Source organism: Puccinia triticina, chromosome 1A (assembly GCF_026914185.1).
Source record: "Puccinia triticina chromosome 1A, complete sequence".
Taxonomy (NCBI): domain Eukaryota; kingdom Fungi; phylum Basidiomycota; class Pucciniomycetes; order Pucciniales; family Pucciniaceae; genus Puccinia; species Puccinia triticina.
Window position 1 is genome coordinate 7,918,986 of NC_070558.1, and position 59,928 is coordinate 7,978,913.

Below are 59,928 nucleotides of genomic sequence, written 5' to 3' on the forward strand. Positions count from 1 at the left end.
TTTTTATTTTTTTGGCTGAGCACGCTCAGTTTGCATTTTTTTTCAGCACCGAGTGATTTTTTTTCAATGATTTTCCCAACCTCAAACTTTGATTATTTTTTTTGGGAAATTTAATTATCCTTGAAGTGTAAGGTGGTAACCTTTTGCGCGGGGGTTTCTAAAGTCGCCTCTTGGCGCAGTGAAGTATCTACTTCATGCGCTCGAGCCTAGGCTGACATTTTACGCTGCTAAACTAGACACTTAGTGTAGCTTGTTGTTTCTGTGCTAATGCTAAAAACAGTGTTAACGCAGAAAAAACATTGCTATGCTAACTGTTAGCATAGCGGATTGAATGCTAACATATTCTTGCCCCCTGGTAGCGTAGCACATAACATTGATCACTAACAGAATTTTGCCCCCTGGCAGTGTCACGGAATAAATTCCCCGCTATTCTAGCGCCAGAAAAAGAAAAAACTGGGCTGTTTCTGCCCATTTTTATGCCCAAGAGGTGATAGATAGGACAGAAGCTGCGCTAAATTTTACTGTACCTTAATTATTAATTGATTATACACTAACGCTACCCACAGAAAAATGTAGCATTAGTGGCTGTTAAAAAAACCCCTAACGCTACGCTGGCGCTTTTATGCGCTTTTCTTGTTTTTGAGTAGCGTTATCGGGATAATTTTGGCCGCTAAAAGTAACTCTTGCATAGCATATCTAAAAAAGGTAACATTACACTACACTACAGCTACTTTTAGCGTAGCTGGCCCACCATTGTCCATAGGTAGCGGGAGCCTGCGCTCAGCTTATTTATTGTATTTCTTTTTCATACTTTTTTATGTCAAATTGAGGGATCCAAAAAGTCGAAGAAATTGGAGGAGGGGCAAGAAAAATTCCCTCTGCCAGCTGGCAGAAAAAAAGAGATAATTTCAAGATTTTAAATCTGCAGTGCACAAAGCGTTTTGAGCTACCACGCACTGTGGCCAGGATGTCAAGGGGACACCCCCTGTAGTGCGCAACAAGTTTTTTGAAGTGCGCAAAGTAAATCAGCTAATCAATACCCTATATATACATGCTTTTTCTATTTGTATGACTTTCTGCCTAGATATGGCCTGTACTGAACCTATAATTGTAAATACCTTCTAAACTAACAGAGCAAGCTAAGAGCATTCACATTTGTTTGCTGAGTTTTGGGGTTAAATAAGCCCAGTTTTGTGGGCAGGTTAGCTGACGGGGTTGCCTTCAAGTGGGCAAAGACATTTGTTTGGTCAGTTTCAGGCTAAAGTGAGCTGAAATGAGTTGCAGACCACCCTAGCCTGAGGCTAGATTTCAGGTTAAGGCTTGCTAAATTTAGCTGATACACACTTACATTGGAAACAGTGTAAGTGTGTAATTCACTCAGTTTTGATAACATCAACACTAACATTTGGTATTTTTGTGCTGTGCCTCTTTTTCAGATGACTTGAACACACAAGCCTCATCTATTGACTGAGCAAAAGACCAAGCTTGTTGGCATGTTGGACGCTGGGATGACGCCAACGGCCATCACATCCAAGACTGGAACTGGACGGACAACCATCTAGGCAATGATCCTTTGATCCGCAGCTTGTGGGACAGTTGTGACAGCCCCTAGGAGCGGCAGACCAAGGAATTTGGACAACCACAAACTTCAGAAGCGGACAAAGATCCTTGGCGACAATCCTCAAGGCTCAAATGAAGATGGCCAAGGTGAAAGACCATCTCAGTACCCCCATTGCAACAGTCACCGCTTGCAGCTGAGCCCATGAACTTGGTTTCAAGAACCGAGTTGCTGTCAAAATACCGTTCCCCACCAAACTCCACTGTCACTGTTGTCTCTGGTTAGCCAAACACCACAAGGATTGGACCTCCAACAACTGGAGGAAAATACTTTGGACAGACAATTTTTTTTTTTAGAAAAAAATAAAATAAAAAAGAAAAGAAAACTTTCTTTTTTCAAGATTTTAACTTATCATCATCCTCCCCAGCTAACTTAGCTAATTCCCTCCTTGGGGGAGCGAAGCGACCTCCGAAGGAGGGACTTACGCCCTATGTGGACCCTGCGGCCTGAGAGAATTATGACTTTTGGTGGGGACTTTTTTAGAATCACTCTCCCTCATGAGCCTCTGCACCATTTTTGAAATTGTTTACATTTCTGGGATGGCCCAAGCTGTCCCTATCTTTCTACTATTTTTTCCCATCCTCAACACCTCTTGTTGAGCTGTAATCAGGGTTGTAACATCATGGATTCCAGATTCTGTACAGTGCAACATGTGTGATACGGGATGTAGCCAACTAGATGAAGTTGCAAAAAAATACATTTGAATGTCATTACATATCCCTAAAAATAGGATAATAGGTGGAAAGATTCTCCTTGATGTTCTGCATCTTTTGTTCCCCTACAACTCAATCACATAATGTGATGTGATGAAGCTACACAGGATTGAAAAAGGCCAAGTTCCTGATTCTCTCAGGCTGCGGGGTCCACTTAGTGTATAAGTCCCTCCTTCGGAGGGTCCCTGCGGGACGGCGTCCCCCCTCCACAAAGAGAGGGACTTAGTTAAGTTAGCCTCCCCAGCTCCCTTCTTACCCCTCCCTGCTTACCACATATTTTTTTTTAAAAAAATTCCCAGAGTTGAAAAATTATCACTTTATATATTATTTTATATTTTTTTTTTTGGCAATGCTGCAATCATCAGCCCCCTGAGCTCCACTGAGCAAAAAATCAGAACCCCCAAAACTCATCTTGGGCCTCAAAAATCAAAAATTGAGGTGCCAAAAATTGTAGATGACACACTGTACTTGTTTTTTTGTCTTTGTGGGCTTGTTAAGCATACAAGGAAGCTTCAAAAAACTCCCAAAAAATCACAGAGGACAACAAAAAGCTTGTCAAATGTTTTTTTTTTTTTTTTTTGAAAAAGTTGCTTCCTTCACCCGTAGTATGCTCAGAGCTTTTTGGAGTGCACAAAGTAAGTCCATTTCTAATTTTGTTTTGGTTTGTATTGAAGTTGTATGATAGAAAAGGAAAAACATCATGAGAGGAGAAAACAAACAGGCAAAGACAAGTTAATATGATTAAGCCATATTTTTTGAAGAAAGACAAAGGGAGAGAAGGGCGGGGAAAGGATTGATGGGAATGATGCAAGGGGAGGATGTAAGAGTCACTGAGGAAACAGAGATGCTTGGATGATGAAGAGGAGAAGAATGTATGAATGAGAGTGAGATTGACAGGAGAGCAGGAGAGTGAGCGAAGTTTGTTAATTAATGCATCATCATTCATGACAGCCCCGCTTTGTTGCTCTTCTTTCGTCCAGTTTTCTTCTATAACCAGAGGGTCAAGAGTCGACGTCCGCATGCAGACCTACCCATACACATGCCCCGCTCTAGTATTAAAATAAGCAATGATATCCTCCCAATCCCCCCGAGAAAACAAAGAGAAAAAAATGAACGCATCCGACCGTCTTCTTATTTCTCGAATCGAACACACACACACGCAACACAACACACTACGCACAATAGAAGAAAGAGTGGGCAAGGTGGGATGATTATTTCGAGCCAGTGTATCGGGCCTTCCGCTGAGACAAAAAGAAAGAGATCACAAACGGCCGTAGTAGTTAAACTCGCGTTCAATCGAGCGAAGCGTAATAATGGATCTAGGGACACTTACCATATAATCCCAGGGGACGTATTTGTATCTCCTCATGTGTGCGATCTGACGCCGCATGGTGATCGAAAACAGGACTAGGAAGTAGACCAGAAGGATGGCTGTATGTGTACAAAAATGTTGGAAAGGGGGATGATGTTGGGTGAGTTGGGGCCGGAAAAGAACAGCAGGTCCCGCCGTTGAAGGAATGAGAAACTGACGCCAAAAGACAGGGACATCTGTGAATTCGAAGCAGGTAGCGAACAAGGAAAAGATCGTCGCTCTGGTGGCCGAATGCCTAGATGAAGAACACACAGAAAAAAGGGGACAGGGGTTAGATAGGAACGGTGGCATCATGGAGAGGGTAGGTACCAGAATTTGAACTCCGGCAAGCGTCGGATAAACGGCTTGAACTCATCGCCGTCCATTGTCTGTCCTCCCAGTAGACCGCTCGTGCTTCCAGGCCCTCCTTCCTCAACCTCATTCTCGGCCGCATCTTGCTCGATTGACGGGTCAAATTTCGGCTGTAGAAACGATAGGAACAAGTTCAAAAGATAGATCCCCACTATTTCACGCCCAGCATGTCATGATGCAAGAAGAAAATGAAAATGATCAGTGTGCTATCGAATCAATATTTAGACCTGCGCTCCTTCATTTTTTTTTCCCGGAGTGCATATGGATGTTCTTGAAGCACTCACGAGCATATGTGACGATGTACCATCCTTGAGACAAAAGGATCCTGAGCATGAAGACGACGATAAGTCCAGTGGTAGACAGCCATCTGTAGGTAGTATAGGGAGTCAATCTATCCAGTTGGTATTGATAAGCCTACACAGAGAGGAAAAAAGGCAATACACCCATCAGAGTCGAATATTCTTCAAACAACGAGAAGAAGACGATGGGGGGTGCACACTTTTTCTAACTCCCGGTATTTCCTTGTGAACGCCGTTTCGTTTGACTCTTCATCTTGCATCAGGTTCGAGTCGGCACTCATCATCTCGGGTGAATCTCTTCCACTGTTGGTGGGGCTGGTTGCGCTTGGATGTGATCGAGACTGGCTTCCAACGAGAGTGGTTCTGTTGCTTTCCCTGCGTTGGTCTTGCTAGTGTGCTTGTGAGTGGTTCGAAGTGTGCACGTGGCCATTCCGTCTCTTGGCCTGCCTCGACCCTCTGGCCTCTCGACCCTCCGTCTCACCGGCCCTGGCTGCGAGGGGGGTTACCAGTTTCAGCCTCTTTTTACCCCGTGTTACACAGCCCTGGATATCAAATATGTACAACAAACCTTGACTCCTTCAAACTCGCCTCAATAATTTTCCCTCCCTACAAAAACAGTCACTGGACCTGGTTGTCCCTGTCGTTACGAACAGACCCCTTGCGAGACAGTGAGTTCTTCTTTGAGAGGTTTTTTTAAATTTAGCAGGGAACAATTGATTATGTACCAAAACAATGGAGGACTTCCCGTCGGCTAAACTGCTTAATTTAGAGGGACAGGCTACCTTACTGGCTGGTGAAAACTAATTGATATCGTGTTTTCACCAGCAAACAAGGTTTAGCGGCCTCCTATAAATCAAGCCTTTAGGCAACGGGAAGTCCTCCAATTGTTGGACCAAAGGAGTCGATAAGCAAATTTTATAATAAATTCTGCCTTTTATGTTAGAGCATCTCTACTTATGGTGTTCAAAGTTGGTTTGCATAATTTTATGCATGCATAAGTCATAGAATCATAAAAATATTTTGGTGAGGAAATTTTGTATTACACAATCAGACAGTCATAGCCCCTGCAAAAAGGTTTTTATGATTTTTATGATTTATGCATGCATAAAATTATGCAAACCAACTTTGAACACCATAACTGTGGGCTTTAAATTGGGGGACTAAACCAACTTTAGTCACCCGGGGGCAATTTAGCTCCTCCACCCAAGGTCGTAAAGGTTGTCCTAAGTAGGGAACCCCCCCTGGTGAGCTATAGCATGCCCATATCTAGGAAACTGTAGCTCCCCAGATATTCCCTCTGGCCTAAATATCACACAGTCAGAGGTAGAGCTGGGCGCTTTGCACCCGGGTACCCGCAGGCTGTTTTGACCCAAACCGGACATCCGCACCCGCACCCGCACCTGTTGGCAAGTGGATGACTTCCCATCATATCTGAGACCCTTCCAGTTGATGATATAGACCCGAAAAGTTTAGATTTTTGCAGGGAAATCTAGCTTTTTGAGCTTCAGATCACTTCTGGGAGGCCCTCAGATCTCGAAGGGAAGTCACCCAGTACCCGCTCAATTGGGCGGGTACCCACGCGGATACCCACGGGTACACGTCAGCCAAAACGCACTTAGAAGTCAAGAATCACATTGTATTGCATCATTTCATAGTTTTGGTGATAGTAGAGTGGTAGATCACTCCACTATCACAACATTACCATCAGTGGCACCCTTTTCCTTTCTTCTGCTCTTATTCTTATTCTTCATCTTTTTGTTGTATTTGTGTAGCAACAGAGGTTGGATGTTGTTGTTCTTTGAATAGAATGCCAAGGCCATTCCTCAATTCACTGACTTTGCATGTAGGCTGTGTCTCCTTGTTGAGATGTAATCTTGGCCAAAGCTGAATGTACACTTGACATCAACTGTTGTGGCTAATTGTTTTATGACAACAGGTCAGTTTTTTGTTTTTTGTATTTGCAAAAGATCAAGTTTTTCCTACCTGGGCAACGCAGGACATCAAGAGCCATCTGTAAGAGGCCATGGTGGGTATTTCTGCTTTGCTTCTCCTCAACCCACCACTGGAGCCTGTTGATTGGTTTGCCATTGTTTAAATACAGGCCACCAGAGAGCCATGTGTCAATGGGGTCCAATGGTGCTTCAGCGGGCCTTGTAAAGAACCTAGACTTTTAATTGCTATAAACCAGAACCAGAACTAAAAGGAAAAAATAGATGAGAACAAGGGATAAACAATATAAGGAAGAAAGAAACAAACCCTGAGACAATAGAGGCTATAAAGATGAGGACAACAACAAATGTGAGACGACAAGAGAGTGATAGCTGTGAGAATGTAGTGAATGAGTTATTCGACAAGGGGATTGAGGAGACGTTTGAGAAAGAAGAACAAACCCTAGCAATGTAGGCAACAATTTTTTTTATGGAGAAGGAAAAGGAATAGTAAGGACTTGATCTAGGAGGGAAACTGAGAAAGAAGGAGGGATTAGTATCAGGGATTGGAAGAGCCAGGTCAATGAGAGATCGTAAATGCGGAGGTGCATTTCTCACCAAGTTGGAAGCCAGTACGGCTGTCCAAGTTAAGGCTTTGGGAACTTTTGAGGTCGCGAGCAAAGAGTATTGGTGATGTTGTCGGCGGAAGACTAGATCGAAGTCAAAGAGTTTATTGATTGATGAGTCGTGGGTAAGAAGATTTAAGTTGAGATCAATAAGTGAAGAAGTGGTGGCCGTGGAAATGAGCAAGTGAGTGACGCTATTCAGATAGGTTTCATTTAGTGATACCAAAAGACCAAAAAATAGTAGAGGACAGCGGAAGAGCAGCGCACGAGGCGCTTGAGCTTGAGAGATGTGCAGCAGAGTGCGCTCGAGTTTCAACACCTTGCTATAGCAGCAGCACCAAGTCCTGCTAGAACACCTGCTTGGGGCTGAAGGAGGATTTGGCTAGTTAACTTGGTGATTGTTAGAAATCAAGAGATGTTTTTATCTTTGCTGGTGCTTTCTTTGGATGTTTTGGGACTTTGATTGGGTTTTGAGGCTTATACCACTTGTGGTACATCTTGCGAGTGAGTTTGATTGCCTCATCAATCCAAGCTTTAGGCCATTTGGCCAGCTTGAATTATTTGTCCTTGAAAGAGGGATGCATAACTGCAAGTTTTGAAAAGATTAGTGTGATGAATGCAAAAAGATTAGATTGGAAGGAGAAAAACAACTCACCCATTGCTATTCTGTAAATGGGTGAAAAGTTGGTGAGGGAATGGAGGACTTCCTGTGCGATCTGGGACTCTTGCAGATGTCAATATAGACCCGAAAAGTCTAGATTTTTGCAGGGAAATCTAGCTTTTTGGGGTCCAGATCACTTCTGGGAGACCCGCAGATTCCGACAGGAAGTCCTCCAATAGTAATTATTTGTAATACAAGCCCAGCATGGCACATGTTTTGTAATGCAGGAGGGTAAAATGGATCTTCTTTGGCAATTACAGCTGAAAGGCCCGCTGTGATTTTATCAATGAAGATGACCACTTTGGCCACCCAAGGTGAGGGTTTTGTCAATACTTGAAGTGTCATTTCATAAAACGGTTTAAGGACCTGCACCAGGTCCGCCACCAAGTCAAAGTCTTGCTGGCTCACATGGTTGTTGCAAGGTAAACCAAACTGTTTATCACACTGCCACATAATACTGCAATACAAAATATGTCAGCACCATGAAAAATATGAGGGAACTAGGTGTCAATATGAGGGAACTAGGTGTCAGGTGACATGAAGCTAATTCCAGCCTTTATTCCAGCCTTACTCCCAGGAACAATTGTTGAAACCCCCTGATAATGACAAGGGGACCATTGTTATTGAAGGGGTGTATTGTTGGAGTACCACTGGAATTTCAACACATGTTACTGCATGTCACCTGACACCTATTCACATCAATTTTTTCATGGTGCAGTCTGCTTCATCCCTGCAGCTTTGGTAAATAAACTTCATAGCATTCTTTCATCTGACAATGCTTGACAACTGCAGGTATGTGGAGTTCCACCGAGTTGGGACATCCCGCTCAACATTGTGAGGCTTCTGGAATCTATTTTCTTGACAAAGCTGAACAAATTTGGCCTTTGAGTTTGGAAACTTCCTCAATTTGGTTGCAATGGCGCGGAACTGGATAAAATAAAAAAACATTCAGTTGGGGAGGGTTACAGGAGTGGGAAATTGATTAAACAACCTTTCCAAGGGATCAACAACACAGTCCAAAGTATAAGCATTATCATCTCCTTCTTCTTCAATATCTTCAAGATCATCCAGAGTGAGCTTTTCATTGTCTGCCAAATCACCATTGGTCCCGCTCATTTCATGGATATCAGTGATCTCCTCTTCATGATCAGATTCACTATTTTCTGCATCTGAATTCAACTTTTCAAAAAGATCATGTGCCTCATCTTTGTCATTGGAATTTTCCACCTCAGTCGCTCCAGTGTGGCTATTTTTGATATGTGCAAATGGTCAGAGGATTGTCTTGACAAATACAATGAGGTTAAGGATATGTGCAAAGCGCCTTATCCACTCTGGCTCACCTTGGAACTGTTTCCAATTAAGTTTCTCCAACTCTGCAATCATTGTCCCGTTGTTTGCCGCGTTTTCGGAAACAATACCAAAGATCTTATGAGATGAATAGACCTTTAGAGGCAGTCAGACAATGAAAAAGATAAAGGAAAGGTGATTGTACCCGGTTTTGCAATCCAAACCTATCAACAATGTATTGGACTATGCGCGCCAAATATTCACTGGTATGCCTTTCTTTTGTCCAGCAGCATTGAATTAAGCTTGATGGTGCTGGTACCATCATCTAACAGTTGGTAGATCACCGCCCCAATGATTTCAAATCCATTGGGTGTTTGCCACGTATTGACACCCAAGTACAGTGCTCCTTAGAGAATGTCAACCGGTACCTGGCACCCGCGGGCGGGTACCACCCACACCCGCCAGGCGGTGCAAGATGCGGTACCAGGTGCCCGTATTTTTGGAAAAAGCGGTGCGGTAACCAGGTACCGCCCCCAAGTACCGCTTTCCCCCGCCAGGTTAATTGGGTAACCCTTGGACCCCCGGCCCTTACCCTGCTTTGAGCTGCCCTCAATGACTGGAAATAGACTGGTCATGGGCCAGGTCATCAAGAACGGCCCTGGTACAACCATTGAGGGGAGTAACAACTCCCCTCAATGAAAAGTGTGTAATGCTTGTTGGGGGAGTACCCTCAATGACCATGACCAACCTGTTTGAGAACCGGAACAGGTTGTTCATTGCTGTTCTGGTCATTGAGAGGTCCTCCCCTCAATGACAGACCTGTTTCAGTCATCAAGGGGAGGAACTCATGATGACACATCCGTTCTGGTCATCAAGGACCCCCTTGATGAAAAAAAATCCGGCGGGTACCGCTGTTACCCGCCTAAAAAACCCGTGGTACCCGCCAGGCAGTGCCGGGTGCCCGTTTTTGGCACAAACTGCGCGGGTACCGGCGGTGTAAATGGTACCTGGGTCTGTTTTAACATTCTCTAGTGCCCCTTTGTGGACCTGAATCACACAAGCCATTATTCTAAACATTCCAAATAAATAAAAACAGAGGATAAAAGTGTAGAAAACTCACCCTCAATTCCTGGGATAGTTTCTCCTGAACACACAAATAGAGCCTGTGAATCGCAGTTGAAACCATTTTTTGATTGGGGAGATGAATCAAGATTGTTGAATGCAAAATTTTCTTTAGAGTTGAATTACGGAATAAAGAGACTAGATCCAAATAGAGAGAAGAGAAATATGAGGGAAGATAAGAAATTTATAAAAGTTATTTTCTTTATGAGTCTATGCCTAGTAGGCGGATTTTCACTAGTCTTTTGAAGACTTTCTGTAGCCTAATCAAGTTGACCTCTTCAATAAAATATATAAAAGGAACAAGCAAAATATATATTGGATTGTGATGTTTTATTGTAGGCCAAAGAAGCTCTGAGGGTTTTTACCATCAAACCCAAATAAAATTTTATTTGGAAGATATAGATCATTCAAAAGACGGAGATTCTAGATATATAATGATTTAACTAAATATCAGAGATCTCCTAATTACTGATTGGAAACTTAAGGAATGAGGTACCTAAGTGCTGTCTCTAGCAAGCACAAGTAATAAACGACTTATTTTCTGAGGTGTATAGAGATAGAGGAAAAGTTTAATGTTATGAGAGATCAAGAAAGATCATTAGTAAACTAATCATACTTGAATTCTGATCCTACCTTAATTAGGATATAACTAGGTTGATGAGGTCAACCAGCTAGTAATAATATAATCAAAAGGTGTTTGGAGTTCTTTGTAGAATAGGTATCAAAAATGGTTTGTTCTGTTTTCTCTGAGGAGCGGGAAGAATCTTTTCTCATTCCAATCTTATCAATCTCTTTGAGTTCTCCGCGCTAGCCAAACAGATATTGACACCGGCTTCGTAATTGTACTTAGTCTGACCTCTGAAGCTTGTTACTTGTATCTGTTTAATTTTATAATCTAATTCTTAGCTCCTATTTAGGTTTGTGATCATACATAATAGACTATTGTTTGCTCATTTACAATAGCACACACACATTCATCTCACTCAATGGTGCTTTTGGAGGACTTCCTGTCAATCTGGAAAGTCAGCTCTGAGCTGCCAGATTTCAGATTTTGCAGGGAAATCTAGGTCCCCAAAGATCCCCAAAGTTCAGATTTTCCTTCAAAATCTGAAATTCTAGCTTTATTCAATAGTGACTAGAAGTCCTCCATTGTCTGTCCATTCATCTTTCTCAATGGTGCTCTAGTCTCAAATCTAACAATATTTATTCACAAGAGGGGGTCTCAAATATGACCAAAACCACCTTTACGTAATTGACTGGTCTGAAAAACCCCATTATTTTTAAAACATGTTTTTCCTTCACATACCCCATTTTGAGATCCATTAAGGGTGATGAATTTGATTTTTGGCTAAAATTGGTTTCCAATTATAGTTTCTCATATTTGATACCCCCTAATGAGACCTTTTGGACATGGACAGCTGCTTCACCCTGGCTGTTGTTCATCAGTTCCAGCACCTCAAGCTCTACCTTAATGGCAGACCTTAGCTACTTCATACTGGGGAACAACTTCGGGACACCCAGTTGTGGCTTGACCATTAATCACCACTCAGCAAGTCCACAGAGCACCTTTTCTGTAAAAGTCCGTTTGAACACTTTCAGAAACATCTGCTTGGTTGTCCCCATATTGGTGGTCACAATCTTGTTCCGCTCCAAGCAGCAAAGAACCTGGTTGAAGCTGGTGATGTAAGACATGTACCCCACTCTGGTTTGAATGCCATCTTTTACTGCACATTCTGAGGCCACCCTTTTCAAGTTGCTCTCGTTTTACCTAGGTCTGCAGTCCTCCCATTTCTCAAGCATCTTGTCCTTCAGCTTGGTCCAATCCATCTTTTTGAACCCCTTCATGTCCTTCACTTCCCGCAAGTCCTTGCCTTCTGGAAAGAAGTTGACCACCTGGTATCCCTTATCCGCATTAGTCAGGTTTTCCTGTACCACCACCCTCTCAAACCAGTCAATACAGCACTCCACCTCTTCCGTCAAAAACTTAAGATGTGGATAATCCTGCGGCTGTATTGGTTCCCCAGTCGGCAAAGGAACCTGCTGGATGTTGTCTGCCTAGCACTTTGTCCATGGTCTTGTGTTTGAGAGTTTCTTGGTGTATGCCGTAAGTTCTGCTTGATGTTCCCACTACAGGGTCCATTCTTCCAGTCGCCGCAGCTGGTCTGCTGTTAAAACTGCCACAATTGACGTAGTTGGAGAGAATTGACTCCGCACTAATGAAAATGGTAGTTGTCCTAGAAAATTTCTTGGTCTTGCTGCTGCTCCTAACCACAATTGTCAGCCTTGAGCTGATGAAGAAGATACTTCACTGCGCCAAAAGGCTACTTCATTAACCTCTGCGCAGAACATAAGGAGCGCGGACAGGAGCGCAAACCTGAACGCGAACAGGAGCGCGAACCAGAGCGCAAACAAAGACGCTTTCAGGAGAATAAGACTAGCCATGTAAAGGCTAAGATGAGAAAGTCCGCGATGAATAGCGGACCCTCAACTCAAAACAGAAACACTACTCCCTATTAAGGGATTAGTATCCTTAATGAATACCAAACTATTCCCTACCGGAATAGTTATCCAAGCGCGAAGTACGCAAACCCAAGCGGTTAAAACCCAAGGGATCTCGCTACAAAGAGATCCCCCAGATTTTTTGATAGACTTAGATTACTAAGAATCAACGATCCACTCGCCTACCAAGCCCAAGCAATTACAACTACAGGTTGTGATTGGGGCTTTATATCTCCCATCTCTCTTTCTCTTTGCTTCATCATTCTTCCCTCTACTCCTATTCTTTGACCCTTTTCCCCTCCAAACTCTTGCGCTATTCCTATCTACCCGTAGTTCTAACCGTATTAGCTTCCCTTTAGTTTGCTATCTTCCACTGCCTGCTCTATTCTGTCATTCAGAGGTAGTCACAGAAAGACTACCCCTGACAACAATTGTGTTTCAAAAACCCCAGTTGATGATTCCTTGGTTTTTCCCACGGTTACTGTGTCTCCACTGTCTGACAAACTGCCTTCTCCAATTTGTGATTCTTTGTTGCCTGGAGTAAAGAAATCTTCTTCCAAAGAGCTCATTCACTGATTCTGCATGTAAGTAGTTCCTGAGTCACCAATAACAACACAAATTTGGGTTCCTGGCCAGAACCCCACTGGTGATAATTAAGTTTGGGTAGTGTGTAGAAATGACCACTTCCGCCTTCTTCAAGAATGTATTTATCCGGGCTGAGTGATTATCAATGTCTTGGCTCTGTAATGCTATGTTCAACGTTGTAACAGCTGCGCTGCTTTTAGCGCAGCGAAGCGGTTAGCGCAGCGGTTTTTTGTGCCGCTGCGCTAAACGCTGCGCGCAGCGGCCAGACCGCTGCGCTAACCGCTTCTTGTTTTCCTGGGAAAAAAAAGATAATTTTAGCGCGCTAAAAAAAGCGGTCACATAGCGCTGAACCGCTGCGCTTCAGCAGTAGCGCAGCGGTTTGAAAAGAAGAAAGGAAATGGTCTAAATCATGTTAAAAGAGGTTTAACATGCAGTTAAATTCCGCTATCCGCTAAATTAGCGGATAGCGCAGCGGATTTTCACTTCCGCTGCGCTATCGCTAATTGCCCTGAGTGGGTAGCGGTCAACCGCTGCGCGTAGCGAGTAGCGCAGCGGTTTTTTCAACAGCTTCCGCTACGTGCCTCTGGGACGTAGCCATGTGACCGCTGCGCTGCGCTAAATGACCGCTTTTTTTAGCGCAGCGCAGCGTTTACAACGTTGCTATGTTCCGCTAGCCTTCAGCGCTCTGCAATGAGCCTGATCTATAGCGTAATAATCCGCAATTGATGAAGCTCTGCACTCCGCAAGCACACACTACATGTAAAAGTCAAGCAAGTGCCACCAGTTGACATGTGAGAGCGCTAAGGAATATGGTGATGGAAATTCAGCCTTTGTCATAGTTTTCCATTGACCAAGCTTCAATGCACAGTCACTGTGAATCATGCACAGTGACTGTGCCAAAAAAACTGATGTCTGCTTGAGCAGAGATAAAATGGAAGTTACACTGGAGAATGCCTCATGTCAACTGCTGTCACTTGCCTGACTTCCGCAGTAGCAATCAAGTAAGCAAAATGAGGGTCACATAAAACTCTTGCAGATGTCGCCCGTCAACATCCCCAGAGCAAATCTGAGAGAGGCCCCTCCACGCGGATGTTGTGCCCTAGGACGACGGCATGACCACTATTTGTTAAAGTTTCTTGTATGCGTGAGACGACCTCGCGCCACGTTAGGTGAAATCGGCAGTCGCCCAATTGATACCTAAAAAGGGAAGACCTGGCGGTGCCGACCTCTGCCAGCCATTGTTTTGTGGCTTTCACCGGGCACAGGACCCCTTTCTGCGTTGTCAAGACGATCAACTGAGGGCAACCCGGAGCCGCTCTCTTAGCTGACCTGATCGTCCACGTTGCCACCTTGCCTAGAGACGGGTCGGTAGAGAAGGCCACATCTGAAGTCAACAAGGAAGAGCCGTACGGCAGGGGACCTGATCTCGTGGTGTATGTGATTTCCGCAAAACGTGCCAAGCCCCAGAAGGCAGCAATGGCCAAGTCCGCAACCGCTCTCTCCAAGTTGTCGCCCCCGAGACGCAAATTCGCGACCGCGACGATTTGCCACAGCATTACTGCGGGCTTAGGTTTTGAGGAACACCTGCTGGGCGGGGATTCAATTGACAAATAAGTCACTCTTACAGACTGCTCTCCGCTTTACCAAGTTGCTATGAGTTTACATTTCTCTTGATCAAACTTTACTCTTGTTTGATTGATTCTGATTGCAGTTTTTTTAGTTATTCATCCGTCTTTCAAGGATGAATATTTCAAACTGGCCAAGTTGCAACCAGAATGGATTTCCAAAGCTATCCGGCTTGCTTTTGAGATGTGGGAAACTCACTAAAAAAGCTGACCTCAAGAAAAAATGTTGCAAGAGTCCAATGCTGCAGGAAAGATTAGTAATATTTTCCTCAAAGTCCTTTTCAAGCTTAAGTGGTCCACTCTGCACAGTGGCCTCATACCAGTGTGCTTGCCATGCTTAGTGGCGCGTCTGGCGTCTGAAGTGCAATCAGGGCAGTTCTCAAATGACCTGCCCAGCATGTGGCTTTCTGGCAGTTTGCATCTGGATTTGGAAGGACTTCCAGTCAATTCCCTTAAATGGTGGATCACACAGGGGTGTTGTTGAAATTATCACAGAGATCTAATTCAGATGGCAATCAATGTACTAAGCGTTCCAGGTGAGAATTTCAATTTTGGTTTTTGAATTGTAATTTGTTTCTATCTAACTAATTAACTGCCATCTATACAACAGCAATCCTGGTGGATGTCAAAATATTTTTTGGCTTTGGAAGGAGTAATGTGTCCAACCAAAGGTACAGCCTCAGTGTGTCATTTTTCACTACAGGGATGGCCATGGCATTTTACTCAAAGAATGGTGTGGTGATTTATATAGGCATGCGTGGTAGAATGTCCACTCGGGGATAGCTGGGTGGGAATGCACAGAGTGGCTCAGGCAGAGTGCATTCCGGTGACATAAGCACTGAGGATGATGTCAGAAAAGCACACTAAGAAATCTTACGGAAAGTCACACGCGGACTGGAATGCACAAATTGCGGATTGGGTATTTCGGCCGGAGCGGAAAGACAGGGCTGGACTACACACGTGGACTGGTAGCAGCAGCACGTCAGCAGGTGAGCTACGACAGTCAAAGCGGGTGGAACTGGGGTGGAGGCGGTGGTGAGAGACTGACTGGCGGGGGATAGACAGAGGACGGTGGGAGGTGAAGCGTTGGAGATGAGTGGAGTCTGGGAGAATGACGTGCGGAAAGCGGGCGGAGCTGAAGGACTAGTGCGGGAAAGTGTCAGATTCGCGGGATTGGGTGGGAACGGTGATGTGCGTGGAGGGAAGGACGGGAAAAGGCTCATGGATTCCTCTTCTCTTTCCTTATCCTATTATCCTACTATCCTATCATCTTACGGATTACTCATTATTGTACTTACAGAGACGGACGTACTAGAGTATTAGGAGAGTTATATGTGACCTTATCTTTACTTTCAGAGCTACTTGCGGATTCTGTTCTTGCAGAGTGCAGAGCTTTTATTCACTTGCGGATTATTATGCTATAGATCAGGCTCAGAGAGAAGCGCTGAAGGCTAGCGGATAGTAGCAGTGCGGAGCCGAGACACCAATAATCACACAGCCCAGATGCAAATATTCTTGAAGAGGGCAGTTAGCGGACATTTCCACCGACATACCAGCCTTTATTCTCACAACGGTCTGATTAAAAAGGGTGTTTTGCGTTGATGGAAGCAATAACATACCAAAAAAGGAAAGGAGAAGGATATCCAAGAATTAAAAGTATAATGATTGACTAGGAGAAGTGTTTTAAATGATTTTAGAAATGAGGATGAACATGATTAGTGACAAATCTACTGCTGGTAAGCCCGGCTACCTGCACCTGGTGCTATTATCAAATCTACTGCTTGTAAGCCCAGGTGCCATATTCCATCTCTGACCACAATGTTTTGGTGGCACTAATATCAGCAGTGCACTGTTCTAGGAAGGAAAGAGGCTTTCCAGCTGCTTTGGAGAATGATTGTGGGGTATTTTTATCAAACTCACATTGCAGGAGTGATTGTGGGGATGTTGAAATGTAATAGCACATACATTACAGCCTTGTCATATTTCCTTGCTTTCCCTGCCAATTCCAGTCAGGGTTGGGTTCTGTTTGTGGGGCTCTTTTGGTCCTGTTTCTTTTTCTCCTAATGAATTTCTGCAATATGTTATGGTCTGATCTGTGGAGAGGAAGAGATAGTCTCGGATCTGGGGTTCTGGGGGTTCTGGATCCAATATGTTAGATTGCAGAAGGAGGAAGGAGTGTGGATCTCCAGCCTCTCAAACTGAAACCATGAGTGTGTGGTCAGTGACATATAAGTGATAGCTATGTATATGAGAGTCTGCGCTATGGTCAAGTTGTACACCCCGGGCGCACAAGAACGTCTGGGGACGTGCTGATCTTTACGTCTCAGGACAGGAGCTCCCCTGCAACAACATAAGGCCAAGATACAGGCCCCACAAAGGCTCCATGGAGCTGTCTTCCACCCCCTCATGTACTTTGCCGCCTGAATCCAACGTCACAAGACGTAAGCAGCTGAAGTGAGTCAACTGCTTGCAGCACATCCACCAAACGGGGCGGCCAGACCAGACGGCCACTATACAGTGGCTCAAATACCACACGTCCGAGATCAATGCACACCATATCTACGGCATGCTACTACAAATACCGCTTGCAACCGTCGGTGACAGGATAAAGCTGGCGGAAAATCTTTCAAAATTTGTCCGCTCGCGCACAGTGGCGGCACGCAATGGGCCACCAATAAGAAGTGAAGGAGAGTGGGGGCTTTATTGCGCACATATGAGGGATAGAAAATAAATCTGCCCGGACAAACACAATAAAAAAACTATGAAACAGAAAGTAAAAAAAAAAATAGTATGGACACAAGCAAAACAGAAAGTACAAAAGAAGAGAGAAATAGAAGTTGTATGTACAGGGGGGCAAAACCAAAATATGCACAGATGGAGAGTCAACACTTAGCGTGTTGCGGAGCCAGGAGTCAGACTGGCCACTGTGTTATCTTCTGTGATAATGGCCATCTTTGCCATTACTTTGAGCTCGGTGTGTGGAGGAGATACTTTGATGGTACTGCCACCCAAGTGTGGCGGATGACGGGAGGGCTGAGCCGGTTTTCAGATGTAAAATGAGGTGGTGAGGTTGAGGATGATTTGCGGGATTGGGATCCGTTGAGAAGATGTCTAAGGGTTGGGAGACCCTTCACTGTTTGGAGGCGGAGGGAAAAGGCAGTGAGGCCTTGGAGCGGTTCTAGAAACAATCTTGGGGGCTTTATTTCATAGAGCTAGCTCAGTCAGAGAGGGATCAGTCCGGGGTCTCTCTACACACAAGATGAATCATAGAAGAAGGAGAAGAAAGGGAGTGAGAAGCTTACCTAGCTCAGTGAGAGAGGGATCAGTTCAGGGTCTCTACTGAGCTATGTGGGGAGTGGGGAAGTGTGGACTATATAGATGAGAGCTTATATAATCAAAGGAAAGTCTAGTGTAACCTTGTGAAACCCAAGAGGAGCGCGGGGCTTCACAAGATGGTCTAGCAAGGGGGAGTTGGTATTGGGCTGATGAGGTTTGTGATCAGATTTGGTGGGTTATCCTTGAAGGACTGTTCAAATGGATTGGGCTCAAGGTCAAACTTGGACTGGATCTGGGGGAGACTGGTCCAGTGTGGAACTTCTACGCAAGGCGTGATCTGAGCTTGGAAGGGAATAACAGAAAAACTAAGTAAGATTAAGCTATATGGTGCTTGAAGGGCTACCTTCCTGGAATAAGCTCTGGGAGAATGTACACTAGAATTTTATAGTGTGGCGCAATCTACTGGTTTATTCTATTATCTAGCTTTTTCAGAACCTAAGAACCAGGTTTTGTGCGCATAAAAAGAGATGTTATAATTTGGCGTGATTGAGTTTGTTATTAAGGGCAAGTTATATTTATCAATTTCTAAATTTATGATCTAAGTCTTAACTATGATTTTCTAACTATAATATTGTGATGAATGGGGAAGTAATCTCTTAATATTACTATTTAGTGCAAGCATGGGGAAAAAAGAAACAGGAAGGGGCAAGGAAGGCCTCCTTTTATAGATGAAAACTTGTCTGAGAGTGGTTTTTGTGATGTACAATAATGTATGTAGCATGAAATAAAAGATCAGAGTGTGAAAAAGAAATTAATCTAGTGTGAAAAGAAATTAATGTAATGTGAAATAAAATGGCTACTTTGGGAAAGATGATCACGTCTAAGATGAGATTTACCAAACATGTGAATGCAAATCATTGAGGGGAAATATGTGCAAAAACAAAACAGGCTGAAGTGGCTGTGCGCCTAGTATGAGTATGAATCTTAGTGTGAAACTGATGATTTACTGTGCTAATTTGTGGCGTGATTGATTCCTGCTGAGTGGACTATCACAGGTTTTCTGGGTGATAAAAAGATGTGAAATCTAAGAGAAAAGATTTAATGTAAATTATTTGTACTAAAGATATTTAATATGTAGTTTGTATTGTACTTTATTATATAAAACCATACTATTTTGGCCCTGTTGATGGTTGATTGATCTCACCACACCGGGGATTGGGCAAGGGTGGTACACCACGGATGGACATGGAGCGGTGTTCTGATTGGATGGCAGCAAAGGCAAAAGGGCAAATAGGAATTTGATCAGTAATCATCCACGCAGAAGGATATATGAGAGCAAGGGACGGAGAGGTTGATTGAGAGAGGATCTGGGGATGGGCAGAAGCACGAAGGAGAAGGTAGAAGCCAGAGGAAATACAGAGGGAAGGAGATGGTTCTGATGGCCAGAAGAGATGACCAACTATGTGTAGGGTGTTTGAGTGAGCTTTTATATAGCGGTGTCAGACAATGGACGGATTGAGAACAGATTTGCCTGCGCTGCTCAATGGCCCTACCCCTGTCCAAGCTGAGAACTTGGTCTCTCATACCAGCCTTACCCCTTTGATGGATATCAAAAATAATAATAATCTTATTGTGCCACTTTGTGGCTTGGAGCCATGCCCGTGATGAGGATGTGGTGTAATACCATGCACGTAGTTGGGTGGTCTTATTGCCAGGTTAAGTACAGGGCATTTTCTTTTGGACGGTGGGCCGGCACTGTCTTGCAACACTGTTGTAAGGTGGTGAGATTGCCGGCTCATTGACGGCAACTTGTGCCTGACGGGGCTCAGAGGTCTGTTGTGTGGGGGGCTAGCCTTACCCCGTCGGGAGATGGCAATTAGCGGTCTTGCCTCATTGGGACCGGGTTTTGCCAGAGCTGCGGCGACTCGATGTCGAATTATTCACTGCCAGCATAATTGGCTGGGTTGAGGTTATCCCAGTTAAACTGCGATGAAATCAACCAATTTAAACTTGGTTGATCTCAACTGATGAAATATAAATCCAAGGTACCCCCCTTGGGTTTATATTTCATTGGATGAGATCAACCCATTTTAAATTGGTTGAGTGCATCCCAGTTAAACTGGGATGACTTCATCCCAGCCAAATATGCTGGCAGTGATTGCGTTGGGCGTTTTGACGACGAACTTCGAAAATTGTGCACCCGTGGTGTAATCATAAAATTTTCAATTCATAAAATCATAAAATCATGAAACTTTTAAGTGATAATTTTGCATGCAGCATTCCAGAAATAATGCTCTGCTTTGAGTGTTTGGGTGGTACATATTTTTTCAGCTTGGAAGTTTATGATTTTATGCTGTGATGATTTTATGCAAGTCAACTTTGAATAACATAAGAGTATAGCTCATAACAACAGCTCATAACATTTGTGTGAGGATGGAGAGAACCAAGTTGACAATCATGGATGGCTTGACTGTGTTTTGAAGTTTGGGGAACATTCCCTGTAGACCAATGAGCACTGAAGATTGCAAAGCTGTGCCCTTGAAGTTTCTATGCTAAAAAAAACAGAAAATAGAAAATGGCCTGCTTTCAAATTGGCGGGAAGTCCTCCAGTAATGTGTATTTACATTCCTGTATTGTTTTTGAATAGTGATACATGCACAGTCACGAACCAGAGCTGATTCTTATCGGCTTTCAACATATAAATGGAGCCCGCTTTTCTCCTGATCATCCAAGGTGTTTATTTTTCAACTCCAAAAAAGTTATTGCCCGGAATAAAAAGAAGAGCCACTCGAACCCGTGAGTTACCAGAAGAAGAAAAAAACGACTGGGAAACCTGAGAGAGAAAAAGGGGGGAAGAGAAGGAGTACAAAAGGGCTTATATATTAACATTTCTGATTGTCATGATTCACAATGACCGGGAATCATCCATTTATATGTTTATACGCGGCAACTGTTTTGCTGACAAGAAAGCAGAAAGCGGGCAGTATGTATGTATGTGTGTGAGTATGTGTGTGTGCAAGAACGTGGAGAGAAACTAGGGTTTCCACATCGGAAAACACTCGAGTAAGGCTTTACTATGCCGGTTTTCTGCATGCTCTTTCAGACTAAATCCCAGACCAGAAAAATAAACATCTCAATCTCAGCCTTACAATCTCTTGACTGGACGGTAAATATCAAGTTTTTTCGGAGCTCAAAAAACACAGATATACTCACGCAGGTTCTCGACTGGTTTGTAGAAACGTTTGGAAACAGACCTTGCATTGAATGTTCTTCGCGGCTTCATTCTAAATTCCGAACAAGAAGAAGGGGTGGATCCGTCAGAAACCCGAAGTCCTACGTAATTTTTGTTCATAAAAAAGCTGTGGATTAAGTAGAAAGATAGGATCACTGACCACTTTGAGCTGAGACTTGGCCGTGGCACCAGTAGCTTTCGCATTCCGTTCACGTTTCTGAGCTGCTTTGGCACCCTGGTAGGTGTGTAGATAACGATAGTTGAGGCGTCCGAAACGGTTTGTAATGAAAAGGTGTTCCGCATTTATGCGTGATTTTTGAGTGTTCGAAACAATAGACCAGCGAGATCAGCGAGTGCTTCGGTGCGACAAAGGATGGGACGATCAGCCGAACATACGTTACCACCACCCATTATTGAGGAATAAAACGTGTGGAGAGGCGGGGTTTGCGAGAAAAAGAGTTGATGTTTCGAATCGAGAAGGAGGGAGGACGGGATAAACTAAGTGGAAGTGAATCGAGATTCTACGCGGCGGAGAAACTTAATCGAGTGTCCGGAGTGGAGCTGAGAATGTTCTTGGCAGCGATAAGCAAGCGAAACTCGGGGGCTGGGAAACCCCGAGAAAAGCTCCGCTCCGACCCGCTCCGAGCTCTCGTGGGTCGCAGGGTGTGGGAAGAATATTTCGTCCTCGACAGCAGCCCTCGAGACAAGAGATCTCAAAAGCAGGTAAAAAGAGCAGAGAAATATGTCGGCCGACAACTCAGCCAAACGAGTCGACAACAATGCAACGGCTACCGGGATGATTGAGGTACCGTCGCTCCCCACTTCTTGAAACTATCTATTCGTCGTGTCTGATTGCTTCAAGTCGCACGCTTCTTGTTCGACTGAAACTATGCAGGTCATAGCTAACGATCGTCTCGGTACCAGAGGTCGGTTTCTTTCGCCGTTCTCCTGATACAACCACGGGCTCAAGCTAATCTTTGGTCTCGTTTTACAAAAAAAAACTTGCCAAACATAAGTGAGGGTCAAATGCAGGTAAGAATATCCCTCCTATCTCAGGCCTATTTCTTTGCCTTCAAATGATAAATCATCAATCTGACCCTGCCCCCCCCCCCCAAAAAAAAAAATGCTACATGGTCATCTTTGAAAATGAATTAATGAATGGACGACTGGAACAAAGTAAAGAAGACACAGTAGGAGATTTGAAGAAATTAATTGCTGCTCAAACCGGTACCCGATTTGAAAAAGTAAACAAGCAAAAACCTCCCTCATAATCATTGAACCAAAAGATATATGTTTTCTGACCTAGTCCACTAATATTATCTCATTTTTGTGCCATTTTCTGTTCTTAGATTCGACTCAAAAGGGCGTAAGTTATCGCATTTACATTATTGAGCCACCGCCGTCCTAAAGTAGAGGGTTCTTCAACAAGACTGATTTGATTTGCGACTCATTTTATATTTGCCAATACAGTAACAGGGAATTCAAGAACCATATCACGCTGTATGATTATGAAATTAACGACGGGTATGTCGATCCTTTGGAGCCCAAATTGATCAAGCTGATCGGGTGTTTTCTTTTCTTACTTCTGGATCACAGAACGTGTCTTGACCTATACTAGTTCCTCTCCTTATGTGGATACACTCTCAATCTTCCTCCAATTCCCCTCCCCAATGTACACATTATATGCTTGTCAAGCATAACTGATATCCTTTCCCCAGCATAAATCATTGTGTGTGGTATACAGCTGCTAAGACTAGCCAATACAAGCGTTTTTTATTCCTCTGTTTTAAATCCAGATTCGATACAAATGAAAAAGAGCAAGGTTGATACGCTTGAGAAACCAAGGGAGCCTGGGGACATTTTCAGAGGGAAGCATAGCCGAAGGATTTAGCGTTTGAGGGCCTTGGAGGTAGAAGAGGGGAACAGAAGCCAGGAGACCCAGATAGCGTCCATTCCGGTGGACGAGGGTAAATGTCGGTCAGTAGCCGGCTGGGAGTCGTTCGAGAGTAGCCAGCCGTCCTCGTCGGAGAAGGCGAGGAGGAGATCGATGAGTCGGCCGGCACAGAGCCGGTCGAGCCCTGTGTCGCATAGCCACAGATCGCGCAGTCTGACCCGAGCGCTCCCCTGGGCTACGAGGTATTGCTTAACGTGGTCAAGGATCGCGCTCCTTGGCGAAAGCTTGTCGACCGAGTCATCCGCCCCAAATTCTTCCACGGCTATCAGTTTGTGGGCCGGCTTTGGGGGATCTACGTCTGGCACTTTCTCCTTCTCATTGTCCACATTCCTTGGTTGATCTCGCCTCTTGAAGACCACGCATTGGGTGGCAAAGAATCCTTCGGGCGACTCTGGCACGGGGAGTTTCGATTTTGGCGGAAGAGGCTGTGTCTCAGGATCGATCGAGTTGATAGATTGGATGAAGTAGTTGACATAAGAGCCGCACCCGGAGAGTTCATAATCGTAACCATAAGTTGAGCCGATAGTTTCGCACCAAGTTTTGAATTCATCCCGGGTCCATTCAAACTTGTGGTCATCGTCACGGAAGTAGCGGTCGGTAGCCCCGGTGGGGTCGAGGAAACGATGGTGGCTTCTGGTCTCCGCTGAAGAGTATTGGTCGATGTATTGGTTGAACTCGTGGTTGGGTGTGGTGATGACGATCCACTGGGGTTGGTAGCTCCCAAAGAGTAGGGGGATGGATTGCTCGAGTTGATGGGGAAAGAGATGCTCGATCACCTCGCTCATCACCACACACTCCAAGCCTTTGAATCGCTCGTTGTTCACCGCCAGGTCGCCAGACCATAGCTCCACCCTGAGAGGCTCCCAGCGCGAATGGGGGTTGAGCACATCTGGCTGAGCTTTTTGGTTGGTGAGCTTGAGCGTCTCTTGGACTCGCTCGAGTCTCTCTTCGTCCAGATCGACGCCGATGAGAAGCTCGAGGTGAAGGTCTCGCTGGTAGTAGTCCAGCTCGGGTGTCGCTTTGACGACCTCCTCAATCCTCGCCAGCCGTTCCTTTCTTACCGGATCATCCACTCTGCTTTGTTCGGCCTGGAGATATTCGACGTCCGAGGAAGATGGGAATTCTCCGAGAGAGTTGGCCGCGTTCGTCAATAATCCGAGAAGTGTGCCTTCTCCACAGCCGAGCTCCAACACCTGGATGAAGTCAACAAGCGAGACGAATGCTTCGAATCAGACATATAATTTCCACGTCTATTTCATTTCTGGGGTCGATATTGAGACATGTTGCTTACAGTTCGAATCCTTTGGCGTTTCAAGAATCCTAGGCAGAAGGAACGGCGTTGGGTAACCAATGAGGGGAAGAAATAGAAGGGCGATTGGAAGGTATCCGTTGTTGCTTGAGACTACAGAGGGTATTAACACGCTCTCAGCAGCCGAGTCCAATGCCGATAGACTATTGTGTTAAGTGACTGACCGTGTTATTGGCCATGCTGATGGCTCAGCTCGTATCCCTCCGCGCTTTCTGGGTCAGCTTCACCTCTTGGAATATCTAACCTGTTGCCGTGGGTTGAGCTGCGTGGTGACTTGGTCCAAGCCGACCCCGTCTGTAAAGATACTTATCTCGCCGGCTCTGGCGGGTCCCAACTCCGCCGAATCACCCCACTTTGTCTCGAGTGAACCTTAAAATAACTCCGACTCCGAATCGGAGAATCCACCTGAATCCACACAACTGCACTTCTTGCCGACTGAACGTGAGGATAATATGTAACATTTCAGGCTCCGAGCCACTCCGAGAGTACAATCATAAGAAAGGCGTGGAAGAGAATCAAGAGACAGCAGACCAGGAGAACAAGGGATATTCAAGTACACTCTATATAATAGGTGTGTTTATATAGATTTTTAGTTGTGTAATGCTCAAGGTTTCAGCCCCACATATACAAATAATGATAACATGGGACAAAAAACAGTTTTTCAAGATCGTGATTCCATATTGGTATCTGCATTCTACTCCTTCCTGTTCATACGTAGATGTAAAAAAAGAGTAGAAATATAGGGTTTTTTTGGCTTATATATTTTCCAAATGTTTTGATGTTTAGATATATGTTGATTTTTTCCAGGCTTTTTTGGGGATATGAGAAGTGAGAGAGAAGGAAGAGATTGGGGGAAGAAAAGGAAATGAAACTCGGCTTGAGAGCTGTTTTTTTGGGGGGAGTGAGTTAGTACCTAGCGGGGCCGATGTCGGCGGAAGGGCGACGAGTGAGCGAGCCCGGGATGGGAGGAGGGCCGACGGCGTAGACGGGATGGCCGATGGGCGGGGGTCTAGAAGCGTGTGCGAGCTCGGACGGATAATCGAATCTGGAGCTGGGCCTTCTCTGGAGTCTGTGGGCATCGGTGGGGTAGCCGTCGGGACCAGCCATGCTGTTCCGGGCGCGAGACAAAGAGCCTTGGCGGCCGTGGCCAGAGATCATCTCGCCATGAGCCATCCGGCCCATCATCGCGCCATATCCGCCCTGGACGAGTCCCGCTGGCGGGCCTCCCTGTCGGATATGCGGATGCTGGTATCCCGGCTGGTAGTGCTCCATGTTCGGCTCATAGCCTTCCCGTCCACTGTATTCTTCTTCACCTCCTCCGCCATGGTAAGCTGGCGGCGGGTCCCAATCTTCCCCGTTCTGGTCAGTCCACGAGAAAAAGAGACAGTGATCAGAACGAAAGCTCAGGATACCCTGAAGGAGAAAAAAAAAAGCAAGCACGTACTCCGCGCACGTTCCCGTTCCGGGGTGAATATCGACTACTGCCACCAGAACGACCGCCCATCCGAATGTCTTGAGCGTTTTCGTTGACCTCGAGTCTACCGTTGGCCATATTCATCTGTTTCTCCATCCGCTTACCGGCCCAAGAGCCGTCTTCAGTCCGACCCATGACCATCTTCGACTGGCGCATACGCATCGAACAGTTCTGGCCGCCATCCATCCGGGCTAGTTCGGCCGGATCCGGGCCGGCCATGCTAAGCCCTTTGAAGGCCGTCGACATCATCCGGTCGAACCCTGAGCTCATCTCGTTCATCATCGAATTCCCCGCCGCGAATCGATCCTTACCGCCCCCAAAAAAATCATCATCGCCTAGGCCGAAGTCCCACTCTTTACTCCCTCCTCCATTTCCCGGGAGATCATAGAGTTGTTGGGGTCGATGACGATGATCGGGGTATTCCGGCTGTCGAGCATACTGCTTTGGTCCGAGTGGATGATCATAATAGTCGCTGATCGGTGCCCGACTGTTCGATAGATCGCCACGGCCGCTGGGATGTGAGAAGGACGAGCGCCGACTGGATGAGTGGTGGGGTCGTCCAGAATAATGGGTACTACTCGGGTAGTCGCCTACGGGGTCACTGACCTCGGCAGTACTACTAGGTGGAGGGAGCCGTGATGGATGGCGGGAGTTGCCGGATGGCTCGTGATCAGATTCTTCTGAAGAGTATTGTTCCTCGGGTTGGATAGCTTCTTTGGGTTGTGATTTGGTGACTGTTCGGGGGGCTTGTAAAGCTTTCTCAGATCTGGCAGCTGGCTCGGCTCTAGCAGAGATGGCTTTCTGCGATTGGGGAGATTGAGTGATCGCTTTGGTGGATGGGCTACGGACCAAGGCTGACGAGGAGTTGTGACTAGGGGCAGGTTTGATGACCGGGGCGGTAGTCGTGCCAACAGCGGAAGTCGGCTTCCTATTGGAACCACCGCTCTTTTGGGAGTCAGCATGTTTGAGTCCCGCTGGATCGATCGGACGCCCGAGATCCTGACAGATCTGCTGGAAAGCTTGAGCGATAACCCTGAATCGTCTGGCAGCCTCTTCCTTCCTTGCGGGTGGTTGCCGGTCGGGATGATGCATCAAGGCCTAAGACACGCCATTTTATACGGTCAGATCAGCCTTGTGCAGAGGGAAAGAAGGATATCAAGGTGATACTGACAGCTTGTCGATAGGCCGCCTTAGCCTCATCGTAAGTGCAATCTGAGTATACATTCAGTATGCTGTATGGGTCCTCAACCATGATGAAAGAGGGTGAGAGCTCTAGCGCTTGAACGGCTCAACGGTGGCTGGCTGGCTCTGGTCTGAGTCAAGTCGTCGGTGTTGCTCTCCAAGAGAAACACAAGCGAGGACAGAAGGGGAATGAGGCCAAGGTCAAGTGAACACACTCGGGGGAAGTTGATGAAGATGACGCCAATGCCGGGCTGCCGGTCATGTGAGGGCAGTGCATGAAAATCTGTACGTAATATAACGATCTGCCTGTAATTACCGATATTTGCATAAAACCCAAGCAAACGGACTCCGGCGGCTTATAACATGTCACAGTCATACATATGCATTCAAGAGCTTAAACCACCATTGGTCTTGGAACATGGGCAATGCCAACACTGCTTGCGCAACGAACTTAGCACAAGTTCCTCGCCTGCCGGGGGGCGCGGCGCGAAGCGCCTCGCACGAAGTGCCACCTCCCGTCTCTTGTGCTTGTGCTTTGGGATGTCTGGGATGCCGGTGAAGAGAAGCAAAAGAGAGTAATTTTGATTTTGTCATCCCAGATCTAAAACAGAAAGAAAAGGAAAAAAAAAAAAAAGAAAATCAACGAGAATGTGAAACATATCGGGGCTTACCTGGGATGCCGGTGAAGAGAAGCAAAAGAGAGTGAGGAAAGGAGAGTTCACCGGCACCCAGGGTAGGAGTCTTTTTAGAGAATCTGAGAACAGGATATAAACATAAACTAAGTACATATGCTAATGCTGAAACATAACACCACAACAGCCACCCCCTCAAAAAGACTCCAACAACTGGTCAAAAATTTGAGCAGAGAGAGAAGAAAAAAAAAGGAAAACAGAATACAAAACTAAGAAAAAGATAGACACAAAAATAAAGGGTCAAGCAAGGAAGAAAATTCAGGAGTGGAAGGTGGAGAGAAAAAAAAATGTCCGAATGATTGCCAAAATTTGAACCGCTGCTGTCGAGTGCAAAGAAAAGAAACAAATGTGTTGCTATCTTAATCACACAACAATTGATATGGGTGAGACGGACAATTGCGGGGGGCACATGTGTCTCGCAGCTAGCGCATGTTGTCCCCCCTGGTACTTGCCATCACGTATGTCACTCATCCTGGAGATGACATTTTGAGGCTGGCTAAGATCCTCTCAAAAGGCATTGGGCCTAGCGCCTTTGTCATGATGTTGGCCAATTGAGCCCTGGTTGGAACCCATTCGATTGCAAGTCTCTTGCGGTGGAGTTGTTCATTGACATAGAAAACCTTGCGCTCCGAGTGTCTGGTGCGCTTGTTTGCTGTGTTGTCCTTTGAGATTTTGACTGCAGCATCATTGTGGCACATGAGTTTTGGGGTGATAATTTGATTGGTCATGTCAAAAAATAGCTCTTTGAGCCACACTGAGTGCCGCAAAGCCCATCCTAGAGCCATGAACTCCGCATGACACGTCGACGTAGCTACTGACGGTTGGCGTTTGCTGGCCCACAGTATTGGCACTCCAAAGAGCGTTGTGACAGATCCGTGGGTTGAACGTGTGAACTCTCCACCCCGGTTGGCATCAACCCATGTGAGCATATCATGGTCATTGGTGTTTGGTTCGATGATCAGTTTGCGACACCCAAACGCTTTGATGTACCCAAGAGTGTGTTGTACCGCCGACCAGTGCCGTTTGGTGGGTGATTTGGCAAAGCGCGCCAGAAAACCAACAGCAAACGCTAAGTCTGGGCGAGTGGCTACTGCGAGGTAGTTTAGATATCCAACGATGGAGAGATAACCATTAGAGTTGATGACTTCTTCGCCAGATTGGGTGGAAGTAATGGAGTTGGTGTTTTTTAATGGAACCGCTCAAGGAAGAGTTGCTTCAGTGGTAAAGGTTTCCAAGATTTTGCGCGTGAGGAAGGGTTGCGAGAGGATAATTTTTGAGAGGCTGGGCCGATCAACCTTGATTCCCACGATTGTGTGTAATGAACCTTCCCAGGTGGTTCGGAGTTTGGATTCAAGAGCTGAGCGAAACTCTTGCATTGTGCCAGGGGAGGAGGCCGTGACCACGCCGTCGTCCACGTGAATCCACACCAGCAAGGTTTCTCCACCGCGATGCATATGTTAGAAGGAGTCGTCATAGAAGCTGACGTGGAAGCCAATACCTTCCATGACCTGCACAAAATGCTTCCACCAACAGCGACCCCCTTGCTTAGTGCCATAGAGTCCCTTATCAAGCTTGAGGGACTTGCCTTTATGTTCCTCAGGTACAAACATCCCATCCGGAACCTTGACCCACACGTCTTCATCAATTTCGCCATGTAGATACGCTGCGGTGATGTCAAAAGACTCGATCACCCAACGATTTGATGTTGCCACTACAAAGAGCATGTGGAGGGACGCGAATGTCGTTGTTGGAGCCCAGGTGTCGTGGTAATCTTGGCCAAAAATCTGGCTGAACCCACGGACAATGTATCGTGCTTTGTATTTCTTGATTGAGCCGTCCTGGTTGCGCTTTATGTCGAAGAGCCACCTGGCGTCCGTTTCCTTTCGTCCCGCTGGCACGTGTTTGAAATGCCACACCGACATGTCCCAGATGTTTGCAAGTTCAGTCTTGACGGCTGCCGCCCATCAATCGCCATCCTTTCTGGCTACTGCACAGGCATAATTTCTTGGAAGGAGCTGGCTCCTTGTGACAGCTGACAGTCCCATGCTTCAGGTGATTGACTAGCTAGAGTGGTCTCAGCAGTATTTGAACCAAGAACAAGTGCTGAATTAAAAATCATGGGGGCGACATCTTCAGTGTTGAGCAACTTGTCTACCGGACGCCGAACAGGTGCGATATCCGGTGCCGAGGCTAGTTTGTCATTGTGTTGAGGAACCTGGTAATTGTTGTCCCCGTTGTTGAGAATCTTATTGAGAGATGATGATAAAGTCAGTTTGGGCTTGATTGGTTCTGGAGGGTTCACAGAGGTTTGATTGGAGTATGGAAAAGTCGCAATGGATGACTCAAAGAAGGAATTATTTGTCGGCACCCAAAAGATACATCCCTTGCCTCCTTGGACATAGCCCACAAGGTTTCAACGCCAGGCACGTTGATCAGTCTTCCCTGTGCGATAAACATCTGGTTTGTGTACAAAAGCCACCTCGCCGAAGGCCCGGAGCCAATCCAAGAGGGGTTTCTTGTTAAACATAAGTTCAATGGGTGTTTTATCACCCGTCAGCGAGTTGATCAACCGGTTGTGGGTGAAGTAGCCCCACAAGTAAGCAAACCCCCAAAATTTGGTGGGTAATCCCGAAGACACTAGTGCCGTGCGCGCCATTTCACCAACAGTCCGATGGAGTCGCTCTGCCGCTCCGTTCTGTTCTGGCTCGTAGGGCATTGAGTGCTGGTGTTTGATACCTTTATCCTTCAGCCACGAAAGAAAAGCTTTTGAGGTGAATTCGCCGCCGCCTTCCGTTCGAAATCGTTTGAGTTTCCTTCCGGTAAGTCTCTCCATCTGCTCGATGTACCGCTTGAAATTCAAGCACACTTTGCTTTTAGCTTTCAGCAAGAATCCCTTGGAATAGGTGCTAGCAAGATCCCGAAAGACAACACGATATTTAACGCCGTTGAATCCTTCAATGAATGGGCCCAGCACATCAGAAACAATGACGTCCATCGGCTGCAGCTTGGATTCTTCGGAAAGCCGTTGAACCCTGTTGCGTTTACTTTTGCTCACCAGACAGTCCTCACAGACAAAGTCTTTATTGGTTAACTTATCTGGTAGCCCTGGTAGGCTGCCCAGCGCACACATACGAATTATCCGCTTGAGACTAACGTGGCCAAGCCGGCGATGCCACATCAGTGCGTCTGAGTTCTTGATTGAAAAATCACACGCGATAATTGCATTGGGGGGAGTTGAAGGATCACAGGCTTTGGAAGTGGGGGTACAAAAACGGCAGGGGAAGGCAATAACCGAGAAAATACTGGGACCTGCCACCAACGGTGAATTGGATAAGATCAAAAGCTGAAACCATTGGGGAAATGGACTGACGCAATGCCTTGATCAGATATGCACAATTGACCGCCACCTAGTCGGAGAGTTCCGGCTGAGAGAAGGGTACATGTTGCAGTTGGACAGTAGTAGACGTTGTTGAGTGTGATTGATCCTAACTGATTCCAGAGCTTCATCTTCCCAAACACAGTGATACACGATTCTGGTCCGTGATTCGCAACTGTTAGAGGAATGGGGTTAGACAGAGTAGTATGGTTGAAGAGCAACGATAAGTTGTTGGTGAAAGTATGGGAGGCACACGAGTCCAACCCAAAAAATCGCCCTCCCCGGTTAACAAAGCAAGCGATCTCCTCCTGCGTCACCTCAGGGTCTCGCGTGTCTGTGGAGACTGACAGAATGGTTGGACCATTAGCTGATGCAGCAGGCAAAGGTTTGAGGGCCGGAGCAGCTCGCGAAGCGGTTGAACAAATGGCTTGAGTTTTGGTAGAATGCGCATTGGAAGACAACATGATGATGATCGCCGTGTCAGTTCCAGTTCCGTTGGAGGTGAGGAGGTCACGACGATCTGGAATAGAAGTTAAGGATGTGAGAGCGGATTGAGGTGTGCTTTGGCCTTGCAAAATCGGTCCCGCAGTTAAGGTAGACCGGTTGTGACACAAGCCAGCAACAGATGACTGAGAGAGAAAAAATTTGGAGTGGAGCGGTACATTGATATGGTGAATTTGATCCCGCAGTGAAGGTGGATCGTGTTTGTTCGCCGTTATCACAAGTTGAGGCTTGATGGATCCGTCAAAAGATTGACTGCTGAAAAGGTGTTGATGATAGATGTAGTGTTATTGCTTGCAAGTGGACTCTCAAAAAAAAAAATGCACCGTGACCTGATTAGCAAGAATGAGGGCTCATAGCCTCTTGTGCTCGTGCTTTGGGATGTCTGGGATGCCGGTGAAGAGAAGCAAAAGAGAGTAATTTTGATTTCTTCATCCCAGATCTAAAACAGAAAGAAAAGGAAAAAAAAAAGAAAATCAATGAGAATGTGAAACATATTGGGGTGTACCTGGGACGCTGGTGAAGAGAAGCAAAAGAGATTGAGGAAAGGAGAGTTCACCGGCACCCAGGGTAGGAGTCTTTTTAGAGAATCTGAGAACATGATATAAACATAAACTAAGTACATATGCTAATGCTGAAACATAACACCATAACACCGTCAGGGAGGGACTTGCATGGAATCCCTGATTCCTGGGGTGAGAGCCCCACGTACAGCTCTTAGTTTTTGCAGGTGTCCAACTTTGTGCCCCCAAAAACCCCACTTCCCAAAAGAACTGAGTCCCACCCCAGGTACCAAAGAAAGGCATGTTTCTCCTCTTTAATTTGGCGGAAGTCACAGGCTGAGAGCATCCGCATTGGTTGCAGATTAAGGGAGGATTAGCGTAAATAATCCTCCTCGGCAACCACATTGGGTCCGATTTAATCGGACTAAACTCCTCCCAGGAGTACGATTTGGAGTAAGCGGGAGTAAAGTTACTCCTTGCTAATCCTGGGAGTAAGCGCTGCATGCATATTCACATGCATGCAGACACTGCTCCCCACCCAAAAGTATGCACCAAACACAGCTTACATAAGCTGTAGGTGCATACCACATACTTACCCAGCTTTTTATCCCGCACCAATGCGGTTGCCGGCCGGGATTAGCGCTAATCCGGGAGTAAGCAGATCTGTTACTCCTCGAGTTACACCCGCACCAATGCGGATGCTCTGATAGCACTTGGTTCATGGCCTGGAGAGCAGTTTGAAAAAGGCCTCTTTTTGAGACGCATTCCTGCTGATGTAAGCAAGAATGCAGTATTCAACTGCCTTTCAATAGTTTGAAACAGATTTTGATACAAAGCCACATGCATTTACAACAAAAAGTTCTCTCAATATGGTCCGCTTTTCTCGGTGTTTGAAAACTTCAAATGCAAGGATCAGGCCTTATATTAGCAGCTACAAGGCATAAATTGCATCAGAAGAAGCGCACTCCCAAGCACTTCTTAAGTCCTGAGGGGCAGCCTCAGCGGGCTGACGGTTGAGTTACAAAAAATGAAAAAGTGAAAAAAAGCCTGATACAGGCTGATATTCCTGGGGCTCTCAGGCCAGATACAGGTTTTTGCGGGTAAGCCTCTCTGTGAAACAGAGACCCTGCGGGGCGGCATCACTGGGAGGCTTTGTTAAGCTCGTTAACATGATGAACTTTGGATTATATGTGCATCATGTGCATGTATATAGTTAGGGTGGACGGTGCCACCTTTGGGAAGGTGCAATTCCACTTAAATTACACTTGGGGTGCTTGCCAAGCGGCCAAAGCATGGCACCTGTGCCCGGCTAGGGTGGCACAGCCTGGCACTGCCAGAATTCTTTTGAACTTGAAGGCCCTCAAAAATCAAGCAAAAATTGAAAAGGTTATCCATGTTATGCATATTTTGTTCCCAAAATCCGGAGGCCCTGTTTGTCATGATAAATATTGTGTAATATAAAAATTACAATTTGTACACACCAGGACAATTGGGGCACCCCCCGATTGTTGCCGCTGGCGCCACCGTGGCCCCGCAAGTCAATTGCGCCGGCGTGGCGCTGGAACTAGCAATGCCGGCCAGGCGTCGGACATAGGCGCCTTGCAAACGGCCCCAGATGGGCGCCTCGGGGACGCCCAGGGGGGGGGGGGGGGGTGGCGCCGTATCTGAGTCTGCATTCAAAACGCCAGGCCCCCGCGAGCGCCTGGCGTCCTGCTTGCGAGGGCCATGGCGGTCATGATAAATGATTGCTGATGACCTGCGCACACCTTTTGGGGGTCTTTCGGTCGCCTGGTGGGCTCTCATCCCAACGCTTTCGGGGACGAGGGCGTGCCGCATAGGCGTGGAAAATTTCCCGTCCCCTAGGTCGTCCGGGTGGGGGTTTGGCAGGCGCCGAGGGCTCCGCCTGGCTTGGCTGGTTGGCGACGCTGTCCGCCCCTGAGCCGTCTCCCGCATCCGCAGGTGGGACGATGAAGGGCTGTTATGCCGCGGCTGCATGCACGCGGTCCCTGACGCAGGCGATGGGAGAGGAGGCGCGAGGATCGCACTGAGCGGCAGCTTGGCCACCAGTAGCAAAATGAGGCCGAGAGGGCCTAATTTGCCTCATTGGGGGCAAAAAAAAGGGGGGGGGGGGGTCTCACGGTGATGCTCAGGGGGCTCATAGGTATGTGGGGGATTTGGGGGTGATGAACTGTATTCCTTAATCAATTGCTTATGGGTAGTTACAGGGGGGAGGGGGAGCAGGAGGATGAAAAAGTAGAAATAGGGCGACTGGGACAGTCACCCTCCCGCAGGGAGGGACTTGTGCATTATCCCAATTTTTACGCGGGAGCAGAAAGTTCATTTGGCTGAGAGGTTTTTAAAATTTTTATAGCTCCTCCCCCAGCCTCTCCACCAATATGCCCTATCTGTACCCTATGCTACTTTTCTTTCTCTACATTTTGGTCTACTCAGATTTTTTCTATCTCAATCTGTTGACCTTTTCAAAAGATCAAAAATGCACAAGTCTTCCAAATGAGGCTCCACTTGTTTGGGACTCCAGGAGTTGTTTTTTTGGCTACAAGATAGATAAGTGGCTCAAATTCCTTGCAAGAACAGAACCTACAGCTCTGTGTATTCAGTTTTTCTATATTGGTTGGGATTTTTAGTGTAGCAGATCCTTTCTGCTCCTGCTTAAATCAAGACATAACTCATAAGCCTCTCCTGTGGAGAGCCCTCCGGGCGGGGTCCCCCGGACCCTCCGCCCGAGAGGCTTTGTTAAGCTAGGAAGTTCTTATGTAAACCCAGTAGGGATCTACACACTTCAACTGTGAGAAGACCAGAAACAGTGACAAGGCAGCAAAAAAAGCAGATGAGGTACATACAAAGACTGCCAAAATTGGTTACCAATGCCAGAAAACATTCAGGGACCAGTGTCTACACATCCAGCTCATCAAAATCATTTTGTGTAGCCCAATCAATTGTCCACATCCGTGTCAATTCCTGCCCCCCTCCCCAAGCTTGTCAAGTGCAACAGGTTTGTTTAATTGTTCATTTCCCTTTTTTTTTCACAGATAAAATATGTGCACTGAAATTACACAGTTCACGCACTGCAAAAATCTGTTGTCGCAATGTCCACACCGCAGCAATTTCACTAAAACCAATGTTCTATTTTGTGAGTTTTTCTTGATTAACCCACTGCGGCCTTTGCTACCCCCAAAAGCATTCCTTGACGTGTCATAGACCCATCTTCTCACCAAAGAAAATACTGAAAAATTAATACTAAAATTATGATTCAAAGAAAATACTGAAAAATTAATACTAAAATTATGATTCACCCCCCCCCTCACAGTCAGGGGGCTGAAAGGTTTAAGCCATGTCACACAAATATTTCTCACAATTGCCTCTCTCTGCCTTGGTACCTTTTAACTGCTGTAACTGTGTATAGAGGGACTAAACAGAGTTTTCATCTGATTGTGATGCATAGTTATTATTGACATTATTGTATTGTCAACCGGTAACTTCAGCACGCTCGACACCGTATTCATCACCAAGGTTGCCGGTGTTGTGCTACATAAATCAACGATCTCAAGGAAGAGCTCGGTCGATTCACTTCTGAAGGAACAACCGTCCTCGAAGGCTGGGTCCTTTACTCCATCTCGCCGGTCATCTTGAAGCCACAGCTCCGCTGGCCAATTCTTCAACTCTTTGCTTTGATTCTCTTGTACTCGGGATGACAACAAGCCTACAACAATTTTGAACGGTTTTGGCTTGCTTCCTCAGGTCTTACTCCCTGGTCTGTCTTCAGGTTTTGTACGCACATCTTGACTAACGGATTGCCATCAAGTGTTTCAAACTTTCTTGATTTTGTTTCTTCAAACCCGCGCACAGAAGTAGTCTGAAGTAGTATTGCAAATAAATACATATTCAGGCTATTTACATAAACCCATATTTTTTGCTTACCCACATTCATCAAATTTTTTGATTCCCTTGATCACCAACAGTGACCAATCCTGCCAGCCAGGCCTGGTCCTGGGAGTGGAAGAAAGCCTAGCCTTTGACTCATCCCCAACACTTATCGCTCTTGCTTCAATCGTTTGGTAAATTGTTGACTTTGAGCTTCGAAGTTAGCTTTGGTTTGAACTTTACAGTCGTACATATTTATACACACGCCGTCCTTTCGATATTCTTGAAGATTCCTGAACCCAGCCCCGCCACCAGAATTCTGATACCGGTCGATTCGATGGTTAATTTCCTCTCGCGTTGTTCTCTCGCACGGCTACCGCCACACCTTCGGCCATCCCAGATGCCGTGCGCACAAGGACTCAGTACCATCCGTCTGAGGACGGTCATCCATGTCTTACTTCTTATTTTCATCTCATCTTCCGAATCTCAACGCCTATGCTCCGACAGCTCGCCAACTTCTCCCGGATGTATCTGTCCCCCCGGTCTGACCAACTCCCCCGATTGCAACCGACTCATTTGTGGCAATCGTTAGTGCCATCTCTGTTTGATCTGATCTAATTTGTCTCCATGGCATGTTCACATTCTGATTGGAAACGTGATTCTCTGATCCATTCAACCTGATATGTATCGCCAGCTTACCAGAATTCAACGTCGAGAGCGCCCTTCGATCCAACCTTAGCAGGGGCATCTGGCAACTTGGGCTGCGGCGAGCAGTGTAGCCCTGGGTTTGCAGGGTCTAGCTGTAATAGTCAGTTTCTTTGAAATCCATTTCAAATAACGCCTGGCCGCCATGAAGAAACTGGGAGATTTTTTGTTGATCTCTTTTGTTCGCCTCCAGTCTGTCAAAACACCGATGGATGTCAAAAAGGAATTTCGTCCGCTTCTTCTGGCTCCGCAACTCCTTTCGGCTTAAGTTCGGTCGCGACTGGTGATGTGATTTGTAGCAAGGAGCCCATCGCATTCACCGCCAACTTTGGCGAATGTTCAATTGATGTAGGGGTTTTTTATATGCTCTTCTTCCACGCTGTGCCTCTTACGCCAGGTCTTGATCGCCTTTCAGAATCCTATGGTCAAATCCTTACTTCCCGGCAGGATTCAAGCCTCCGTCCAGCGCTACCCCGACCCCTCGTCAGCTTCATTGCCTCCCTCGAACATCGCGGGACTCCCAGCCGGGTGGACGACTGTCCAACTGGCGTATGCACCCAACACTACGGCGCCGCTGCAAAATCAATTCTCATGCCAAGCCAACGATTGCATCCAGCAAGTCAGCAAGGACATATACAGCATGTCATGTCAATCTTTGAAATGCAAATGTAGCACGGGTAGCTTTCTGTGCGGAGGAGGGCCGCTTGATCTCACGACAACTATCACTACAATCAGCGGCGAGGTTGGGATGGACTGTCCTTTGAGTAATGATTCTGCCACATCAGGAGCGGCGGGACCCTGTCACATCAAACTGGGGCTTTTGAAGAACATTTTTGGTCCTCAAGGTTTCAGTCTCAACGAATGTCAGTTCGGAGAATGTGTTCAAAAGAGGCTTGCTGCCTCCAAGCGGAACGAGCTGATGAATGTGGACCAGTCGACAATAGGAGGCGGGGTGATTGCTGGACTGGTAGTTGCGGCGCTCATAATTGCCGCTTTATTTGGGATCATCGGTTTCGGCTTTTACCGCCAGCGCATTGCAAGAAAAACCACAGGAAGTTCATATTCTTCTACATCAGCCGCTGCTCAGGTCGAATGGAAAAACTTGAGATATTATCTCCCATCGAAGTCTGGCGCCAGTTCAATTCTTCGCAGGCGTAGGGTTCATTCAGCGAATACCGCGCATTTGGAAGCAACCAAGTACCCGACTAGATCATCCACCTGTTCTCATGCATCAAACACACTCTCCTCCGGCCCTCAAATTCTTTGCGGCCTGAGTGGCTCTTTGGGAGCTGGCACTATGATGGCAATATTAGGACCTTCCGGAGCGGGTAAAAGGTGAGATAACCATCCTCGTATTTTATTCTGCTTGCAACTATTACTCCGCGAATTCTGAACAACAAAACCTTTGGATTATGGAATTGATCTAGTACGTTCTTGGATGTTCTGGCCGGTCAACAAAAGTCAGGAAAAGTTTGTGGGCGAAGGAACATATTTCTACCCAGTGAGCCCGAGGAGCCGATAGTGGTTGGATTTGTCGATCAATCAGATATCCTTCCACCCACAAGCACAGTGCGAGAAGCACTTATGTTTTCAGCTCGGCTGAAGCTACCCGAGCACGTGTCACACGAAGAACGAAAGCGTCGGGTCCAGGAAGTTGTTGATTTGCTTGGTCTCTCCAACGTGGTTCATTCACCCATCGGAGACGACGAAAAACGAGGTTTATCGGGTGGTGAACGTCGACGATTGAGTATCGGGCTTGAACTGATAGCTCGACCCTCAGTTTTGTTCCTTGATGAGCCTACATCGTGAGTGTGCCAGAAAATTAAAAGATCTACGATGTTTCTTTTCTATAGACGAGTTCACCGTGCACGTATATTCAACAATTTTGCCTTTTTGGGCCCAATGATCATGTTCACAGTGGCCTCGACTCAGTTTCTGCGCTGCGGGTGGTAAATGTCCTCAAGGGACTATCGACTGGAGCTGATGAAGGACACGGCACAACAATAATCTGTAGCATTCACCAGCCGAGCTCACAGATATATGTAAGTTCCACATCCGTCTTCGGATCTAATGGCAAACAATGACTATATTACAAACTAATGATTTTTTTTTCAGCATGCCTTTGATCATGTTTGCCTGCTCGCACCAGGTGGTCGTCAAATCTATTGTGGGCCCACCTCTGAAGCCGTTGGGTATTTAGGGTCCCGGGGACTGAAATGCCCCCCAGAATACAATCCTGCCGACTGTAAGCCAAGATCATGTGGTGCGTTTTAATATCTGACAGCAGGGCTGATCGTCTGGAGCTTTGAGTTTAGTTTTGCTCGAGGTGGCGTCTGAGCCGCCGGTCGGGTTTCTGGAGCATTGCATGGAGTCGGACCAGGCAAAGTCTGAAATCGAAAAGGACGAATCATCTGCACATTTTCCACCGCCTGCCCCAAAGAACATAGTGGGAAAGTTTGGCGAACCTAGTGCTACGATGATCACCCAGCTGCAAGTGATTTCACACAGGGAGTGGTTATGCTTGAAGAGGGATCCGAGCTTGTTTTGTTTCCTGAATATATTATCAATCATTATTGGAGTCTTCGTCGGTGCCATGTTTTTTCAAGTAAACCTGAAAATCTCCGGGTTTCAAGTGCGTATACTCCTGATCCATCGCTTGCTATAACCATTCACATTGAATCTGACCCGCTATTCTACCTCGTACTACGATTAAAGAATCGAGTTGGCTCCATGTTTTTCACATGTGCAGTATTTGTGTTCAGCTCTTTGTCAGCGTTGACAAATTTTTACCGCGTGAGGGTACTGTTCATGCGGGAAAGGGCTGCCGGATTTTATTCCCCGACGGCATGGCTAATCGTTCGCGCAGGGTTTGATGTGATTCCATTGAGGGTTTTGCCCATGTTAACCATGGGAACTATAATCTACTGGATGGTAGGCCTGACGAATGAAGGGTCGCATTTTATCAAATACCTTTTGGTCTTACTCGAGCTAGGTCTGGTCCAAACCATGTTCAGCATGTGGCTGGGGGCCACCATTCGCAACCTAGGGACAGCGGTATTCCTAGCTAGCATGGCCAACTTGCTTCAACTTGGCTTTGCTGGATTTTTCGTCAACTTGACTAGCATGACAAAGGTGCTGAGGTGGGTCCAATACGTGATACCCCTTAAGTTCGCCTTGGAGGCAATGTCTGTCAATGAAGTTGCGGCGGGCTTAATGATTGATGTAAGACCCACAATCATCTACTTGTCAGAAACGAGGTCGCTCCTTGTAAAACAATATCCTGACATTTGCCTCATAAAAATACGTTTTTAGGATAACCTCCAAGGCATCAATGTTAAAGTGTCAGCTGGTATGATCATGGGGCTACTGTTTGGATTTGAAGATGATGCGTATTGGAGGTCGGTCGTTTTCGTTTACTTTGTTTCTAGATCGTAAACTCGAACTAATGTGATATCTTACTTTTTGTTATCTCACAGGAATGTCATCATCTTGTTTGGATTTTTCTTATTTCTAGCCAGTCTCTTGATTCTTACAGTTATCCGCCGATTGAAACAAGTGAAGTGATTTCTTGCATGTAAAACAGTAACTTAATGAACCAAAAAGTACCCCAGCATTTTTATCAGATTTGTCACCATAGAACATGCATTTGTAAGACAATTTCCCTTCAATTGTCAGCCATGGACCCTCCGAAGTTGTTTGACCACTGTCGGCAGCAACAACACCAGCAATGAATAACCCACTTCGAGTGTCAACAAGAACCAAGTTCAGTTTTGCGTCTTGAAAGTATAATTGAAGAAAATGTCAAGTATCTGAGCCACTGTGCAACCGCCCCACTTGCTTGATTGTATTCATCAATTGGTGTACTTCAAGTACAATAATGTGAAATAATATATGGTCATTGGCGCACTTAGGACGCCACTGGAGGGGTTCTAGCTCATCGGTAGACCGCTCGCTCAGCATCGCGCTGAGTAGCATGCGAGAGGTACAGAATTCGACTCCCTGGTACTCCATGTGGTTTTTGAGGCAACTAGTTGCGAGCCATTGCCCGATTCACTGGACTCTGTTAGAAACTCGCTGATACAACCAGCACATGCAAACTGGTGCCTAATTTTATGATCTATGTGCTCTTTAATCACTTCTTTGATCAAGGGAGTTGAAAAATTGACTCCCATAAATAAATTTATCGACTCCCAAAACGTGTGTAAGTCTCGGGGACCGTCTCACGACGTCCACCCTGGGTCCACAGGACCAAATTTTGACCCGCGCGGATTTTGGGAGTCGGAAAATTAATTCTGCTATCCAGAATGGGAGTCGGAATTCCAATTTCACAAAAAATGCCAAAAAATAAAGAAAAATTTATACCTCCTCACTGGGGCGCCCAAAGCCCCCCAAAATTTTACAGCAGTCAGAAAGTGCTCTTAAGAGCACATGGTGAGCTGCACAGCAGTAGCACACCCCATGAAATGGGTGTGCTACTGTGGGTCTAATTTTGGGGATTTCCTACTAAGGAAATCCGCCAAAGCATTAGCTATGGTGCCCCAAAGCCCCCCAAAGTTTTACAGTGGGCAGAAATACCGCTGAAAAGCACCTTGTGAGCTTCTTGACAGTAGCACACCCCAGGCAAGTCATGTGCAACTGGGAGTCTAATTTGGCGGATTTCCTGCTAAGGATATCTGCCAGAACCAGCTACTGTGCTGCAAAGTACACCAAATTTTGCATCATCAAGTTAAATAATCTGTACTAAAGCATTTAGCTGCAAGGCAGTAGCCCACCAACAGAAATAATTTTGAGTCAGCTGGGGCTTTTGGTCATATCTACTACTAATTGCCTCTGCCATAGTTATTGTCAGCCACAGAGTACATGCCACAGTACCTTACACGTACCAAGTACCTGCAATTGTCCACATTACATATAGTACATCCCTTTTTACACCTTTATTACATACTAGAGGCCAAGGCGGCTACGCCGCTGCAGGTTTCAGGCAACGCTGAAACAAATGCAATATAAAAAATGTATATGGTAAACATTTCACATTGAAGATGCATACCTACATGTCTTATTTTTTGTTTTTAGCTGTTATCCTGTATATAATGGCTAAAAAAATATTTAGACATGTAGGTATGTATCTTTGACGTGAAACATTTACCATATACATTTCTTGTATTGCATTTGTTTGAGCGTTGTTTCAGGGAGAGTTTCCCACCTCACTACATGCTATTGCTAGCATCTTGCCCCAAGCAACAGATCACCCCATTTCCCCCACCAGTGGAAAACCTGGCTATTATAGCTTTCTCCTTGTTCCTGATTCCTCATTGGCAGCCCTGGTGCTAACCCAGTGACTGGTTGGCCATTAATTAAAATTTTGTGAGAAAACATGTTGGGATTGGACCCAACCACAATGATTTTCTCCAACAATACACATCTCTATATAAAACTCAAATTCATTGAGAAAATTTCAGTAGAATAGCTTTAATAGATTGACAATGAGATAATGTGTGTCTTGCATTCATAGATACAAACAACTTGCAAAGCTATGAAAAAACAGCAAATCACAACACCCATGCAACAGAGCAATGCTTGTTCAAGGAAGGAAAGAGGCACGGTAAGCAATTGGCCACACAGGTTTCTTTTGTTGCTTGATAGGGAGTGGTAATCCAGTCACTATATCTCTCTCTCATATGTTGTTCGCTGAAAAATAAAGAACTGACTGGATAGGCTATGATTTGAGCAACCATACATTACTACTTTTCAAAAGCTTGAGCACAATTAAATTGAGAAGCAGGGAGAGAACTATGTAGAGGATGGGAGGGATGTTATTTTAAGTTCAGCAAGGGTTGAGGAGGCCAATACCTTTCTTAGCATCCCAAGGAAAGACTTCAGAGTTAAGTTTAACGAGGGAGTGAGCAGAGAATTGGGAGGGTTGTGAAGGAGGAGGAGTGGACAAGACAGGATGGTTAGATGGACGAAGAGGATTGAAGGATGACAGGGTCAAAAAGCTCGCATTTGTAGCAATTTAGGGGGGCCATGAGGGCCTCTTCGAGTGCGGGGAAGGTTTAATAATGATTGACGGAAGGGTCGACCAGGACAGGGTCCACGGGGCCATAAAAGAGGGAGTCAACTCGCCGGGAGTCGTGGTTGTCGTTGGAGCGGATTCGCAGGAGAGGCCCGTTGAGCCGAGGAGGCAAGCTGCGCTCAGAACCATTCATCCCAGCCCGGCTTGGCTTTGGGGTCGACAACGTGCCCCCCTCTGACGAGCTTCCTTGGGACGCTGGTCCCCCGGCCCGTCTTCATTAGTAGTAACGGAAACGGTACTGGGTTTGCCGGGTTCTTGAGGTGGGCTTTGATCAGTAAGTTGGAGCTGAACGTTGCATCCCTACAAGTCTTTTTTGAGTGTCGAGAAGCTGGCTGAGTTGCATCGAGACCTACTGATTGTGCCGTAGGAATCACTCATCGCTGAAATTGATGCTTGCTGGACTTTGAATTTTCCGGGTTGATTTTTGGAGATGTCAGATTTCAAGTGTCAGTATCTGAGTGCCAATCGATCAAATCATCTTTAGGTCGCTTCTTCAAAGATGATGTGGATGCAAACCTTGAGCTTTTGTCAATCATCACTTGCACGATTATTACTGAGCAAACTAAGAATCGTGGTGGGGCAAGGAAAATTATAAGAAGAACGAGTTGACATAAGTTGAACAATGCGGCGAACAGGTAGAAGCTTACGGTCAGGAAGACGAGTGTCTGAGAAGGTGTTGGTCCTCCCGCCGCATTGTTGGTTTGGATGTGTTCAGGTAGTCCTGCGCCTGTGCCCTTCATCCTGTGGTTCTTGCGTCCTGAGCTGGTGGTGTCCCTGTGTCTGGCTGGCATGGTTTGGCTTGAAACTTGGTGCTGATTAGCTGTTGGCCGGGCCGCGAATCACATAAGCCATTAATGAGAGGCCCGGTACAGCCAAACCGGGAGGGAATAGACTAAAGCTGAGCCTCAAATTGTTCCCCAACACAATCATGCTATGTATCCATCCCAATAATTCCACCAGACAAGGGCAAGAACCTCTCATTCCTCAAGATGAGGACAGCTGCAAGCTCAATTATGAGCAAGAATAAGTAGAGAATGAAGAACCAAATTTGCCAAGAAATTGGGGCAAGGCCATTGTCAACATAACAGCTGGAAAAATGAGTGTTCTGTTTACATAGTTTAGTCATGTTTGACCTTTTTTTGCCTGTTGCCCATTTGTTCCTCAGCATAATTATCTGATGTGGCAATAAAAAAAAGGAAGTTTTGACTTGGCCTTAGACAAATTGGATACAAAGACTTGGGTCCCTCAGTAAAGCTGAGCATCTGACAGACAAATCTCCAGTTGTGTGGATAATTGATCTTTTTCCTCCTGTGGAATGGTGAAATCTAAAATGCTTCAAGTTTCAAATACAAATTGGGTTGATAATATGTGTAGGATTGACTTGTCATGAGGGGTGCACATATAGATCTTGAATTATCAGATCATCTGAATTGGTGTGGGTGTAACTTGAGGAGTAGCAGATCAGCTTACTCCCAGATTAGTGCTAATCCAGACCATCAACCACATGGGTGCAGGTTAAATAGATGACTATGTATGTTGTATGGACCTAGATCTTATGTAAGATGTGTTTGGTGGGGAGGAGTGTCTGTATGCATGTGAATATGCACGCCACACTTACTCCAAAAATCAACAAAGAGTAAATTTACTCCCACTTAGTCCAAATCATACTCCCAGGAGGAGTTTAGTCCAATTAAATTGGAACCAATGCAGTTGCCAAGGAGGATTAGTTACATTAATCCCTCCTTAATCCACAACTGATGTGGATGCTCTCACAGTGGCTTGTGGGAAAAGGGGTTCACTGAAAAAAAACTCAAGAAACTGCTGCCAGTTGACATGCAATATGACAAAGGCACCTTTGTAATATTGCATGTCAACTGACAGCAGTTTCTTGAGTTTTTTTCACAGTGGTTGCTGGATGACCACTATTGTGAATTGGGATTTGTTCCCATGCAGTGTGAGCAGGGTGTGATAGAGGCTCCTGGCATGGGACCATGGATGGGAGGTGGGAATTTGAACTGAACCATTGAAAGTGTGGCGGCGTAGCCGCCTTGGACTCTAGTACATATGATGTAGTAGAAATTGTGCCAATTTGTGAAAAAAATTCAAGGTAGGCACTCCCTGGGGATTACCACCCAAGCTTCCCTGATGAAATCCTGTGAAATTTTCATAAAAATGGAGGCATTAGAACATGTCATAGAAGGCTGCCACCTCAAAGTGAATTTCTGTTGGTGGGATAATTCCAAAAAGATATGAATTTTAGGAAAAGGTAAATCACTCATTCATGGGCACTTTGGGGCACTGTGGCCAAGGCTTTGGGGATGTTCCTTAGTAGCACACCTGCCAAAATGGGCGCACAGTAGCACACCCCTTTCCTGAGGTGTGATAATGCCATGCAGATCATTGTATTTTTTTCAGAGGTTATTATTTGCACTCTAAAACCTTGTGGCCCTTTGGGGCACCATGGCTAAGCTTTTGGTGGCATTCATTAGCAGGAGTAGCACACCCTTTTCCTGAGGTGTTCTAATTCCATGTAGGTCATCTTTTTTCTCTTTACAGGTTTTTAGTCATGCTGTAAAATTTTGGTGGGCTTTGGGCGCCACAGTGACAAGTTATAATTTTTTCTGTACTTCTGCCATTTTTTGTCAAACTAAGGTGCTGATTCCCAAACTTTCTGAAATAATTCAAGTTCTTACTCCCAAAATTGCTCCAGGTCAATTTCTAGTCCTGGGGACCGGGGCTGGATGTCAAATTTGGGTCCGCAGGACGTAGACACCATTTGGGAGTCAGAATTCCAACTTTTGGGAGTCAATTAATCAACCCCCTAGTTAAATTGATAAGTTTAAAAGTCAAATTGATTGAAATTAAAAGTAAACTTAATTTCTTATCATCCCTCTCCTTGAGTTATGTATGCAGGTCTTTTTGATCTTAAAAAATATTTTGCAGTAGCAAGACCAAGAAATCTTGAGATTGTGTGACATGTCTTATTTTTCTTCAGGTTACATTCTACCAGAGTTACAGGATGTAATTCTTTCAAGCATTCATTCCCCTCCAAGCTCATCTTGCCACCATGGGAAGTTCCACAGTGGAGGCATAGCCACCTTGAACTTTAGTATTTGATTAATGCTGGAAAAGATACTGTCCTTTGAAAATTCATAATTCATATTTAGTTCAGAAAAGTTATGTAAAAGAAATCAAAAAGGCATCATGCAAGTTAAAGTAAGTGAATATCAAAAGAAAGAAACAAGTAAGACTTATAAGGAGATAAAAACATAAAGAAAAACAAATTGACTGATGATTCCTTTAAGGATTGATTTAATTTTCTGCAGACAGCTCCCAATCAGAATGCTTGGTTCTGAGAGAATGGTAGAGGTTTAGACAATCATTCCAATTAATTACATAATTAAGATATGAAACAGGTGGTTGCTCAAGTATCAGAAAGAATTGAGATGGTTACTGTAAGAGAAAGATATACTCAATACTGATAATCAGAAAAATTATTGAAGCATTTTATAACTTACTGGTAACAGACAAAAAATATTTGCAGAGAAGTGAAACAGGGTGTTTTGACAAGGCACATAACAAATATTAAGGGGGAAGTGGACATCAGATTCTATGGGAAGGAAAATCAAAATCAGCTTTTCACAAAGTTGATTTAATGACATGATTAAGATTATGAATCTTCTCACCTTGTGCCTGATAGGGTGAGTTTTTTATGTTCCGAGATCATTAGAAAAGAAGAGAAGAGTTCAAAACTATCAATATAGATCAAACACAAATCACCACTGATTCACCCCAACTCAAGTACTTGCCTGTTGAGCGGTTGCAGGTCAAGCTTGAGTATTGCTATTACCTCGGCCTCGGGGCCTTGGACTCGTCCTCTGGGGTTGACCGTCTTTTCCTTGATTGGAACTTGCCACTCTGGTTCTCTGCTTTGTTATTTTGACGCTTGATGGTAACGATACTGGCTTCCCTGTGTTAGGCTGCGATCGTACCGAAGGTCGAGCCACTGGAACTTTACTACTTGCGATCTGCACAAAAAAAAATAGAAAAAATTCATCATTCTACTCCTGATGAAAGCTACTTGTAGCTTTCACTGACCTTTGGGACTTGGTATCCTGGCCTGGCTTCCCGAGTGACTTGAGTAGCATTACTATTCCCCATCGGCCCTGAGATGTCAACATCCCCTCCATAGCCGACTACGCTAGGAGGTCCCCCTAGTTTCTCGGAAGCCATTGGAATCTCGGATTCGGGTATGCTGGCAAATTTCTTTCTTAATAACAGAAAAATCGAAATTATGAAAGCAGCTGTGCCAATTATTATTAGGCCTTTCAGTCCTGGATCTTCCATCAATGATGAGCCGGGTGGGGTCTTCTGTGCCTGTGCTTTAGGTGGCGCCTTCGGTGGTCCTCCAGTTGGAGATTTGCCACTTGGGACTTGAGTTTCACTCTGGTTTGCTGATTTACCCGGTCCCAATAAGGCCGAGTCAGTTAGCTCTGTATCAGTTGATCCTGACCCAGATTTTTCTGGGGACGCATCCGCAAGGTTATTAAGGGGGGCGGCCTCCCGTAGATTGCTAACCAGATCGGCGTCCCGAAACTGATTAGCGCGAGTTTCGGGGACACTTTCAGCTGCTGAATGTAAATAATTATTTGGAAGAGAGATCTCTTGAGTTGACTCGTTCGAGGCAACCTGTCTTCTCTTGAGTCGAATGGCTAGCAGGACGGTATTTTGTGAAATGAAAAGTAAGTCTTGAATAACTGCTCATTACGAGAGGGAAAAAAATCCACTTACAAGGCTCTTGCGATTTTTTATCCGGATATAATGTAGGAGAGATGATACTTTGAGAAGAGGGGTTGGTTTGATCTTCTTCAATGGTTGTTCGTCGTAATGCGTCCCACAGCATGGATAATGCCGAGAAGTCTTCTAACAAAATTTTGGAAATGCGCAGGTCAGAATGTTAGAAGTTTGGATAAGAAAAATATCCAAATTAATATGTACCTTTTGTCAATTCAGGAGCGGTTGGACTATTATCAGAGAGAAACGTGAGGAAAGCAGCGCGTTGCGATGAGGTCTGGAACATATGACCTGTCCATCTTATAGCGTGAGGCTCATATAAGGCCAACGCATCTACGTGACAGACTTTTAGAGAAGATAAGAAGGTAGAAGGAAGGAAAAGAAGCAGGAACAAAAGTCGAATGGGCATTTTTTCTAAGGTTTTATTAAGTTGTGTTGAGTTGGGGCGAAGAGTATGAACTACCGCGGTGAAGTCTCAGCCAGTGAGGCACTCGAGTTTTCCAAAAAGACGAAGGGAGCAAAGGAACGTTGAGAAGACGGATTTCGGTATCAGGCCAAAAACTTGACGTTCGTTCGACTCTTTGGAGTTTGATGTGCACCGGTGGAGAATCACAAACCGTGGACCAGTGTAATAGGTGGTTGAACGGAATGAGATTATTGCCAATGAAGCTGGAATTTTTCGACATGGACAAAAGGATGTCTAGTACACATAAACTTGCAACAGAACTGCCGATACCGAGGTTCGAATAAGGCAAAGCTACCGACAATTAGATCACTAAGGGTGTAGACAAATTTATCATTGGTAGCCTATTGAGGATGGAGACCGGGGCATCCCATCTGCCAGCAAGACTCATGAGTTGCTTCGTAGGATGTTTGCAGCTTGCCAACTTTCTCATGACGATCACCACGGCGATTAATAAAATCCTCGGGCGTCGAGACTTACAAACGCGTTGAAAATAACACCAGCCCTGACTATGGATATGGTCATGGACTCGTTTTCACCGGCGAGGTTCATTCGAGACCCCTCATGACACATCCTATGCCTGCATATTCCGCCCAGCACCAATGCCTTTTGTCAAACCAATCTACTTCACGTTACCCAATCAAGGTTTTGCTGAGGTCAGTGGTCTTGCCAACTTTTCACAAAAGGGGCTTTTTTGGCAGCCGCTCAGCAACATTTGAGCAAACAAGCATCTCAATACATGACGTACATACACAGTCTGGCCTCTAGGAGATTTCTCGTACTGTAGTGCTGGTCTTGCGGGTCAAAGTGACAAGATAACGTAGGATCCTGGAATCATCAATGAGAAATGATGCAATGAATGATTAAATCATCGATCGTGAATATTTCAGGGTATATTCATTCTATACGTTTACATAGACTGGAGTGAAGAAAAAATAATAGATTGTTTTTCGGACATGAACATGAGAGACTTTGATATTTACGGATACGTAGTGCCGTCCTTCAATTTTTCTAGAAACAAAAACAACAGCAAGACACCCTGAAAATGTTTCTATGAATCGTCGACTTGGTTTGAAGATACTTGTTCTGCTTTGAGCTTCTGTCTCTCTTTTTTACCCTTACGTTTCTTAGTAGGGGGCTGCTGAGGGGTTTCGTTTTGATCCTGAGTAGCAGACTGCGAAGTAGAAGCTTGTTGGTGTTGTTGATTAGGATTGCTACCAAGGGCTTCACCCCACGTCCTCGTTTTAAGCTTCTTGCGCAACTCTTTAAGTTTCTTTTTCCTCGTAGCGAGCTTACGATCGTTGGTAGCTGATCGATAGGGTGCTAATTTTTTTAATCCAATCACTTGGTTCAGTTCGGCATCTGTCGCCAGAAGGATTTGTTCTGGGGTCATCCAATCCGTCGCCTCTGTCTTTGTGTAATGGAACCTCGTCGGCAGGTCTCCAATCTGGTTTCGAGCGTTAACACAGAGATCCAAGAGGCGTTAGCTTTTGAGTCAAAGCTGGAATCATATAGCGGTTGTGCAAACCATGTCTTCACAGTCTAACTTGTGATACTCATCCAATGCTTCCAATAGCTTTTTCTTGCGCTCCTCGGGAGAGAGTCCTTCCAGGTCATCAACTTCCTCAATATGGTCGACTTCTTCCTCTTCGTTCTGGGGGTCTTCTTTTTGGACAAGGGCGCGCTTCTTCTCGGCTTTTGCCAAGCGTTTCATCTTTTTCGATAGCTTTTTGCCGCCAGGGTCCAAGGGATCGTAAGCATCGCCACCGGGTTCAAAATTGATTTGTTGCTGCTGGGGGGCTTTAGCTGGAAGGATGTCGTCGATTTCGATATCGTCTTCCCAGACTGGTTTACCGTCCGGATCCTGGTTTGAGTACATCAAATTAACATCGACTTGGATAAAACACAAGTCAAAGCCAACCCACAGTTTTGCCGTAAAAATCATTATCAAACACATTTTGCATTCGGCGATCATGACTTTCAGGATCGAAGTCACTGTCCAAATCTATGCCGTCGAGATTACAGTCTGATGTGGAAATAACAAAAATATCATTGTTGAGTTCCAAAAGCTCATGTAGAACAATTAGATACCACTTACCTTCAGCGCCAGCATTTTTGCGGATAATCTCAAGTTTCTTCATCACCTCATCTTTTTTGAGTGCTTTCATTCGTTCAAGTTCTTCCATACGCTGCCGCTTTTCTTCATCTTTCCTAGATTTCACTGCTTCTCGACCAAGTTTTCGACTATCATCTTTGCGTCTAGCTGAAGGACCTGTATCTCTAGCATGGGTAGTGACTGTAGGATTGGGACTGTATAAAATTAACTCGATAAGCTCAACTATACCTCGTCGATTGTCTTGAAGAGCAATAAAAAGTTGCGAACTTACTCTTCAAATCGAAAGTTGTAATTAGTCTCAAACTCTTCCGCCTTTTCGACAAACTCTTCATCTTCTTCGTCATATTCATCACAGATCTCAGTTTTCCCTAAGACGGTAGCATTACTTCCGGATGTATTAGACTTTGTTTGTCTAGGCCTGCCACCAGGCTCGACTAGCTCTTTATATTTCGGGATTTTCTTCGCTTCCTTATCGATCCATCCACGACCGAGGACGTAGGCTCGCAAGAATTCATCATCATCTTGTTGTGTTTGACATTTTTCTTCAGTTTCTCCGGAAGGATCGGTGCGGTTCACGAAGTTCAATTGGAGAGCCGTTTGAATGTTATCACTACCGACCTGGTCGATCAAAAATCGTTGATATTCTTCATCTTCTTCTTCGATTTCGCCAAGCTCTTTGTCTCTGAGCACAAGCAAGTTCTGTATACCATCTGAACTCTTTTCAGATTCGTTATCCTTGTCTTCTTCATCATTAACCAAGGCGTGAAAAGCTCGCTTAGTTTCATCCCTTAGTGCTTCGGCTTCTTCTGCGGGTGTGGGTTCGTAATTTGCAGGTAATGTCTCATCTTCATCGAACTCCCGTCCTTGATTAGCGAGAAGTGCTTTGCGATGGTAATCTCTCAAGTTCATCGGTTTTTTTCGACTGGTCGATTCAGCTTTGCCACGTTTCAGCTGTTGAGCTCGGACGGCCGCGTTCTGAGCCTCTTCCTCTGTTGGGAAATATGCGAGCAAAACCAAGTCGAATGTCAGCTTTGGATGACTCTCTCTACATGCTATGGATAAAATCAATTGATCATAGTGAGAACATATACAAAAGAACCTTCAAAGACATTTCCCTTGGACTGGTATAGCTTGGGATCTTCTTTCTTGATCCGAGCAAGTGTTTTTAAGATAGCCACATCGACCTCTGGTGTGATGAATTCTGCATCTGAATCTTCAGACGAGAAGTCTTCCTCACTCTCCGAAGCCTCATAATCCGAGCCGTATTTATCTTTCACTGAAAAAAAACTCCAAAAAGGAACGAAGTAGAGCGAGGTTATTGATGCTTCCGAGATTACTTTCTTCTCAGAGCTAAAAAGAACGCACGTTTCATTAATTCCTCGCCCCGTTTTTGACGTTCGAATTTTTGAGCGTATGCTTCGTTATAGTGAAAGGAATCCGCTTGATTATTCCGAGCAGATCGCAGCCTTCCATCAGACTGATCTTCCAAGTCTTTTTCGACATCTTCAAACAAGTCAATCGGTGCCATTCGAGTATCAACTATTTGGTATGAAAATGAAGTGAAGTCGAATATGAAGCAAAGGCAATTTCAGGTGAACTATTTGGGAGATTGACGTGCGATTAATGGCCCATGTTTTTGATATTCAATTTGAAGCTGGCGCCCGCGTATGCAAAATGCGATGTACCATAGCTTTCCGGGGATTCGAACCTCGGATTCCGCGCCCCCAAATATTACGCTCTGCTGGGATTCCGTTTGCCCCTCGGATTCCCAGAGTCCACAATCCGAGGTGTGCCAAAAGGCGTACCACGGAACCACGGATTTGTCAACATGGAAGTCACTTCCTGGTCATCAAAGAGAGTGATTACTCCTCTCCAATTCCGTTCCGTTGCGGTCATCGAGGGGATGATGTACTCCTCTCGATGTCCGGAACGAACTGGTCATCGAGGGGATAATGTACTCCTCTCAATGACTCGCTCCCCTCGATGACTCGCTCCTCTCGATGGCCGGAATGAACCGGCCATCGAGGGGACTGATTACTCGTCTCGATGACCGGAACTCTCTATGTCCGCTCCGTTCCGGTCATCGAGGGGATGAAGTAATGCCTTCGATGACCGGAACAAGCCGGCCATCGATGGGAGTGATCCCTCTTCTCGATGACCGGAACGAGGCGGCCATTGAGGGGAGTGATTACTCTTCTTGATGACCGGAACGAACCGGCCATTGAGGGGAGTGATTACTCTTCTCAATGGCCGGCTCGTTCCGGGCATCGAAAGCAATACATCTTCCCCTTGATGTCCGGAACGAACCGGCCATCGAGGGGAGTGATTAGTTCTCCCGATGACCGCTCCGTTCCGGTCATCGAGGGGATGATGGACATCTCTCGATGACCGGAACGAGCCGGCCATCAAGAGGAGTGATGACAGGTGATGACTCTTCTGGATGACCGGAACAAACCGGCCATCAAGAATCTGGTGGATGGTCTTATGTGTATATACATATGTATTGTGTTTCCGCTTAACCTTGGACAAGTCGAAATCGGATCCAGTTAAAGTTATGGTGTTTGGAGTGCACAGCAGGGCACAGCACCAGTAAAAACCGGTTTTCTGCCCCACAGCCTCCAGATATGTCTCCCATCGGATATCCCCCCTGGAGCTCATCCTTCCCGCCCTGTCCACCATCCCTTTTGCAAGAACCAGCTCGAGCTCGACCACTTATCCCTTATCCCATCATGGGATTTGTACCCTATCCACCTGCAATTAAAGTCGTGGCCGTCCGAATGGCCCTCGAAGGATATTCCGAATCACACATCAGTCAGACCCTCGGCAAGAAGATCTCCCGCCAGTCTTTCCAGCGTTGGATCCACCTTTACCGACAAACCAGAGCCATTGTTCGCAGTCCTGACTCGTACAAAGCTCGCGGAAGGCCCTCGACCCTCTCAACCGACGAATGCCGATTCATGGTTGAGTTGGTTTGTTCTGAACCTGGTTTATTCCTTGAAGAGATGCAACAACGCCTCTTTGGCTCGACTGGGACGCTTCTAAGCGTCCAATCCATTCACGAGAACCTTGTCAATAGGCTATCAATCACCTTGCAGAAGCCATCAATTGTGAACTCTCAAAAATCTTTGGTGGCCAAGTATGCGTACGTCGAGTGAATGGAGTTTTTTCCGGCTAAACTTTTAGTTTTCACCGGCGAGTCTTTCTTTTTTCTTTGGTTGATGACAGCTGGGACTAATGAAGCTGTCCTCTCATCTGTTGAAGATGAGAGCTCCTTTTGTGACAAGGACCTTCTCCAATCGTTTGCGAGGTCGGAGAAAGGGACCGGAGCTCAGCGCTTGGTTATCAACCAGAACCCTGAACGTTGGAGTCTGCTGCCTGCGATATCGCTCACCGGGTTGGTTGCGCTCACCATGACAAGGGGGACATTCCAAGGAGATCAATTTGAACATTTCCTTGAGTTTGATTTGGTGAGTACGTAATCAACCCAGTTTGAGTACTCTTAAGCTGACATTAGCTTGTGCAGCTCCCTCGGATGAATTGATATCCAGACGTGAATTCCGTGCTTGTCTGTGACAACGGAGCAATCCACCAAGGTGCTAGGGTCAGAGAGCTTTGCAACGACTTCGGCGTCCGGATCATTTATCTCCCACCGTATTGCCCTGAGCTTAACCCAATCAAACTATGCTTTGCAGCAATCAAGCAGCACCTCCGCTTAACTCAGAGCCTGAGTTATGTCCCAGACACCGAGTGGGAAATTCGACGAGTTACCGGTGAAATAATTGACAAGGTCTTGTGTGCAAAATTGATTGCTCATTGTGGGTATTGCATCCCATCAACTTCCGACTAAAGCAACCCAGATATTTCTAGCACGGCCTTCAGCGATATCTTATGACAATTAAACAAGAATGATGCCATTTTTTCAAATTGTTTTGTCCGCCTGCCTGCTTTAGTAAACAATACACGGTCTGTAGCATGCTATCTTATCTAAAAATTTCCACATCAAATAGCTCATGTATCTCCGAAAGAGCCTGTTGTATGACCCAATTCAATGGGTCCAGACTAGTAAGAAATAAGACTGTTACCAAAACAAAACGCCTGTGTTATATAAATTGGCATTGAGCTGAAGTTAGCGGATACCAAGCCAAAAACTCCAACAATCTTTAACAGGCGCAGTCTGTGGTACTGTAGCGTCTTTTTCTGAGGCAAACGCGAATTCAGGCCTGAAGGCTTTGGCATCTGTTGTGCCCCCTTTCAACAAGTTGTTGTGTGAAGTCTCTTTTAGAAAGTAGGTGAAGGGGCATCCGAATATCAAGAAATTAATACATTTTTCACACATTTGAAAGGACAATTGGCATCTTTTACAAGCAATTCTAATTGTAGCAGAGATACCATATCAAGTAAATAGTCAAATATGGTGGATCAAGGGAGACAAGAAATCCCTGGTGGCTTCAAGGCATCCAATCCAAATCTTTGTTGCTCATGTCGTGAAAGTTGATCGCCCCGAGACGATTGCCGGCCATTTTGACCGAATACAATGGATGACGATCCCCATCGCAGGAGGGCAAAGGAGTAATCCAATTGCGATCGACGGATTGGCCATCGAAGCTATCTTCCATCAACGGAGTTTCTTTGATGGTTTGAATTGCTTGCTTGTTCTTTTGATTGCTATGGACAAGGATGGGCACTTGGCTCAACACGTTCTGGTAGCGACGTCTGGCAAACCGTTTGGTCTGGTTTTGTGGGCCCCGGGAGAGGTCTAAAGGCGGAGGACCAGGAGTGGGATGCTGCTGTCTTTTGGGTAAGAGCTCGCTGAGTGGATCGCATTCTACTTTCACTGGAGTCGGGCTAAGGGAATGTGATTGAGGGATCTGAGCAGGGATCCTCACAAGAGGTGCAAGGAGAGCTTTGGGTGTCTCAGCCAAAGTTGGTTCCGGTTTTGGCAGGCCAGTGGAAAAGCGAGGCAAACCAGTCGGACCGACATCGGCGGCTCTGCTCTTCAACTCAGAGAGCATTTTCCGGGATTGTTCAAGGATCTTGGGAGGCAGTGAGGTTTCGAGTTCAGGGGGTACTGCGAGAGGCGGGCCGATGAGACCAGCCAGCCAACGGTTGTGTAGCCAGAGCCGTTTGTTGATCTGCCTGGCCTCATGCAGCATTCCCATGTGTGCTGCTTTGGGTGGTGTGGGCGATAGGAGCTCGGGTGGAAGGTCAGACCAGGTATTGGTGATCAGCGTGCCTGGGGGAATCGATCTCAGAAGAGCTCGGCTCCGTCGTCGGGATGGACTGAGCTGGTTTGCCGTCACGGATGTTCTTGAGAGCACTGGCGAGGATCTTTCGGCTGTTTTTGTACACGAGAGAGACCGTGTTCTCTTCGACCTGACCAATAGTCTTGTCTACTAGATGGGAGTTCACAGAGAGTTGGTTGAAGCGAGGCAGGACTTTATCCAGTTTTGCCTGGGCTTCATCGTAAAAGTTCTTGGCAGCCTCCATGTTCGTCGCGGTGATCGTTTGGAGATCTCGCAAGAGGTTGCGGGTCTAAGTCTGCGCAGGTTGGAGCTTGGAGATCGACCGGCGAAGGAAGACGAAAGAGGAGAGCGAGCGTTGTAAGTGGTCAAATGGCTCGACTTCAGTCAAGATCTCTTGGTCACTGGATGATGAGGCCTTTGATGGGTCAATCAAACCGAGGGGCGGCGTCGAGCGGGAACCAATGGTAAAGCATGCCCTGGTAGAGGCTCTCACAAATCAGCCAATGCGGATGCTCAGCCAATTCCCCCCTGGTGGGAAGCTTGAGTCTGTCCGCTTGGCTCCGCAAGTCCACTGATCACTCGAAACAATTGTATAATTATTTTACTAAGCTGATATTGCACGGGTAAGTACAGATCTGTATTACAGAAGGATGGTAATAGGTTAGATTGGTGGATAAGATCAAAATAAAGAGAAACCTGACTTGTAGATTTAGGTGTTTAAACAATGTTGGGTTAATTAGAAGTAATTGTGGAATGTACTCATTTTTTGATATCTAAGAACTTGTGGACATTATCCTTCAACTGGGCAATTATCCCATTGGATAAGCCCCATCTACTCATGCACTCATGCGTGATGTTTTTGGACAAGAAGAATCAAGGAGGGGTGATATCGTTGTTGTCCAGCAACTTAAGGACACCTTCTTTCTTAGAAGGGTTGATCTTGACAAACTCAACGTACTCTTGGACAAAAGCGGGATCCGGGTTCATGATTGAATCGTCGGGATTGCATGAGGGGCTACAACCACGATCCGCCGTGATTTTGTTGGTTTTTTGCTTTTTTTCGATAAGTGTTCAAACTTAAATTCTCCAGGAGGTGTGTGCATTGACACTCCGGTCACGTTGTCCATCTAAAACAGATCATCTTACGGATTCAGATTGTAGATCATCTCAAGCTAGAAAGAAAAAAAAACTCACGATGGCTTTGGCCCATTTCTGGATCATGGGGGTCTTCAGGGCGATGAATCGGTTAGGATCGGCGGGATCGATGAAGACGGGAAGCACACCCGCATACTTGCTGTTGGGCTTGTGGAGTTCATAAAGCTTGTTCATGATGCAGTTGAGCGCACGGAAGTTTCCTGCCGGCACCTCAATTACGTCACCGCTAGGACCAGCATTGTTGGGTGCTTTGCGCGTTGAAGTGGCATCCTTGGCGGCCTGCTTGGTCAAGACATGTTCTTGAACCTCGTTTGCCGCTGCAAGTCGTTTGGCGGATTCAGTTGGATTTTCCATCTTGAGCTCCAACCATGCGTCAGTCTGATCACTTCTGGTTTTCACGACCGTCGCTATCCAGTGGGCATAGGATGCTTCGTTGTTGACTGTATACCGTGCCGCTTGTTTGAATTCATTTGCTTTGTGGACGTTCATGATTACTACCCAGTCAAGATGGGGAAAGCCAGTTTCAAGCGCATCTTCGATGATCTTCCCAGCGTTTGCAAATTGCTTATCGCATGCGTCGGCCACGGCTTTTTGGAAGGCATCAAAATTCATTGATTCCACCATGATTTCAAACGGGAACTTTTTGCCGGACGGAATTGGTTTCCAGGTGGGCTTCGTCTGTCCCTGGTTCTTTTGATAATAGAGTTTGAACGATGTTGTGCAGCTGATTATTTGAGCCTTCAAAAAGATACACACAAGAAATCAACTTCCGGGCTACTGCTAGCAGTTGTGAGGAGCCCGACAAAGAGGATAACTCACAAGATTTCCGGGCGCTGGCAGTGGGCCGATCCCACGAATACGGTACTGCTTGGTTCTTGTAAGGTATCCGGGTGGCAGATCCTCTCGGTTGAAGAGATCAATACCAAAGCGCAACATTCTTCAATCTGGAAATCTTGAGCAAAGGAAAGCTGAACGGATTTTGATGGGATGGTTGAGGGGACTCACCTTGACCGTTGCAGGCAACCAATCCTGCTTCCATTGGCTGTGACCTGCTGTGACCGAGTATTGGTGATTAGCAGTGAAGTTCAGACATGAGCTTCACAATAAAATCTGGATCCCTAAGCCCATGATTTTGAGTGCACAGCCGTGCACAGCTTGAAGATCCGTCCAAGCATTCTTGGAAACACAATATGTACATATTTACAATGTATTTGATGGTCCAAGGACCAGGGAAGGGAGTGCAGAATCCGAGGCAAAAAAATAGGGGGGAGCCGTTTTTCCAAACTGAGGAAAATGGCCTGTTTTCCCCGGATTATGCGGTTGACAAATAAGCGCTATGGTACTCCGGATTCTGGGCCGCTCGGATTTCACAGAAAGTTGTGAATCCCGGGCAAGATCCTTGGAATCCGCGGGCTATGGTACAGGCCCTAAGCCTCTCGAACCCGGGGAAAGCCACCGGGAGGGCTCACAGGGAGAAAAATGGCTGCAGACTTGCAGACAAAGGAAGGATTCTCAATCCCAAAAGCACAGTTTATAAATCTACAAAGAAGTCTGAGTAGACAGGTTTCTTGGCAGTACTGATTGGCAACCTCCCCTAAATGTTTGGAGCCAAATATTCAAAACTGATTGACAGAATCCATTGTGGAGGTCAAATGAACCCTGAAGGATATTCTGGTCTGATGATCCATTTTTGGATTTTCTGCTAATTTCCAAGATTGAATGCCCTATCTGCAACAAAATAACAATTGAGTAGCTACAGTTGCACTTGGCATTCTGATGTACAGAGCTTCCCCCAAGACCTGGTTGAGCCATGCGGAGGAAAACCCTACCCAGCTCAGGGGTCCAGCATAATAAGCAATACAAGTCCTGGATACAGCAGACACGGCGCCGGTGAGTGGATGATGAGGTGGAAGGATGAGAAAAGGGAATCCTTCCACGTCTGCTGCCTCCAGTACACTACATGACCATGTGACATACAAGTGAACTGAAAGAAATAAAGTGACATGTCTAAAGCACACAATATGAGATAGAAAATGAAATGACAGATCTCCAACTCAACACAGCACACCATGTAAGGGATCAAAAATGAGTGCTTCACTTGTCTGCCAGGGGAAACAGGCGCCCTGGAAGTTGGAACAAACTTTTTTGTGATCAAAAACACTAAACTGGCATTGATGGCAAGATCAAGTGAGGATTACTTGGATAAAGTGAGGATTACTCGGATAAAGTGAGGATTACTCGGATATTTATTTGCAATCAATGATTAGCAAGCTGAACATGTAGGTTCTACATGCTTGAGATTTCCAGTGTGATAATGAAGGATGGTTAGTGGGTAGAAATGAGCACTATCCACCTTCTTCAAGAATATTTATATCTAGGGATGGCACTTTGTACCCGGGTACCCAGACAAAATTTCACTAAAATCAGACACCTGCACCCATGGAGTGGGTACCCGGGTGCGAATGGCGGGTACCTGGGTGCAAGAGCCAAGTACCCGCGGCCCGCGGGTACAATTGGGTCCCAAGACCTGATTGGGTCCTGAGGCCCAATGATTGGGTCCAACTGCTGTTAGTGCAACAGTCAGACAGGCGGGTACCTGGGTACCCGCCTGTCTGACTGCTGGAGAGGACGCACTCCCCTCGTCATCAAGAGGACGCAATCCCCTTGTCATCGAGAGGATGCACTCCCCACGTCATTGAGAGGACACACTCCCCTCGATGGAGGGGAGTGTGTCCTCTCAATGACATTGAGGGGGGGGGGGGGGGGGGGTGTACTCCTCTCAATGAAATTGAGGGGAGTACACACCTCAATCCCATCAAGGGGAGTTTTTACCCCCCTCAATGGCACCAATGGGAGTCCATCCCCCTCTGGATGCCATCAAGGGAAATGTTAACTCCTCTTGATTGCGTCAAGAAGAGGACACGCTCCCCTGCCGGCCATTGAGAGGAGTAATTGATCCCCTCAATGGCCGTCCAAAGGTGGCTGCGTGCCGGAGTACCCGGCTCCCCGACTGGGGATGAGCAGTACTTAAGGGCGGTACCCCGGTACCGCACCGCTTTTTGCCAAAAAAACGGGCACCTGGCACCGCTGGGCGGGTGCGGGGCGGGTGCAGGCGGTGCCGGGTACCTTTTTAAAGTAAGTCTTTTATTTCTCTAGCCATCCCACACCCTCTCCCTGTTTCATCCATTATCCATCAGTCTGCTAGACCTGGTAGTAACCACTCTACCAGTCTCCCATGCTACAGGTTGGTTTTATATCTGGTTTTATCATTATCCCCTCACTCCCATACTATTTTCTCATTTGTTGGGTTAC

The 59,928-nt window shown here is 45.9% G+C and overlaps 10 protein-coding genes across 10 annotated transcripts; 2 read left to right on the plus strand and 8 right to left on the minus strand.

The window, feature by feature from the left end:
* Nucleotides 1–3,542: 3,542 nt before the first annotated feature.
* PtA15_1A866 (uncharacterized protein) lies at nucleotides 3,543–4,637 on the minus strand (the record flags this gene model as incomplete). The annotated part of the gene is made up of 6 exons (XM_053165937.1): nucleotides 3,543–3,572; nucleotides 3,665–3,762; nucleotides 3,862–3,938; nucleotides 4,013–4,205; nucleotides 4,339–4,468; nucleotides 4,554–4,637. The coding sequence occupies 6 exons, from the start codon at nucleotides 4,635–4,637 to the stop codon at nucleotides 3,543–3,545; spliced, it is 612 nt and encodes a 203-aa protein (XP_053017079.1).
* Nucleotides 4,638–20,996: 16,359 nt separating this feature from the next.
* Nucleotides 20,997–21,605, minus strand: PtA15_1A867 (uncharacterized protein; the record flags this gene model as incomplete). The annotated part of the gene is made up of 4 exons (XM_053165938.1): nucleotides 20,997–21,066; nucleotides 21,176–21,246; nucleotides 21,355–21,429; nucleotides 21,591–21,605. 4 exons carry the CDS (start codon nucleotides 21,603–21,605, stop codon nucleotides 20,997–20,999), a joined length of 231 nt encoding a protein of 76 aa, XP_053017080.1.
* Nucleotides 21,606–21,936: 331 nt separating this feature from the next.
* Nucleotides 21,937–22,812, plus strand: PtA15_1A868 (uncharacterized protein; the record flags this gene model as incomplete). The annotated part of the gene is made up of 7 exons (XM_053165939.1): nucleotides 21,937–21,999; nucleotides 22,090–22,120; nucleotides 22,211–22,226; nucleotides 22,372–22,438; nucleotides 22,544–22,560; nucleotides 22,665–22,718; nucleotides 22,791–22,812. The coding sequence occupies 7 exons, from the start codon at nucleotides 21,937–21,939 to the stop codon at nucleotides 22,810–22,812; spliced, it is 270 nt and encodes an 89-aa protein (XP_053017081.1).
* Nucleotides 22,813–23,081: 269 nt separating this feature from the next.
* Nucleotides 23,082–24,636, minus strand: PtA15_1A869 (uncharacterized protein; the record flags this gene model as incomplete). Its single annotated transcript, XM_053165940.1, has 3 exons — nucleotides 23,082–24,341; nucleotides 24,440–24,550; nucleotides 24,622–24,636. 3 exons carry the CDS (start codon nucleotides 24,634–24,636, stop codon nucleotides 23,082–23,084), a joined length of 1,386 nt encoding a protein of 461 aa, XP_053017082.1.
* A 727-nt stretch (nucleotides 24,637–25,363) lies between these two features.
* Nucleotides 25,364–27,183, minus strand: PtA15_1A870 (uncharacterized protein; the record flags this gene model as incomplete). Its single annotated transcript, XM_053165942.1, has 3 exons — nucleotides 25,364–25,816; nucleotides 25,902–27,029; nucleotides 27,103–27,183. The coding sequence occupies 3 exons, from the start codon at nucleotides 27,181–27,183 to the stop codon at nucleotides 25,364–25,366; spliced, it is 1,662 nt and encodes a 553-aa protein (XP_053017083.1).
* Nucleotides 27,184–36,467: 9,284 nt separating this feature from the next.
* Nucleotides 36,468–40,336, plus strand: PtA15_1A871 (uncharacterized protein; the record flags this gene model as incomplete). Its single annotated transcript, XM_053165943.1, has 11 exons — nucleotides 36,468–36,654; nucleotides 36,762–36,875; nucleotides 36,966–37,120; nucleotides 37,188–38,107; nucleotides 38,200–38,577; nucleotides 38,691–38,814; nucleotides 38,888–39,017; nucleotides 39,088–39,404; nucleotides 39,488–39,994; nucleotides 40,085–40,170; nucleotides 40,249–40,336. The coding sequence occupies 11 exons, from the start codon at nucleotides 36,468–36,470 to the stop codon at nucleotides 40,334–40,336; spliced, it is 3,006 nt and encodes a 1,001-aa protein (XP_053017084.1).
* Nucleotides 40,337–42,825: 2,489 nt separating this feature from the next.
* PtA15_1A872 (uncharacterized protein) lies at nucleotides 42,826–43,636 on the minus strand (the record flags this gene model as incomplete). Its single annotated transcript, XM_053165944.1, has 2 exons — nucleotides 42,826–42,993; nucleotides 43,493–43,636. The coding sequence occupies 2 exons, from the start codon at nucleotides 43,634–43,636 to the stop codon at nucleotides 42,826–42,828; spliced, it is 312 nt and encodes a 103-aa protein (XP_053017085.1).
* Nucleotides 43,637–46,672: 3,036 nt separating this feature from the next.
* PtA15_1A873 (uncharacterized protein) lies at nucleotides 46,673–47,925 on the minus strand (the record flags this gene model as incomplete). The annotated part of the gene is made up of 4 exons (XM_053165945.1): nucleotides 46,673–46,873; nucleotides 46,944–47,557; nucleotides 47,637–47,768; nucleotides 47,844–47,925. 4 exons carry the CDS (start codon nucleotides 47,923–47,925, stop codon nucleotides 46,673–46,675), a joined length of 1,029 nt encoding a protein of 342 aa, XP_053017086.1.
* Nucleotides 47,926–49,153: 1,228 nt separating this feature from the next.
* PtA15_1A874 (uncharacterized protein) lies at nucleotides 49,154–51,746 on the minus strand (the record flags this gene model as incomplete). The annotated part of the gene is made up of 7 exons (XM_053165946.1): nucleotides 49,154–49,549; nucleotides 49,631–49,966; nucleotides 50,028–50,128; nucleotides 50,201–50,412; nucleotides 50,490–51,207; nucleotides 51,318–51,494; nucleotides 51,584–51,746. The coding sequence occupies 7 exons, from the start codon at nucleotides 51,744–51,746 to the stop codon at nucleotides 49,154–49,156; spliced, it is 2,103 nt and encodes a 700-aa protein (XP_053017087.1).
* Nucleotides 51,747–54,666: 2,920 nt separating this feature from the next.
* PtA15_1A875 (uncharacterized protein) lies at nucleotides 54,667–55,705 on the minus strand (the record flags this gene model as incomplete). Its single annotated transcript, XM_053165947.1, is given in 2 exon segments — nucleotides 54,667–55,410; nucleotides 55,430–55,705. The coding sequence occupies 2 exon segments, from the start codon at nucleotides 55,703–55,705 to the stop codon at nucleotides 54,667–54,669; spliced, it is 1,020 nt and encodes a 339-aa protein (XP_053017088.1).
* Between the last annotated feature and the right edge of the window lie 4,223 nt (nucleotides 55,706–59,928).